This window comes from Gorilla gorilla, chromosome 7 (genome assembly GCF_029281585.2).
Source record: "Gorilla gorilla gorilla isolate KB3781 chromosome 7, NHGRI_mGorGor1-v2.1_pri, whole genome shotgun sequence".
NCBI classification, from domain to species: Eukaryota; Metazoa; Chordata; class Mammalia; order Primates; family Hominidae; genus Gorilla; species Gorilla gorilla.
The window spans coordinates 22,244,792-22,316,880 of record NC_073231.2 but is presented as its reverse complement, the minus strand read 5'-3'; the positions used below and the strand labels follow the sequence as shown (position 1 = coordinate 22,316,880).

General features: G+C 40.8%; 1 protein-coding gene and 1 pseudogene across 6 annotated transcripts; both read left to right on the top strand.

Moving 5' to 3' along the window:
• The first annotated feature begins 37,700 nt into the window (after positions 1-37,700).
• LOC101153147 (BRCA1-A complex subunit Abraxas 1-like) lies at positions 37,701-38,988 on the top strand (annotated as a pseudogene).
• A 1,551-nt stretch (positions 38,989-40,539) lies between these two features.
• Positions 40,540-70,772, top strand: ASAH1 (N-acylsphingosine amidohydrolase 1). Of its 6 annotated transcripts, none has more exons than XM_063709086.1 (16): positions 43,267-43,408; positions 45,773-45,969; positions 46,284-46,553; positions 51,748-51,794; positions 55,960-56,050; positions 57,480-57,566; positions 59,986-60,064; positions 62,729-62,803; positions 64,033-64,078; positions 64,839-64,983; positions 65,522-65,576; positions 65,770-65,851; positions 67,518-67,649; positions 67,757-67,880; positions 68,329-68,385; positions 69,603-70,772. In XM_063709086.1, exons 3-16 carry the CDS (start codon positions 46,521-46,523, stop codon positions 69,690-69,692), a joined length of 1,143 nt encoding a protein of 380 aa, XP_063565156.1. In that variant the 5' UTR covers positions 43,267-43,408; positions 45,773-45,969; positions 46,284-46,520; the 3' UTR covers positions 69,693-70,772. The 6 variants fall into 6 exon arrangements, with proteins under 6 accessions (XP_004046757.3, XP_055204864.2, XP_063565156.1 ...); XM_055348888.2 differs by lacking the exon at positions 43,267-43,408 and adding an exon at positions 43,554-44,184; XM_063709087.1 differs by lacking the exon at positions 46,284-46,553.
• The last annotated feature ends 1,317 nt before the right edge of the window (positions 70,773-72,089 follow it).

The following is a 72,089-nucleotide window of genomic DNA, read 5'->3' as shown; positions in this document are numbered from 1 at the left end:
GATTCACTAGAATTATACAGAGAGTTATCCTACAGTTACAAGGGAGATTAAAAAAAATAGCAAGTCACAGTAACAGCATAGGGTGCTGACACATGTCTAACAGAAATAACACTGTGGTTGTCCCTTGAACAATGCAGAGATTAGGGGCACCAAACCCCCAGACAGTCGAGACTCTGTATATAACTTTTGACTCCACCACAGTGTAGCTATTAAGAGCCCACTGTTAACCATAAGCCTTACCAATAACATACACAGTTGATTAACACATATTTTGTGTATGTATTGTATACTGTATTGTTACAATAAAATAAGCTAGAGAAAAGAAAATATGATTTCAAACATCACGAGGAAGAGAAAATTTACTATTTACTATTCATTAAGTGAAGTGGACCATCGTGAAGGTCTTCATCCTTGTCATCCTCATGTTGAGTAGGCTGAGGAGGAAGAGAAAGAGGAGAGACGGCTCTTGCTGTCTTGGAGGGGGGTCTTGCTGTCTAGGGGTGGCAGAGACAGAAGAAAATCCACATGTAAGTGTGCTCGTGCAGTTTAAGGCCACATTAAGTATCTTTTATACAGTTGTATTTAGAGTGTACAATAAACAATAAAGTGCTGAACAGTGTTTCATCGAAATGACACTATCCTTATTCATTCACCCAACCAGCGCTACTACAAGCATATTTACATACAATGTAGGCCATAGAAATTACACTATACTGATTTATTGAGCCACATAAGATCGTCACAAATGTCATTTATGTATTTGTATTTCCAGTGTATAACATGGCACAGAGAGAGCAGTACATATGGTTTCATGAAAATAACGTTGGTTCATTACACAATTATCTCTTAACAAAACACAATTTACATGTGTCTCTTTACAGAGATTATACAATACAGTTCAGAAAACTGCGAATCGTGTTTCATAGATATGACAGTATATTGATTCATTCACACAACCAGCACGCTTAGAAACATCTTTTACCCATAAAATGTTATGAAATGTATAACGTTCAGCAATAGTCCTGAACAATGAGGTTTACAGAAACAACGTTATGCTGGTTTATGCACACAAATAGCAGTCTTAGCAACATCTTTTACACGTGTGTCATAAAGAATGCATACTGTGCAGCGAGTGCTGAACTCAGTGCTTCATAGAAATAAAACTGATTTATCCACACAAGATGACCTGTTAGAAATTCCTTTACACATGTGTCTTTGGAGAGTGTAAAACATGCGGCACAGGGAACGGAACAAAATGCTTCGTTAAGTAACATGGGACTTATTTATTTATTCAATTGACACTCTTAGAAACACATTTACACATCTCCTTAAAAAGTGTATAATGGGGCCAGGCGTGGTGGCTGACACCTGCAATCCTAGCACTTTGGGAGGCCAAGGTGGGCGGGTCACCTGAGATCAGGAGTTCGAGACCAGCCTTGCCAACATGGTGAAACCCTGTCTCTACTAAAAATAAAAATAAAAAATTAGCCAGGCGTGGTGTGGCGGCGGGCACCTATAGTCCCAGCTACTCAGGAGACTGAGGCAGGAGAATTGCTTGAACCTGGGAGGCAGAGTTTGAAGTGAGCCAAGACGTCACCACTGCACTCCAGCCTGGGCAACAGAGACAGAATCCATCTCAAAAAAAAAAAAAAAAAGTGTGTAATGGGCAGAAGAGTGCTGAATGCATGATTCTATGAAATAAAATTCTTCTGATTCAGTCACATAACTATATTTCATATGGTTTGGATATTTGTCTCCTTCAAATCTCATGTTGAAATGGGATCCCCAATGTTGGAGGTCGGGCCTGATGGGGAGTGTCTGGGTCACGGGGGCAGATGCCTCATGAGTGGCTTGGTGCTATCCTCATGATAAATGAGTGAGTTCTTGTGTTGCGTTCACATGAGATCTGGTTGTTTAAAAGAGCTTGGCCCCTTCTCCCTCTCTCTCCTGCTCCCACCCTCACCCTGGGATGTGCTGTTCCCCCTTCACCTCTGGCCATGACGGTAAGCTTCCTGAGGCCCCTCACCAGAAACCGAATAGATGTTAGTGCCATGCTTGCACAGCCTGCAGAACCGTGAGCCTGTTAAACCTCTTTGCCTGGCCAACACGGCGAAACCCCGTCTCTACTAAAAATATAAAAACTAGCTGGGCATGGAGGCGCACGCCTGTAATCCTAACTACTTGGGAGGCTGAGGCAGAAGATTCAGTGGAACTTAGGAGGCCGAGTTTGCAGTGAGCAGAGATTGAGCCACTGAACTCCAGCCTGGGCGACAGAACAAGACTCTGTCTCAAAAAAAAAAAAAAAAAGAAAAGAAAAGAAAAAAACTCTCTTTGCTTTATAAATTACCCAGCGTCAGGTATTTCTTTATAGTAGTGCCAAAATGGCCTAGCACAGTACACTTCAAAATATTTTTTGGGGGGGGGGATCTCCGCAGTTTATCCACTAGTGTCTTTTTTTAAAATTTTATTATTATTATACTTTAAGTTTTAGGGTACATGTGCACAACGTGCAGGTTTGTTACATCTTCAAAATATTTTTACACATCTATCTGTTGTGAATGTATAGCCTGCAGCATGGAATACTAAATGCCGTGCTTCACAGTAATACCAGCATACTAATCCATTCCTACCACCAGCACTCTAAGTGTCTTTCATACATGTGCCCTTGCATATATAACATGAAGCACAGATTATCAAATACAGTATTTCAGATGTAAAATGGCCCTGATTTACTTAAAATGAGTACTTTAGAAAATACTGAACACATGGCCCTTTAAAGAATGTATAGCAGGCAGCACGGAGTGGTGAACACAGTGGTTCAAACAAATTGTAGTATCTGATTCATTCAGGTGAGTAGAAATCTTAGAAACATCTTTTAAACATGTTTGTTTAGAGAATGTATAACATGTAGCAAGGAGTCTTCCAGACACTTCACGGTACTGATTCATTCATACAACTAGCGCTCTTAGAAAGACCATCATACAGCCCGGTGCGGTGGATCACGCCTGTAATCCCAGCACTTTGAGAGGTTGAGGTGGGCGGATAACAAGGTCAAGAGATCGAGACCATCCTGGCTAACACAGTGAAACCCCATCTCTACTAAAAATAAAAATAAACAAAAAAAATTAGCTGGGCATGGTGGCGTGCACCTGTAGTCCCAGCTACTCGGGAGGCTGAGGCAGGAGAATCACTTGAAACCGGGAGGTGGAGGTTGCAGTGAGCCGAGATCGTGCCACTGTACTCCAGCCTGGCGACAGAGCAAGACTCCATCTCAAAAAAAAAAGAAAGAAAAGAAAAAGAATTACCATCATATACATGTCTTTTGTTTTTTTAAAAACAGGTCTCACTCTGTCACCAAGGCTGGAGTGCAGTGTTATGATTTTGGCTCACTATAGCCTCCACCTCCCAGGCTCAGGTGATCCTCCCACGTCAGCCTCCCGAGTCACTGGGACTATAGGCGCGCACCACCACACCTGGCTAAATTTTGTATTTTTTGTAGAGATGGGGTTTCACCACGTTGCCCAGGCTGGTCTCAAACTCCTGGACTCAGGCAGTCCACCCACCTCAGCCTCCCAAAGTGCTGGGATTACAGGTATGAACATGTGTCTTTACACACTATTCAGCCCATACTGAACAGAGTGTGTCACATCAAAACACTTGATTCATGTTTGGTCCCCACAGCAAGCATTCTCATAAACGTGATTTATGCATGTCTCTTTAGAGTACATAACGGGCACAACAGATGGAAATACAGTGTGTTATGGGCTCAATTGTGCACCCCCACAAAACTCATATGAAGTCCCAAGCCCCAGGGGATCAGGATGTAACCATATTTAGATGTAACCATACTGGTTGGGCGTGGTGGCTCATGCCTGTAATGCTGGCACTTTGGGAGGCTGATGCAGGCAGATTACCTGAGGTCAGGAATTCGAGACCAGCCTGGCCCACATGGCGAAACCCCGTCTCTACTAAAATACAAAAATTAGCTGGGCGTGGTGGTGGGCGCCTGTAATCCAAGCTACTTGAGAGGCTGAGGCAGGAGAATTGCTTGAACCTGGGAGGTGGAGGTTGCAGTGAGCAGAGATGGTGCCACTGCACTCCAGCCTGGGCTACAGAGTAAGACTCTATCTCAAAAAAAAAAAAAAAAAAATCAACAACAACAAAAAACGGTATAACCATATTTAGAAATAAGTTTGTAAAGAGATGATTAAGTTAAAACGAGGCAGCCAGGCCTGGTGGCACATGCTTATGGTCCCAGCTACTTGGGCCGTTGAGGTAGGAAGATTGCTGGAGCCCATGAGGTCGAGGCTGCTGTGAGCCATGATCTCACCACTGCACTCTATCCTGGGCGACCGAGCAGGACCCTGTCTCACACACACAAAAAAAGCAATGAGGGTAGAGCCCTAATCCAATAGGACAGGTGTCCTTATCAGAACAGAAAGAGACACCAGGAGTTAGCATGTACAGAAAAGGAGCCATGTGGGGACAGAATGATAAAGTGGCCATCTGCAAGCAAGGAAAAGAGGACTCAGGAGAAACCAAATATGTCAGCACCTTTATCTTAGACTTCCAGGCTCCAGAACTGTGAAAAATGAACTTCTGCTGTTTAAGTCTCCCAGGGTATGGTGTTTTGTTAAAGTGACCCTGGCAAACTCGTGCTGATTTTGGTACTGGGAGGCAGAGTGCGGCTGTAACAAAGTTCTAAAAATGTGGAAGTAGCTTTGAAACTGGGTAATGGGTGGGGGTTAGAAGAGTTTTGAGGTACCTGCTAGAAAGCGCAGATTACCCTGAAGAGATTGCTGGTAGAAATGTGGATGGTAAAAACCATTCTGGTGAGACCTCAAGTGGTAAAGATGAGTATCTTGCTGGAGAATAAAGGCCAACCTTGTTACATAAAGTGGTGAAGGCTTGGTTGAATTGTGCCCTAGCATTTTGTGGAAAGTAGAATTTGTGATAAACTTGGATATTTAGCTGACTTAGGAGATTTCTGAGCAAAGTATTAGAAGTCTGGCTTGATTTCTCCTTACTGCTTATAATAAAATGTGGGAGAAAATAGAGAAATTGAAGGTATTATTAAGCAAAAAGGAACTAGAACTTGAAGACTTGGAATATTATGAGACTACTCATATTTCAGAAGAAAAATAAAGTGATTTCTGAAAAGAACACCAAGAATGTTGCTGGAAAATCGCCCAGTAATGAGATTATGGGTGTGACTCATAGATCTACTTAGCCATCTCAGCAGAAGCAGGAGAGGGATGGGGCTATACCAGCAGATACATTGACAGCTTGGACCAAAGAGGACAGAGATGGTACACAATGAAAGACGAATGTCAGAGTTCTGGGATTGTACAGGAGGGAATGCTAGAGTTGTGAACATGTGTTATCCTTCAAGCAAAGAAAGGAATGACTCTGAAAGTGATTCTGAGATTGGCAGGGCTTCAACTACCATCACAAGCAAAGAGAGCACAGAACAAGGGGTTGAGGTTGTCACCTCCTTGGGTTCAGCAGTCCAGGTCACCACCATCTAGGTCCTCAGGGCAGGGCTGTCATTCAGGCTTTGGGGTTGGGGGCGTTGCCCTGGGCTCTCCTGGGAGGGTTGCCAACCAGGGTGACGGGAGCAGGGTTGCTGCCCATTGTCACAGAGGCAAAGCTTCCTCCCCACTGGGCCAGAAAGGTGGGACTGCAACCGCAGTGTGCTCAGAAGACACAGGATCAAACCAAAGATAATTATTCTTGAGTCGTAAAAGCTAACGACATTTTCTGACAGGTTTTGGAGTTGCTTGAGACTCATGGCCTCTCTCTTCCTTCCAATTTCTGTCTTTTGGAATGGGAATGTCTGTCTTATGCCTGTCCCAGCACTGTATTTTGAAAGCAGATAACTTGCCTGATTTCACAGGTTTATACCTGGAAAGGAATTTCTCCTCAGGAGACATCATCCACACTGGATTTAGATGTTCTGAGTGAGTCTCACCCATGCTAGATTTAGATATTCTGATAAGATTTTGGACATAGATTTGATGTTGAAATGGGCTGATACTTTGGGGTTTTGAAATGAGGTAAATTTATTTTGCATATGATAAGACCATATATTTGGGTGCCCAGTAGGTAGAATGTTATGGAATGAATTGTGTCTCCATACAATGTCTATGTTGAGATCCCAAACCCTAGTACCTCAGGGTGTAACTGAATTTTGAAGGTAAGGTCTTTAAAGGGGTGAATAAGTTAAAATGATGCCATAGAAGCCTAATCTATTTGGTGTCCTTTTAGAAGAAGAGATACCAAGGGTGCACCTGCACACAAGAAAGGCCACGTGAGGACACGGTGATAACACAGCCATCTGCAAGCCCGTAAGAGAAGACTCAGGAGAAATCAGACCTGCCAACACTTGAACCTCTATCCTCCTGACCTGTGAGAATATTAATTTCTCTTGTGTAAGTCTCCCAGTAAATTATATTTTGTTATGTCAGCCCTAGAAAACTAATACACGGTGTTTTGCAGAAATAATATTATCCTCATTAAGCAAATAGCATTGTTAGAAACATGCTTATATATGTGTCTTTAAAGCATGTGTGACATGTGGCAGGTGCTGAACATGGTGTTTCACATATATAACTACCTGAATTCTTTCATGCAATCAGCAGTTTTAGAAACATTTTTTTAACAAGAATGTATAAATGCAGCACAGACTAGGAAACCTAGTGTTAGGCAGACAAAACAGTATATTCTGACTCACTCAGGGAAAAAGAGCTCTTAGAATCATCATTCACACTTATGTCTGTGGAGAGAATATAATGTGCAGAACAGCGTGCTGAACAGAGTGCTTCACAGATTATCCTCATTCATTAATGCAAATAGAACACTTTGAAAAATCTTTTAAATGACTCAATAGATATTGGATAACCTATGGTATAGACTGCTGAACAAAGCATTTCACTAAAAACACGATTGTGATTCATTCACACAAGTATTCTTATATTTTGTAGGTACGTGTCTCTTTGGAGAGCATGTAACATGCTGCATAGAGTGGTGAACCCAAGGATAGACAGAAGAAACATTATCCTAATTTATTCAGGTAAGAAGAGCTTTTAAAATCATATTCACGCTGTGTATATAGAGAGTCTATAACATGTAGGGCAGAGTGGTGCACAATGTGTTCACAGAAATACCATAGTAATGCTGTCTTGATTCATTCATGCCACTAGCGCTCTTAGAAATAGCTTTTATACATGGCTTTTAGAGGGCATATAGCACAGAGTGCTTGATATGCTTTGGATCTATGTCTGTATTAGTCCATTCTCACACTGCTATAAAGATACTACCTGAGACTGAGTAATTTATAAAGAAAGGAGGTTTACACCATGGCCTGTGTATACCTTTGTAACAAACCTGCAGGTTCTGAACATGTATCCCAGAATTTAAAGTATAATAATTAAAAAAAAAAAAAAAAGCAAGAAAGGAGCAAGGAACAAAGCCCGAAGAAACAGCACTGGATTTCTGGGACTCTGAGATCTTACACTGAGAGATGGTGCCTGAAAGTGAAGGAATTAATACTGTCTATAGAGTCCATTCACAATAACACACTCATCCCTTCTTAGACTCTCAGTGAAAATTCTGCAACTGTCTGGATTTGCACATTCAGTTTCCTGTATTCAAAGAATAGATATGTGTGTAGCCTTGGAAAAAATGTATTTTTCCCCAGACTTCAACATTGTTTAAATGATACTGCTAATGGAAAGATTTTCTCAACATACTCATTTCTGGAATACCAGAAACATTCTCTCTTTTGAGAAATAATAATGAAAAAGGAGAGAATGGTCTTCCTAAGGTGTTAGTAATCTAAACTCTAGTAAAAGTGATTTCTAAGTAACTGATTAACAGTAATAAAATGGTTTCATTGGTTTAAAAAAAAGAAAAGAAAGGAGGTTTAATGGACACACAGTTCTGTATGGCTCTAGAAGTCTCAGGAAACTTACAATCATGGCAGAAGGTGAAGGTAAAGCAAGGCACGTCTTACGTGGTGGCAGGAGAGAGTGAGAAGGGAGAGGTGCCACTTATCAGCCTGATCTCGTGAGAACTCTGTCACAAGAACAGCATGGCAGAAACAAACCTCATGACTGAATCACCTCCCACCAGGATCCTCCCTTGACATATGGGGATTATAAATCGAGATGAGATTTGGGTGGGGACACAGAGCCAAACCATATCAGTGTCTCCACCAAATCTCATGTTGAATTATAATCCCCAGTGTTGGAGGCGGGGTCTGCAGCACTGATTTGTTGAACACAGTGTTTCACAGAAATAACCCTGTCCTCATTCATCCACAGAGCAAGCATTCTTATAAACATCTTTTTAGGGAAGGAATAACATGCAACTCAGGGTGCTGGACATAGCAATTCTAGGAAATGAGACTAATCTGATTCATTCAGGCCAGTAGCCTTCTTACAATCATCTTTTACATTTGAAGTACAAATCGGTGAATGTAGGGTTTCACGAAAATACCACTATCCTGATTCGTTCACATAACTAGCAATCTTAGAAACAACTTTTATATCTCTCTCTCTCTAAGCACAGAATGTTCTCAGTATTACACAGAACAGTATCCTGATTCATTAAGGAAAAAGAATTCTTAGAAACATATGTTATACATGTTTCTTTACAGAAAAACATGTATTTTTAATATGTGCATGTATAACATACATCACAGGTGGTAAACATTGTGTTTCACACAAATAACACTATCTTGATTTATCTGATTCATTTATACAAGTCACAGGAATAAAACTATCCTGATTTTAGAGTAGTGTTACTAAACGCTGTTAGAAATATATTTTAAACATGTCTGTTTACAGAACATATAACATGCACCTCAGAGTGCTAAAGAGAGTGATTCACACAAGTGACACTATCTTGACTCATTCTGGAGCAAACATTCTTATAAACATCTTTTGCTCATATCTCTTTAGGGAATGTATATCATACAGAAGAGTGGTGAACCCAGTATTATACAGAAAGAACGGTGTCTTGATTCGTTCATGTAAAAGGAAACCTTATGGCTGGGCGTGGTGGCTCACGCCTGTAATCCCAGCACTTTGGGAGGCCAAGGCAGATGGATCACCTGAGGTCAGGAGTTCAAGACAAGCCTGGCCAACATGGCGAAACCCTGTCTCCACTAAAAATACAAAAAATTAGCTCAGTGTGGTGGTGGGGATTTTGGTGGGTGCCTGTAATCCCAGCTTCTTGGGAGGCTGAGGCAGGGAGAATTGCTTGAACCCAGGAGGTGGAGGTTGCAGCGAGCCAAGATTGTGCCACTGCACTCCAGCCTGGGTGACAAAACGAGACTCCATCTCGAAAAAGAAAACCTTAGAATCATCTCTCACACATCTATGGGGAGTGTATACATGCAGTAGAGATTGGTGAGTACAAATCTTTCAGACAGAAAATAATATGCTGATTAATTAGCATATTAGACGCATCTTTATATTGGTGAATATAGGGTTTCACAAAAATAGATGTGTCTAATACGCTACACACAACTAGCATATTAGACATATCTTTAACAGATGTCTCTTTTAGAAAATACATAACATGCAGCACAGTGTGATAAACATAGTATTTCACAAAATAACGCTAACAGGCCAGGCACGGTGGCTCACGCCTGTAATCCCAGCACTTTGGGAGGCTGAGGTGGGCGGATCACTTGAGGTCACGAGTTCAAAACCAGCCTGGCCAATGTAGTGAAACCCCATTTCTACTAAAAATACAAAAAAATTAGCCAGGCATGGTGGTGCACACCTGTAATCCCAGTTACTCACGAGGCTGAGGCAGGAGAATCACTTGAACCCGGGAGGTGGAGGTGGCAGTGAGCCGAAATAGTGCCACTGTACTCCAGCTTGGGGGACAGAGTAAGACTCTATCTCAAAAACAAAACAAAACAAAACAAAACAAAACACTGTCTTCATGCAGTCACATAATTACATTTAGAAACCTCACTTAGGGCCAGGCGTGGTGGCTCACACCTGTAATCCCAGCACTTTGGGAGGCCGAGGCAGGCAGATCACGAGGTCAGGAGATCGAGACAATCCTGGCTAACACAGTGAAACCCCGTCTCTACTAAAAATACAAAAAATTACCCGGGCGTGGTGGCGGGCGCCTGTAGTTCCAGCTACTCGAGAGGCTGAGGCAGGAGAATGGCATGAACCTGGGAGGTGGAGCTTGCAGTGAGCCGAGATTGCGCCACTGCATTTCAGCCTGGGCGACAGAGCAAGACTCTGTCTCGAAAAAAAAAAAAAGAAACCTCACTTAGAGCACTCTTGGAGATGTGTTTCTACATGTCATTATGTCATTAGAGTGTCTGTAACCCGAGGCACAGTGTTTCAGAGCAGTTGCACATCCTGACTGATATTCACATCAAGAATTCGTATTCACAACTTTCACACATAGCTTATTACCATGTAGAGCACGCACCACAGAGTGCCCAATACGGTTTTCCCAGAAATAACCTGATCTTGATTCATTCTTGCAAATCACATTCTGAGACTCTTCTTTTATACATCTATATTGACAGAGCAGATACCATGAAGCACAGATCTATGAGAACAGTGTTACAAAGCAACAACTGAAACCTGATCTTTTCACACAAGCGGCACTGTTAGAAATATCCTGATACAAATATCTTTAGGGAGGGGGTGGATAGTTTGATGAGCTGGGGATCTGGAGATCTGGCTAAGCTGATGCAGCACTTTAGGCGCAGGTGCAGATGGATCTGGCAGAAGTGAGCTGCACATGCATGAGTCTCCTGAAGATTGGCAGTAATGCTCAGAAAACCTAGGGCCTAGGACCCAGGTCCATGGCCAGCACTGGTCCTGGTGATCAGTGCAGGCCTTCGAGTTGCCAGGCTCAGGTGAAGATCTACAGAGCGTGCAGAAAGCACGGTTTCACCACTTACAAAGAGGATAAACAAAAATGCAGGCTGGGCGCGGTGGCTCACGCCTGTATATCCCAGCACTTGGGGAGGCCGAGGCAGGCAGATCACATGAGGTCAGGAGTTCGAGACCAGCCTGGCCAACACGGCAAAACCCCATCTCTACTAAAAATACAAAAATTAGTTGGGTGTAGTGGCATGCGCCTGTAATCCCAGCTACTTGGGAGGCTGAGGCAGGAGAATCGCTTGAACCTGGGAGATGGAGGTTGCAGTGAGCTGAGATAGCACCACTGCACTCCAGCCTGGGCAACAGAGTGAGACTTCATCTCAAAAAAAAAAAAGAGTGCATATGCACATAACACACACATGCCAGGGGCCAATGGGTCCTCCTGATGGGCCAGCAGGGATAGTGGCAGATAATGCCTCAAGAAGTTACTTTTGCAGTTCCTAGGACCCCTGCTTCAGGTGACTGTCAAACCATGGAAGTGCCTTCTTCTCCTGCCAAACCTACCTTGACCACCCTTTGGTAGAGTAGATGTCCCATCTACCAAAGCCCCCCCCATCAGGTACTGTCTTCTTTTGTCGCTGTCAGGGGCAATGTTCTGGTTGGGATGGATGGCTTGTGGGGGGATGCAAAAATCAATGGGAAGGGCTGTATAAAATATTAATGTCTAAAAAATGTATTCCTCCAATTAGCATTCTTAGAAATATCTTTTATACATGTGTATTTCGACAGTGTGTAACAGGCAGCAGAGTCAACACAGTGTTTTATTGAAAAAACACTGTCTTGATTCATACCCACAAGTAACATGCTTAGAAACTTATTTTATACATTTGTCTTTGGAGAGTTTATAACATACAGAACAGAAAGGTGAACATAGCATTCCATTGAAATAACAAAACCATGATTACTATTTGCAATGGCCACTCTAAGAAATATCTTTTACATGTCTGTCTTTGGTGAGTGTATAATACACAGGACAGAGTTTTCAGCATGTGTTTCAATGAAACAACATGAACTAGATTCATGTGTGTTGTACAATTTGGGGGACCAAGTGTCATCTGAACCATTAGGCATCTATATTCAAGGGAAAACAAGGAAGAAAGAAAACAAAATAAACACTGTAACTTCTAATGCATCAGCTGTCAAGACACCATTTTTGGGAATTGGGGGTATAGGGGTTACCTAAGAACTTTGACATTCAATTTAGGAACTCATTCCTCCCACATTTCTCTGTTAGAGGCCAAAAAAAAAAAAGCAATTTCTAATGAAGAATATGACTGAGACCTCATGGGCGACCCAGTCCAATCTTTGGGCAACTCAATGTGCCTGTAGGGGGAATCAGCAAATAAATATTTGATCTGCTGTGAAAACAACAAAAGCCTCACAAGTTAAAGATGAAATATCCAGCCTGGGCAACATAGCAAAACCTCATCTCTACAAAAATTAGCCAGGCGTGGTGGCACACTCCTGTAGTGTCAGCCACCTGGGAGGCTGAGGTGGGAGGATTGCTTGAGCCCAGAAAGTGGAGGCTGCAGTGGGCTATAATCATGCCACACACTCCAGCCTGGGCAACAGAGCAAGACCGACCCTGTCTCAAAAAACAAAAGATGAAATTTGATTTGCATACATTTTTAAAATTCTGTTAAATAGACAAACATTGCATGTTCTTACCAATTTGTAGAACCTAAAAATCAAAATAATTTAACTTACGGAGATAGGGAATAGAAGGATGGTTACCAGAGGCTGGGAAAGGTAGCGAGGGGCAGGAGGGAGGTAGGAATGGTTACCGGGTAAACCCTAAAGACTCATCCAGAAAGCTCCTAGAAATGGTAAATGAATTCAGCGAAGTTTCAGGATACAAAATTAATGTACACAAATCAGCAGCTCTGCTATATACTAGCAGTGACCAAGCTGAGAATCAAATCGAGAACTCAGCCACTTTTACAAATAAAAAAATACTTAGGAATATACTTAATGAAGAAGGTGAAAGACCTCTACAAGGAAAACTACAAAACGCTGCTGCAGGAAATCAGATGACACAAACAAATGGAAACACATCCAATGCTCATAGATGGGTGGAATCAATATTGTGAAAATGACCATACTGCCAAAAGCAATCTACCAATTCAATGCAATTCCCACCAAAATACCACCATCATTCTTCTGCCTGACTTCAGAATAATATGCTACGAAATCACAGTAACCAAAAATCATGGTCCGGGCTTAAAAGCAGACAAATGCACCAATGCAACAGATTAGAGAGCTCAGAAATATATCCATGCATTTACAGCCAAGTGATTTTCAACAAAGGACCCAAGAAGACATAATAATATTCTATTGTATGTATATATATTTAGGGTTTTCTAGATATACAGTCATGCCATCAGCAAACAGTGATAGTTTGACTTCCTCTTTACCGATTTGGATGCCTTTTATTTCTTTCTCTCGTCTGATTGACGTATATACATACCTATGTACAAATGTAAGACTCAAAATGATAAAACTATCAGAAGAAAACACAGGAGAGATGCTTCAGGACATTGGTCTGGAAAAAAGATTTTATAAGACCTCAAAAGCACAGGCAAGCCTGGGCATGGTGGCTCATGCCTGTAATCCCAACACTTTGGGAGGCCGAGGCAGGTGGATCACCAGAGGTCGGGAGTTCAAGACCAGCCTGACCAACATGGAGAAACCCTGTCTCTACTAAAAATACAAAATTAGCCAGGCATGGTGGCGCATGCCTGTAGTCCCAGCTACTCGGGAGGTTGAGGCAGGAAAACCTGGGAGACAGAGGTTGCAGTGAGCCGAGATCGCGCCATTGCACTCCAGCCTGGGCAACAAGAGCGAAACTCCATCTTTAAAAAAAAAAAAAAAATGCACAGGCAAAAAAGCAAAAATAAACAAATGGATTATAGCAAACTAAAAAGCCTCTCTGCACAGCAAAGGAAATAGTTGACAAAATGAAAAGACAACACACAGGTTGGGAGAAAATATTTGCAAAGTGCTCATGTGACAGGAGACTAATATCCAGAATATACAAGGAACTCAAGCGTTTAAACAGCAAATAAATAATCTGGTTTAAAAATCAGCAAATGATCTAAATAGACATTTTTCAAAATAGGACCTATATATGGCCAAGAAATATATTTTTTAAATGCTCAGCAACATCACTAATCATCAGGGAAATGCAAATCAAAACCACAGTCAGATATGATCTCACCCTGGTTAGGATGGCTATTATCAAAAATACAAAAAATAAATGCTAGCAAGGGTATAGAGAAAAGTGAATTCTTATACATTGTTGGTAGGAATGTGAATTAGTACAGCCACTATGAAAAACAGTATAGAGGTTCCTTTAAAAGCTACAAATAGGGGCCAGGCACGGTGGCTCACTCCTGTAATCCCAGCACTTTGGGAGGCTGAGGCGGGTGGATCACTTGAGGTCAAGGGTTCGAGACCAGCCTGGCCAACATGGAGAAACTCCGTCTCTATTAAAAATGTAAAAAATTAGCCAGACGTGGTGGTGAGCGCCTGTAATCCCATCTACTCGGGAGGCTGAGGCAGGAGAATCACTTGAACCTGGGAGGCAGAAGTTGCAGTGAGCCGAGATCGTGCCACTGCACTCCAGCCTGGGTGACAGAGCGAGACATTGTCTCAAAAAAAAAAAAAAGAATTCCATATGATCCAGCTCTCTACTGGGCATTTATCCAAGAAGAAGGAAATCAGTACATCAAAAACATATCTGCACCCCCATGTGTTTTGCAGCAGTAAATTCACAACAAGCAAGATATGGAATCAACCTAGGTGTCCAGCAGATGAATGGATAAAGAAAATGTGTCATATATACATAATGGAATACCATTCAGCCATAAAAAAGAATAAAATTCTGACATTCATGGCAACATGGATGAAACTGGAGGATATTATGTGAAGTGGGATAAATTAGGAACAGAAAGTTAAACACCACATATTCTTACTCATATGTAGAAACTGAAAAGGAAAAAAAAAAGATGATCTCATAGAACAGAGGATACTAGAGGCAGAAAAGGTTAGAGGGAAGGGGGTGACATGGAGAGATCTATTAAAGGACACAAATTACAACTAGATAAGAGGAATAGTTATTGTGTTCTATGGCACTGTAGGGTGACTATAGTTAGTTAACAATAATATACAGTTTCAAATAGCTAGAAAGAGGATATTGAATTTCCAAACACAAAGAAGTGATAAGTATGTGAGATGATGAATATGCTAATTACCTTAATCTGATCATTATACATTACATGTATTACAACATCACTTTGTGCCCCATAATGAACAATTATTATGTGTCAGTATTTTAAAACTTTAAAAAATTTTAAATATTTTAAAAAGAAACAAAAATAGTAAGTACACAGACAAACTCAGAATACTATGACACTGTAATTGTGTTATGCAATCCACTTATAACTCTAGAATGAAGACTAAAAGACAAATCTATCAAAAATTACAATAGCTACAGCAACCTGTTAAGAGACAGGCAGTATAAACATGTAAACTGAGATGACAGAAAGTCAAAATGTTGGGGGATGGAGTTAAAGACTAGAGTTTTGAAGTTTTTTCTCTGTTTGATTGTTTTTATTCTTTTCTCTGTGATCAACAAGCAGCTGTTCAAAATAATATGTTATATCTTAAATGTTTTTGTAAGCCTCATGGTAACCACAAATCAAAAACCTTCAAGAAATACACTAAAAATTAAAAATTACAAATTAAACCATACTACCAGAGAAAATCACTTAACCACAAAGGTTAAGTGGTAAGAAAGGAAGAGAAGAGTTACAAAACAACGAGAAAAGAGGTAACAAAATGGCAGTAATAAGTTCTTACCTGTCAGTAATAACACTGAATGTAAATAGACTAAATTCTCCAATTAAAAGATAAAGAGTTACTGAATGGATACAGAGAGAAACCCAACTATATGCTGTCTTAAAAAAAAATCCTGTTCACCTATAAAGACACATAGACTGAAAGGGAGAGAATAGGAAAAGATATTCTATGTAAATCCAAACCAAGAAAGAGTAGGAGTAGCTATCCTTTCATCAGATAAGATAGACTACAAGTCGAAGACTATAAGAATAGGCAAAGAAGGGTAACTATGTAATAACAAAGGCGTTGATTCATCAAGAGGTTAGAGCAATTATAAATATGCACCCAACACAGGTGCACCCCAGTATATAAGGAAAACATTAATAGATCTAAAAGGAGAGGGAGAGTGTAAAACAATAATAATAGTAGAGAATTTCAATACCCTACTCTCAGTAATGGACAGATCTTCCAGATAGAAAATTAACAAAGAAATAATCAGCATTAAATTCCACGTGAGACCAAATAGGCCTGACATTTATAGAACATTTCAGCCAAACACTTCAGAATACACATTCTTCTCATCAGCACATGAGACATTCTCTAGAATAGACCATCGTGAGGCCACAAAACAAGTCTCAGCAAATTCAGAAGTCAAAATCATATAAATTATCTTTTCTGACCACAATGGAATAAAACTAGAGATCAATAACAGGAGGAATCTTGGAAACTACACAAGCACATAGAAATTAAATAACATGCTCCTAAATAATCAATGGGTCAATGAAGAAATTAGAAATTATTACAAATACAAAATTACTAATAATGCAAGATACAAGAATGCAAAATACCATAATCTGTGGAATACAGCAAAAATAGTGCCAAGAGGGAAGTTTATAACAATAAACACCCACATCAAAAAAGAAGAAAGGTCGAGCGTGGTGGTTCACGCCCGTAATCCCAGCACTTTGGGTGGCCAAGGTGGGTGCATCATTTGAGGTCAAGAGTTTGAGACCAGCCTGGCCAGCATGGAGAAACCCTGTCTCTACTAAAAATAAAAAAAATAACTGGACGTGGTTGCAGACGCCTGTAATCCCAGCTACTAGGGAGGCTGAGGCAGGAGAATCGCTTGAACCCTGGAGGCGGAGATTGCAGTGAGCCACCATCGTGCCACTGAACTCCAGCCTGGGTGACAGAGCAAGACTCCGTCTCAAAAAAAAAAAAAGGAAAGACTTCAATAAACAACCTAATTATGCACTTCCAGGAACTAGAAATTCAAGAACAAACCCAACCCAAATTTATCAGAAGAAAATATTTAATAAAAATTGGAGCAGAAATAAATGAAAATGAGGCTACAAAAATACCAAAGATCGATGAAACATAAAGTTGGTTTTTTGAAATGACAAACAAAATTGACAAACCTTTAGCTAGACCAACAGAGGGAAGAAAGAAAATAGACAAAGTCAGAAACAGAAAAGGAGACTTAACAACTAATACCTAGGAATACAAAGAAGCATTAGAGAATATTATCAACAACTACACACCCATAAATTGGGAAACCTAGAAAAAAATGGAAAACTTCCTGGACACATTCAACCAACATATACCAATATTGAACCATGAAGAAATAGAAAATATGAGGATTTCAATAATGAGTAACAAGATTAAAGCCATAATAGAAAATCTCTGATCCAGTGAAAGCCCAGGACCTGATGGCTACACTGCTGAATTCTACCAAACAGTTAAAGAATAACTAATACCAATGAGATTTTCTTTTCTATTGCATTGTCAGGCTGCAAATTTTCCAAACTTCTATGCTCTGTTTCCCTTTTGAAACTGAATACCTTTAACAGCACCCAAGTTACCGCTTGAATGCTTTGTTGCCTGGAAATTTCTTCTGCCAGATACCCTAAATCATCTCTCTCAAGTTTAAAGTTTCACAAGTCTCTAGGGCAGGGGCAAAATGCCTTCAGTCTCTTTGCTAAAACATAGCAAGAGTCACCTTTGCTCCAGTTCCCAACAAGTTCTTCATCTCCATCGGAGAACACCTCAGCCTGGATTTCATTGTCCATATCATTATCAGCATTTTGGTCAAAGCCATTCAACAAGTCTCTAGGGAGTTCCAAACTTTCCCACATTTTCTTGGCTTCTTCTGAGCCCTCCAAACTCTTCCAACTTCTGCCTGTTACCCAGTTCCAAAGTCACTGCCACATTTTTGGGTATCTTTTCAGCAGTGCCCCACTCTATTGGTACCAAAACAATATCACATCCCTGAAGGGATTGTGGAGATTAGTGCCACCATCAAGGATTTAAAAGATGCAGGGGTGGTGGTTCCCACCACATCTCCATTCAACTCTCCTATTTGGCCTGTGCAGAAGACAGATGGATCTTGGAAAATGGCAGTAGATTATTGTAAGCTTAATCAAGGGGTTACTCCAATTGCAGCTGCTGTACCAGATGCGGTTTCATTGCTTGAGCGAATTAACGCATATCCTTGTACCTTGTATGCAGCCATTGACTTGGCAAATGCCTTTTTCTCCATTCCTGTCCATAAGGCCCACCAGAAGCAATCTGCCTTCAGCTGGCAAGGCCAGCAATATACCTTGGCTGTCTTACCTCAGGGGTATATCAACTTTCCGGCTTTGTGTCATATCTTATTTGGAGAGACCTTGAACACGTTTTGCTTCCACAAGATATCACACTGGTCCATTACATTGATGACATTATGCTGATTGCATCCAGTGAGCAAGAAGTAGCAAACACACTGGACTTATTGGTGAGACATTTGTGTGCTAGAGGATGGGAAATAAATCCAACTAAAATTCAGGGATCTTCTACCTCAGTAAAATTTCTAGGGGTCCAGTTGTATGGGACCTGTCAAGATATTCCTTCTGAGGTGAAGGATAAGTTGCTGCATTTGGCCCTTCTTACAACCAAGAAAGAGGCACAATGCCTAGTGGGTTAGAGGCAACACTATCCTCATTTTGGTGTGTGACTCTGGCCCATTTATTGAGTGACCTAAAAGGCTGCCAGTTTTGAGTGGGGTCCAGATCAGAAGAAGGCTCTGCAACAGGTCCAGGCTATTGTGCAAGCTGCTCTGCCACTTGGGTCATATGGCCCAGCAGATCCAATGGTGCTTGAGGCGTAAGGGGCAGATAGGAATGCTGTTTGGAGCCTTTGGCAGGCCCACATAGGTTAATCACAGCAGAGGCCTCTTGGATTTTGGAGCAGGGCCCTGCCATCTTCTGCTGATAACTATCTCCTTTTGAGAGACAGCTCTTGGCCTGTTACTGGGCTTTGGTGGAAACTGAACATTTGACTATGGGTCATCAAGTCACCGTGCGACCTGAGTTGCCTATCATGAACTGGATGCTTTCTGACCCATCTAGCCATAAAGTGGGTCATGCACAGCAGCATTCCATCATCAAATGGAAGTGGTATATATGTGATCGGGTTCGAGCAGGTCCCGAAGGCACAAGTAAGTTACACGAGGAAGTGACTCCACTCCTCATCAAGTGGTGCCCATGGTGTCCACTCCTGCCACCCTGCCCCCTCTCCCCCAGCCTGCACCGATGGCCTCATGGGGAGTTCCCTGTGATCAGTTGACAGAGGAAGAGAAGACTAGGGCCTGGTTCACAGATGGTTCTGCACGATATGCAGGCACCACCCGAGAGTGGACAGTTGCAGCACTGCAGTCACTTTCTAGGATATCCCTGAAGGACAGCAGTGAAGGCACATCTTCCCAGTGGGCAGAACTTTGAGCCGTGCACCTGGTTGTGCACTTTGCATGGAAGGAGCAATGGCCAAGTGTATGATTATATACTGACTCATGGGCTGTAGCCAATGGCTTGGCTGGGTGTTCAGGGACTTGGAAGAAACATGATTGGAAAATTGGTGACAAAGAAATGTGGGGAAAAGGTATGTGGATGTACCTCTCTGAGTGGTCAAAAACTGTGAAGATATTTGCATCCCATGTGAGTGCTCACTAATGGGTGACCTCAGCAGAGGAAGATTTTAATCAAGTGGATAGGATGACCTGTTCTGTGGACACCACTCAACCTCTTTTCCCAGCCACCGCTGTCATCATCCAATGGGCCCATGAACAAAGTGGCCACAGTGGCAGGGATGGAGGTTGTGCATGGGCTCAGCAACATGGACTTCCACTCACCAAGGCTGACCTGGCTACAGCCACTGCTGAGTGCCCAGTTTGCCAGCAGCAGAGACTAACACTGAGCCCTCGATATGGCACCATTCCTCAAGGTTATCAGCCAGCTACCTGGTGGCACATTGATTATACTGAACCTCTTCCACCATGGAAAGGGCAGAGGTTTGTCCTCACTGGAATAGACGCTTACTTTGGATATGGGTTTCCTTATCCTGCACGCAGTGCTTCTGTCAAGATTGACATCTGTGGACTCATGGAATGCCTTGTCCACTGTCATGGTATTACACACAGCATTGCCTCTGACCAAGGCACTGATTTTATGGCTAAAGAAGTGCAGCAGGGGCTCATGCTCATAAAATTCACTGGTCTTACTATATTCCCCATCATCCTGAAGCAGCTGGGTTAATAGAACCGTGAAATGGCCTTTTGAAGTCACAATTACAATGCCCACTAGGTGATAATATTTTGTAGCGCTGGGGCAAAGTTCTCCAGAAGGTCATGTGAGCTCTGAATCAGCGTCCAATATATGATACTGTTTCTCCCATAGCCAGGATTCACAGGTACAGGAATCGAGGAGTGGAAATGGAAGTGGCACCACTCACCATCACCCCTGGTGATCCACTAGCAAAATTTTTGCTTCCTGCTCCCACATTAGGTTCTGCTGGCCTAGAGGTCTTAGTTCCAGAGGAAGGAATGCTGCCACCAGCAGACACAACAAAGATTCCATTAAACTGGAAGTTAAGATTGAGACCTACAAAACAATGGTAAGAAACATCCCTCAAAAGCATGTTTTAAACACTTGCTTAAAGAGTTCTCCTTTGGAGATAGTTCTATTCATTGAAAGAAAATACTACATAATGCATCTCCAAAGAAGCATTTTTAGATTTAGCTTTTAAATGTATATATGGAAACCCATCAAAATTAGGTCTTAAAAACAAAGGTAAGAAACATCCTTCGAAAGTAAGTTCCAAACACCTGATTACAGTTTTTTCTCTCTGAAAAACAATTCCATTCACTGAGAGAAAAAAAGCACATGTTCCTTTAAAGAAGCTGGGAGATCAAAATTAAAAAAGCTTCTGCACAGCAAAGGAAACAGCAAAACAAAAAGACAACGTACACAATGGGAGAACTTTTTCGCAAACCGTATCTTGGATAAAGGGTTAATGTCTAAAATATGTAAGAAACTTCTGCAACCCAATTGCAAATAATAATAATAATAATCAGATTAAAAATGGCCAAAGGTACTGACTAGACATTTAAAGAAGTCATACAAATGGCCAACAGGTGTGTGAAAAGGTGCTTAACATCACTAATCAAGAAATACAAATTAATATCACAATGAACCAGGTGCGGTGGCTCATGCCTGTAATCTTAGCATTTTGGGAGATCGAGGCAGGTGGATCACCTGGGTTCAGGAGTTGGAGACCAGCCTGGCAAAAATGGTGAAAGCCCATCTCTGATAAAAATACAAAAAAAATTAGCCAGGCGTGGTGGTGGGTGCCTGTAATCCCAGCTACTCAGGAGGCTGAGGCACAAGAATCGCTTGAACCTGAGAGGCAGAGGTTGCAGTGAGCCGAGATTGTGCCACTGCACCCCAGCCTGGGTGACACAGCAAGACTGCATCTCAAAAATAAAAATAAAAAATAATATAATAAAATAAAATCACAATGAGATATCACCTTGAACCTATTAGGATGGCTTTAATCAATAAAAAATAAAAAGATGGCTGGGTACAGTGGCTCATGCCTATAATCCCAGCACTTTGGAAAGCTGAGGCAGGTGGACCACTTAGCCCAGGAGTTTGAGACCAGCCTGGGCAACATGGCAAAACCCCAGCTCTACAAAAAAATACAAAAATCAGGTGGGTGTGTTGGCATGCACCTGTAGTCCCAGCTACTTGGGAGGCTGAGGTAGGAGGATCAATTGAGCCCAGGAAGTCGAGGCTACAGTGAGCTGTGATCACGCCACTGCACTCCAGCCTGGATGACAGAGCAAGATCCTGTCTCAAAAAATACATAAAAAAATTTTTAAAAGATAATAAGTGTTGAGGTTGTGGAGAAAAGGGAATCCTAGTACACTGTTGGTGGAAATATATTATTGATTCAGCCACTGTGAAAAATAGTGAGGAAGTTCTTTAAAAAAAACAGAAAATGGAACTACATATGATCCAGCAATCCCATTTCTGGTCATGTAACTAAAGGAATTGAAATCAAAATCTCAAAGAGATATCTTCACTCCCATGTTCATTGCAGCATTTTTCACAATAGCCAAGATATGACAATGACCTAAATGTTCAAATGAATGACAAATGAATGGATTTAACATAATAGAATATTATTCAGCCTTAAAAAATGATGAAATCCTGCATATTTTCTACACTATGGATGAACATTGAAGACATGCTAATTGAAATAAGCCAGATGCAGGGGGACAAATGCTACATAATGTCATTTGTATTAGGCTGTTTTTGCATGGCTATAAAGAAATGCCGGAGACTGGGTAATTCATAAGAAAAGAAGTTTAATTGACTCACAGTTCTATGGGCTATACAGGAAGCATGGTGTGGGCATCTGCTTGGCTTCTAGGGAGGCCTCAGGAAGCTTACAGTCATGGCAGAAGCAAAGGGAGAGCAGGCATCTCATATGGTGAAAGCAGGAGCAAAAAAGGAGAGAAAGTTGGGGGAAGTACCACACACTATTAAATGACCATATCTCACAAGAACACACTGTCATGAAGACAGCACCAAGCCATGAGGGATCCAACCTGTGATCTAAGCACCTCCCACCAGGTCCCACCTCCAGCAATGGAGATTACAATTCAACATGAGATGTGGGCAGGGCATCCAAACTATATTATTTCTTCCCTGGCCCCTCCCAAATGTCCTTCTCACATTCATTGCAAAACAGAATCATGCCATCCCAATAGTCTCCCAAAGTCTTAACTCATTTCAGCATTAACTCAAAAGTCCAAAGTCTCATCTGAGACAAAGCAAGTCCATTCTACCTATGAGACTGTAAAATCAAAGAGAAGTTATTTACTTCCAAGATACAATGGAAACATTGGCACTGGGTCAACATTTCCATTCTAAAAAGGATAAACTAGTCAAAAGAACTGCTGCAACTTCTGTACGCAGCAGGAGAGTCAATAAATCTTAAAGCTCCACAATAATCCATTTTGACTCCATATCCCACTCCATAATCCATTTTGACTCCACATCTAGGGCACACCAATGAAAGGGGTGGACTCCTAAGGCCTTGGGAAGCTCTGCCCCTGTTGTTTGTAGGGTTCAGCCTCCACAGCTGCTCTCATGGTTTGTTGAGTACCTGTGGCTTTTCCAGGTACAGGGTATAAGCTTCCAGTGGCTCTACCGCTCTGGGGTCTAGAGGACAGTAACCCCTTTCTAAGAGCTCCACTAGGTAATGCCCCACTGGACACTCTGTGGATGCTCCAGCCTCATGTTTCCCCTTGGTACTGCCCTAGTAGAAAGCTGTCTTTGAGGGCTCTGCCCCTGCAGCAGACTTCTGCCTGGGCACCCAGGCTTTTCCATACATCCTTTGAAATCTAGGCAGAGGCTGCCATATCTCTTTTATTATTGCATTCTGTGCACCTACAAGTTTAATATTATGTGGAAGCTGCCAAGGCTTAGAGCTTGCATCCCCTGGAGCTATGGCCTGAGCTATATTTGGGCTCCTTTGAACCAAGACTGGAGCCAGAACAGTGGGAATGTGGGGAACAGTGTCTTCAGACTGAGCAGGGAAGTGGGACCCTGGGCCTGGCCTATGAAACCATTCTTTGCTCCTTGGCTTCTAGGCCTGTGATGGGAGGGACTGCCATGAAAGTCTCTGAAATGCCTTCAAGGCCTTTTCTCCATTATCTTGGCTATTAGCACTTGGCTCCCTTTCTCTTGGTAAATTTCTCTAGCAAGCGGTTACTTCACAGCCTGCTTGAATTTCTTTCCTGAGAAAAAGCTTTTTCTTTCTGTGCTACATGTCCAGGCTGCAAATTTTCCAAACTTCTACACTGTCCTTCCCTTTTAAAATTTAAATTCCAACTTTAAATCATTTCTATGCTCCTGCATCTGAGCATAGGCTGTAAGAAGCAGCCAGACCACATTTTAAATACTTTGTTGCTTAGAAATTTCTTCCCCCACATTTTGAATACTTTGTTGCTTAGAAATTTCTTCCCCCACATTTTGAATACTTTGTTGCTTAGAAATTTCTTCCCCCAGATATCCTAAATCATCATCCTTTAGTTCAAACTTCCACAGATCCCTAGGGCATGAATAGAATACAGCCAAGTTCTTTGCTAAGGCACAACATGCATGACCTTTGCTCCAGTTCCCAATAAATTCCTTATTTCCATCTGAGACCTCATCAGCATGGACTTTACTGTCCTTATCACTATCCAGCATTTTGGTCACAACCATTTAACCAGTCTATAAGAAGTTCTAAACTTTCCCTCATCTTCCTGTCTTTTTCTGAACCCTCCAAACTCTTCCAACCTCTGCTTATTACCCAATTCCAAAGTTGCTTCCTTAACTTCAGGTATGGTGTCTTTATATAAGTGCCTCACTCCTTGATACCAATTTTATGTATTAGGCCATTTTTGCGTTGCTATAAGGAAATGCCTGAGACTAGGTAATTTATAAGAAAAGAGGTTTAGTTGGCTCATGGTTCTGCAGGCTGTAGAGGAAGCATAGCACCTGCAGCAGCTTCTGGGGAGGCCTTATGAGGCTTACAATAATGGCAGAAGGCAAAGGGGGAGTAGGGATCTCATATAGTGAAAGCAATAGCAAGGGGGAAGGAAAGGGGGGAGGGTGTGCAACACAGTTTTACATGACCAGATATCATGAGAACTCACTATCACAAAAAGCACCATGCCATGAGGGATCTGGCCCCATGATCTAAACACTTCCCACAGGTCCCACCTCCAGCACTGGGGATTACAATTCAACATGAGATTTGGGCAGGACATCCAAACCATATCACATTTATATGATGAATCTAAAACAATCCGATTTATAGAAGGTGAGTAGAATGGTGGTTGCCAAAGGCTGGGAGAAGGGGAAATGGAAAGGTGTTAGTCAAAGGGTACTGATACGGTTTGGCTGTGTCCGCACACAAATCTCATCTTGAATTATGGCTCCCATAATTCCCACATGTCATGGGAGGGCCCCAGTGGGAGGTAACTGAATCATAGGGACAGGTCTTTTCCATGCTATTCTCGTGAGAGTGAATAAGTCTCACGAGATCTGATGGTTTTATAAAGAGGAGTTCCCCTGCACACACTCTCTTGCTTGCCACCATGTAGGATGTGACTTGCTCCTCTTTGCCTTCTGCCATGATTGTGAGGCCTCCCCAGGCATGTGGAACTGTGAGTCAAATAAACCTCTTTCCTTTATTTGGAAATAATAAAGGTATTTCTTTATTAGCAGCATGAAAATGGACTAATACAGGTACAAAATGTTGTCCATACAAGATAAATAAGTCCTAGAGATCTACTGTACAGCATAGTGCCTATAGAAACAATACTATATTGTATGCTTAAAATTTTGCTAAAATGGTAGATCTTATATGAAGTCATCACAAAAATAATACTACTAAATAAGAGGTCAGGAGGAAACTTTTGGAGGTGACAGGCTTATGGCATAGATTATAGTGATTGTGCCATGGATATATGCTAATCTCTGAACTCACCAAGTTATATACATTAATAATGTAAAGATTTTCACATGTCCAAAATAACTTTTTAAGGATTATTTTTTAAATGACATGAGGAGGCATTGAAAATACAAGCTGCATTCTAGGAGAAGATATCGGCAATACATTTAACTAGTAAAGGGTTAGTATTTATAAGACATGAAGAGCAACTCTGCATGAGTTACAAAGAAAAAAATAGCTTAATTTAAATAAATAGGCCAATACAAACAGGTGTTTTAACAAGAGAAAACATGAAAGCCCATAAAGATATAAGTAAATATTCAGCCTTATCAACAGCTGTGGACTGGTAATATTTAACAACCAGTCCTCCAATGTGAGGAAAGCCCTGACTTGTAGTATTTGCTTATTTCTGTGTAGTAAATATCATAGACTTTTCAAGTTACTAGTGTCAAGAGCCAACTTCAATACCCAATACTTTAATAACTAGGGAACTGCAAAATAAAGCTTCAATGAGATAGCATTTGCAGTCACCAAACTGGTAAAAATTTAAAAGTCAGTTAAAATCAGAGTTGGCAAGAATAGGAAACAATGGGAACTCTCATCCATTGTTTGTGGTAGTAAGTGGGAGTCATCACTTTGGTTGATTATCTGAATATTCCATAAGTCGTAGATTCCACTTTTTTGGACTTTTGCATTTAAGTTATGGACTCAATGTTGGTATCCAAGAGTCGATTTTATCTTTCCTACATGATTCTGGTAAAAGACAGTAAAGGGATGTGGTTGGCTTAGCTGTGCTTCCTGTATCTTTACTAGAGCCAAATCAAAACTCCGGAAACTTTAGAGCCTGGAGAATAGAGAGAAAACCTAACTCAGTCACAGTCTGAGATAAAAACCTGATCCCCAAGGTATCTCACTCTTAGGTCTTTGACCTAACCCTTCTTCCAGAACCCACACTTTTTCCAATGCCCATCACATTAGAGACTTTTTAAATATAGGCCGGAGAGTGAGAGTACCATTTCTATGTATATAAAGAGAGCAAGAGAGAGAAAGAAAAAAATGAAAGAAGTGTGGTTGAGGAAAGAAAAGAAAAGAAAAGTCATGTTAGAACGTGAATGCATGTTTCCACAAAGCACTGTTATTTAGAGAGGTCAGTTTCTCAGCTCTAAAAATTGTCAGTAAATCAATCATCAACATGTTTATTATGCACCTAAGCTATGTCAGGCATTGTGCTAGATATTGCGAATGTGGTGATAAATGACATAGACACGATCTCTGTCTTGATAGAGTTTACAGATTATTAAGGAAGTCAGATATTAAACAATTCATAAATGATCAATCAAATAATTATAAGTGTGCAAAGTACTGAAAAGAAAATTACAGGATATTTGAGAATTGATTAATAGGGTGAACAAACTTGGTTTGAAGAGACATAGGCCAGGGAAGGCTTCCCTAAGGAGGACAGGAGTTAAGCTCAACTCTGAGGGTTGAGTAGGAGTTATAAGTGTGAAGACTCACATAGGAGAAAATATTCCATGCACTGGAATCCTGTGAGCAGGAACATTGAGATAGGAGACAGCAGGGTGTCTTGGAGGAACTGCTTTTTGGCTGGAAGGGAATGAATGATGAAGAGTGATTAAAAAAACAAAAGCCAGAGAGGAAGTCAGACCCAATGTGGCTTCTGAGCAGAGCCTTTGGAGCCAGGTTGAGAAGCCCATCAGAGTAAGGGGATATCATTAAAAGGCATTAAGCAGGGAAGTGATATTATCAGATTTGCACTTCTAGAAGATCATTCTGGTTGCAGTTTAGAGGACGTTTTGAACAGTGAGAGAGTCCACGTAGGAATTTACTGCAGTGGTAGAGGAAAGAAATGATGGTAGGCTAGACTAGGGTGCCGGCAGGGAGGGTGGAAAGAAGATGACAGATTTGAGAGTTGTTTAAAACAATTAACTGTCTTAATGATTAGAATTAAATGTAGGTGATAAAGGAAAGAAGGAAGTCAAGGCAACTTCTAAATTTCAGGCTTGAGCATGAAAGTAGATGGTAATGCTATCTACTGAGATGGAGGATGAGCAGATTTGAAACGAGGGAAAACTGATGAACTCAGTTTCTGACTTGTCTCAAGTCACCTATCAAATGCCACATAAATCAGACACAGAATCTGGACACAGAAGCCTTGGGAGGGAATGAAATCACCCTGGGAGACAATGTGGACTAATACAAGTTAGATAGGACAGAGACCAAGGATTTCCAACACTAGTGTGATGTAGTAGAGGAGGAGGTGGTGAAAGACTGTGGAAATGAAGTCAAGGAAGGGTGCAGAAAACCAGTAGCTGGAGCATAATGGAAGCTATAAAAGGGAGCCTTTTTAAGGAAGAGGAAGTTGTCAGTTTTATCCAATGTACTGAAGGATCTAATAAAATGAAAATTATCTTTTGCCTTACAGAGCTCACTGGGTACCTCGGCAAGAGCATTTTTGGCAGAGGTTGTTGGTGCAATATCCAGATGGAGGAGTATTGGTGGGTGAGTTAGAGGTGAGGAAATAAATATAATAAAGTCAATTCAACACTTTTAAACTTAAAGCAACAGTAATAAATGCAAAATATTTTTGTATTATATAGACAGGGTAAGTTTTTATTTTGCCAAGCAGAATTTTTTTAATTCTACCTACTAGTGCCATTATTTTATTAAAAAGCGTTCAATTTCAGAAAGATAGGAAGGATATAAAAGAATAATGAACACTCTTCGGGAGAAAACAGTAACCTTAATCTGGCTCATATCTGTAACTTGCTATATGAGTAAACATGGACTACATTAGCTTATTTGTTTCTTATTTTGCCACGGACACCTAAAAATATCTCCCAATGGTCTTATAGTCCATGGATCAGTATTTGGGAATTTCCAGTGTAGTTTTCTTTTGAGAACTTTGGCAATGAATGAGGGAGAGTGAGGTTAGTAACAGGATCCAAGGAAGACTTTTTCTTAACATAGGAGAGACTTGAGTATATGTAAATGTTAATATCAAGAAGCCAATAGAAAAGAAGAGGCTGAAGATGCAAGAGAGAGAATAATTTATGGCATGGTATTCCATAAAAGGAAGAAGAGATTGGGCTAAAACAGAAGGAGCAACCTCTCCATTGTAGCAGAAGAGAAGTAGAAAAGTATAGAGATAGATGTAGACCATATGCAGACTTGATGGCAGAAAATTGAGGCAATTCCCTTCTGAAATTAACATTTTCTCCATGAAGAAGAAGACATGGTAATCTAAGAGCAACAGAAGAAATAATAGACAAAGTTTCGAGAAGATTTCAAAGAGTTAAGAGAGATAACATGCCTGAGAATCACAGATTTGCTGCATAGTATTGAGGGCCCAGTAGATTGTCTGCCATAAATTTATAATGACACCAAGTCTGCTGAGTAGAAGTCAATAGTCCAGGTGTATGTATATACAGGATATAGATAGTTGTATTCATCCAGGGTTGGGGTTTTACAGAATGGGCAATGAAAGAACAAAAAGGGAGAAAGTTTAATATATTGGCAAGTAAGTGGTTAAAATGGTGGCCCATGGAACCTAAGCTGCAGAGGAGAGGAGAGGAAGAAAGCAGATAGGTTGATGAAAACAGAAAAACCTACTGGAGGAGAATATTTCCCTGACCCTTTTGCAGGACTCATGACAGGGGTGCCTCATTTACTCTGCCTGCGATTCTCAACTCCTCATGGGAGGCAGCACACCAGCAAACAAGGCAGGAACTGGAGTGCACAAGCACTGGAACCAGCCAGCTACTTTGGCACCAGCGGGATCAAACTCCACTCACTTGGACCCACTGTGTTCCACCCCACAGGAGGGAACACAGGTGAGTAGGTACAGGAGCTAGAGCAAGCACTTTTGGGCACCAGCAGGAGCAAACTCCATACAGACCCCACAGCAACATCCCTGCAGGGTGCCTGCAACTCCTGAAGTCCCAGAGGGTGTGTTACAGTGCTCTTTCAGCTCTGCCACCCGTGGACAGCTTGAGTGTTAAAAGCTCAGTGGGCCCTCTCCTCTTTTGCATGAGGTGGCTGCCCTCCTCCGGTGAGGGCAAAGGGCCAGTGTGACAGCCTTTTGTATCGCACTGATGGTTCCTGAGCTCTTGACCGGCGTCCAGGAGAAATAAGGTCATACAAACAAATCGAAGGATAGCAAATGCAGTGAATTTTATTGCCGATGAAAGTGCCTTTCAGCGGAAGGGGAGCTGAAAAGAGGATGGGGCAGCAGGTAATCTTTCCCTAGAGTCCACCCATCTCTGGCTGCATTCTTCTCCAAAGTTATGTCATTAAGCTGTCCCTCTGAAGTCCAGCTGCTTCTCTCTGATGTCCAGCTGTTTCTCCCCTCTGCTGGCTGAGTCTGGGGTCTTTATAGGCACAGGATAGGGTGGGGCAGGCTATGGGTAGTTTAGTAAAGGACAACATTCAAACAGGAAAACGGGAATATAAGTTCTCACTTTAGGCAGTGGTTTCAAGCTTTTCAGCTTTAGGGTGGTGCTTCGCCAGAGATCTTCCCATCTGCCTAGAATTTCTCTGCCTCCTGCCTCTATCACTGTATCACTATCAAAGAACAGATATAACTGGGTGAAACATCTAGAAAGCTAAGAAGCCTATACTCTAGATACAGCTGTTTGTGTGTAAGATAGGTATCTTCCATTCTGGTCCTTCCTTTTTTTAGACTACTTTATATCTGAATTTTATGGCTTACGTAAGGTTTTATGATCTGACCTGGAAATTTAGTATAAGTGGTGAGGTACTTGCCTCAGAATCAGAAAACGGGCATAGTTGCATAAGCTAAATATCAGATGTCTTATCCATAAGATGGGGATAATAACAGCACTTACTTTATATTTGTAGGAAAAATGCATATTGACTTTCCAACACCCAACTTAAAGACAGCTGGAAAATAATTCACTTGCATTCTGGTAATTCATTACATTATTTCAGACACTACTTGGGTTATGATATCAATGCAGTTATTTTTTAGGTAGCTCATTTATTCAATTAATATTCATTGAGTGCTACTACATGCCAGACATTGCTCTAGCTGCTGACAATATGGCGGTAAACAAAACAAAAATCTCTGTCCTCATGGAGCTTGCATTCTAGTTAGAGGGAGACAGATGCTAAACAAATAAAAAATAAAATATGTACTACGTCAGGTGGTGACAGTGTTTGGAGTCAGGTGAAGTAGAGTAAGGAGGATAGGGAGTATGTTCTGAGTCCTACCTTATATCCATCTTATATATAATGCTATAGGAAGGCCTCACTAATAAGGGGCCACTCAAGCATTTGGGTGTGCCACATGGGTATCTGGGAAAGAACATTCCAAACAAAGGTAGCAGTAAGTGCTGTGTCCCTCAAGGAGAGTATATTTGGCACGTTCGAAGTCCAGAAAGAAGGCCAGTGTGATTGGAGCACTGTGAGAAAACAGGAAAGTGGTAGTATATAAGATGGGCTGGTTGGATCATAGTAGTCTTGTGGTCTGTGGTGAGATCATTGACTTTAGGCTGGGCATGGTGGCTCATGCCTGTAATCCCAGTACTTTGCGAGGCCAAGGTGGGTGGATCACCTGAGGTCAGGAGTTCGAGACCAGCTTGGCCAACATGGTGAAACCCCAACTCTACTAACAATATAAAAATTAGCCAGGCATTGTGCGCACCTGTAATCCCAGCTACTCAGGAGGCTAAGGCAGGAGAATCGCTTGAATCTGGGAGGCGGAGGTTGCAGTGAGCTGAGATCACACTACTTACTGCACTCCAGCCTGGGCGACAGCGCAAGAATCCATCTCAAAAAAAAAAAAAAAAAAAAAAAAAGATCATTGACTTTAATTCTGAGTGGGGTGGGGAGGGCAGAGTCATTGGGGGGATTTGGGGGCCGGGAGTGACATGCTCTGATTTTTTGGAGATTAGATGGGGGTTAGAAGAAAGCAGAGATACCAGTGACAAGGTGACTACAATAATCCAGATGAGAGTAACCTGGAAGAAAGCAGAAGTGGAAAGTGTGAGAAGTGGTCAGATTCGGGGTATCGTATATTTTGAAGGTAAAGCTAATAGGATTTGTTGGTGCATTGAGTATGTGGTCAGAAAGAGAAAAATCAAATTGACTGTAAGATTCTTTGGCCTAAGCAAACTAGAAAGATGGGATTGCCATTTACTGAGATGGGGAAGATTTGGGAAAGGGACAGTGTATATTGGGACGGAGAGAACATAAGTTCCTTTTTAGACATGACATATTAAGATGCCTATTAGGTATCCAAAGTAGATGAGGCTGAGAAGCAACTACATGTAAGAATCTAAATTCAGGGGACAGGTCTGAGCTAGTGACATAAATTTGGGAATCACTGTCTTAGTCCATTTGTGCTGCTATAACAGTACCTGAGATTGGGTAATTTATAAAGAACAGACATTTATTTTCTCAGTTTTGGAGGTTAAGTCCAAGATCAAGACCACAGCCTCTGGTGCAGCCTTCTTACTGTGTTCTCATCTGGTAGAAGGAAGAAGAGCAAAAGATGCCAACTGTTTGGTGAAGACTTTTTATGTTTTATTTTTATTTTTAGAGGTGAAAAACAATTTTATTTGTTAATTAGCCATTTATGTTTTCTCTTTTTTTAATTTTACTTTAAGTTCCAGGATACACGTGCAGAATGAGGTTACATAGGTAAACATGTGCCATAGTGGTTTGCGGCACCTATCAACCCATCACCTAGGTATTAAGCCTCACATGCATTACCTATTCATCCTAATGCTCTCCCTCCCCTCACCCTACCCTGACAGGCCCCAGTGTGTGTTGTTCCCCTCCCTGTGTCCATGTGTTCTCATTGTTCAGCTCCCACTTATGAGTGAGAACATACAGTGTTTGGTTTTTCTCTTCCTGTGTTAGTTTGCTGAGAATGATGGCTGCGAAGCTTTGTTCTTTTTTTTTTTTTTTTTTTTTGAGATGGAATCTTGCTCTGTTAGCAGGCTGGAGTGCAGTGGCATGATCTTGGCTCACTACAACCCCCGCCTCCCAGGTTCAAGCGATTCTCTGGCCCCAGCCTCCTGAGTAGCTGGGACTACAGGTGTGTGCCACCACGCCCAGCTAATTTTTGTATTTTTAGTAGAGACAGGGTTTCACCATATTGGCCAGGCTGGTCTCCAACTCCTGACCTTGTGATCTGCCTGCCAAAATGCTGGGATTACAGGCATGAGCCACCATGCCTGGCCACGAGGCCTTTTTAATAAAGGCCTTAATTCCATTCACTAGGGAGGAACCCTCATGACTTAATCACCTCTTAAAGAAGGCACCTCTTACTACCAGCACACTGACAACACCTGAATTTTGGAGGGGACACATTTAAACCGTAGCTGTCATCGATATTCAGATGGAACTAAAGTCATGAGAGTGAATGAGGTCACATTAAGTGGTAAACATAGATAAATAAGAAACAATGTCTGATGACCAGGCCCTAGGGTACTCCTACATATAGAGATCAGTGGATGAGGAGAAACCAACAGATGCTATTCAAAATGTGGCCAGTGAGTAATGGAAGAATCAAGAGAATGGTACCCCAGAAGCAAAATGATGTAAATATTCCAGTGTCTAAGATATGACCATGGAACTGGGTATTTGAGGTAAAATGGCATCCAAGAACATTTTCAGAAGTCAGGAAACCAGAATATTGTTAAGATTGTCTTTGTGGATGTTGAAATCACCAAGAATGTTGCCAAGAGTCACGTTTAAAAGAGTGACAGTGAGTCAGGTGTCAAAACCTTCAAAGAGTGAGGAGAAGCAGGGGACCCCAGAGATCTACAGATAACTACAGTGTGATGGCAAGTCAAGTAACTGTGAATGTTCTGGAATGTTGAAATTTCTAAGTCAAGTAATTGTGAATGCTCTGGAATGTTAAGTTTCCAAGCCAAGTAATTCTGAATGTTCTGGAATGTTGGAGTTTCCAAGTCAAGTAATTGTGAATGTTCTGGAATTTGAAGTTTCCAAGTTAAGTAATTGTGAATGTTCTAGAATGTTGAAGTTTCCAAGTCAAGTAATTGTGAATGTTTCGGGTGTTGGTAACAGTTAGGTTGGCTATATGAAAGTGTTAATATTCAAATACATTTTATCTACAAAAATGGTAATTTCATATCTTCAACCAAATAGAACATGTGTAAAATATGCTTAAGTTAAAGCTGCCTTTATAAGTCTATATATATAAGGGGACTTCAAAAAGTCCATGGAAAATGCATGCTATAAAATAACTATGTATGATTTCAAACTTTGTTTGCACCAAAATAAACTCATACTATCTTACTGTAATATGTCTCAAAGGATCTAGCTGGAGGTAATAGGAAGGATAAATCATCAGTCAGAAAAAAGTCCCTATCTGAGCAACACAAATTCTGTAAAATTGAAGCAAGAATATCAAGTTTATGGTAAAGCTTGGGTAGAAGAACAGTGAAATCACTAATGCTTTACAAAAAGTTTATGGGGACAATGCCCCAAAGAAATCAGCAGTTTACAAACAAACAACTCAATTTAAAAAGGATGAGACAACGTTGAAGATGAAACCCACAGTACCAGATCATTACATCAAGTTGTGAGAAAAAAATTCATCATCTTCATACGCTAATTGAAGAGGACTAACAACAGCACAAATAACAGCCAACAGCATAGACATCTCAACTTGTTCAGCTTACACAATTACAAGTGAAAAATTATAGTTGAGCAAACCTTCCCCTCAATGCATGCCAAAACCGTTACATCCAGATCAGCTGCAGTCAAGAGTAGACCTTTTAAATGAACATTTTAAACAAGTGAGATCAGGATGCTGAAGCATTTATTTGAAGAACTGTAACAGGATGGCTTTACCAGTAGGATCCTGAATACAAGGCATGATTAAAGCAATGGCTTCCAAGAATTGCAAATGGTCCAGTCAAAGCAAAAGCAGACCAGGCCAGGTGCGGCGGCTTACACCTGTAATCCCAGCACTTTGGGAGGCCAAGGCAGGTGGATCACTTCAGGCCAGGAGTTTGAGACCAGTCTGGCCAACATGGTGAAGCCTCATCTCTACTAAAAATACAAAAATAAAGCCAGGCGCAGTGGCTCATACCTGTAATCTCAGCACTTTGGGAGGCTGAGGCAGGTGGATCGTTTGAGGTCAGGAGTTTGAGACCCTCCTGGTCAACACGGTGAGAGCCTGTCCGGCTAAAATACAAAAATTAGCCGGGCGTGGCGGCATGCACCTGTAATCCCAGCTGCTCCGGAGGCTGAGGCATGAGAATCACTTGAGCCTGGGAGGCAGAGGTTGCAGTGAGCCGAGATGGCACCACTGCACTCCAACCTGGGTGACAGAGCGAGACTCTGTCTCCAAAAAATAACAATAAAATAAAAATATAAATATAAAAATACAAAATTAGTCAGGAGTGGTGGTGCATGTCTGTAATCCCAGCTACTCGGGAGGTTGAGGCAGGAGAATTGTTTGAACCTGGGAGATGGAGGGTGCAGGTGCAGTGAGCCGAGATTGCACCACTGCGCTCCAGTCTGGGTGACAGAACAAGACTCTGTCTCCAAAAACAAACAAACAAAGCAGTCAAGAGCAAAGATCATGGCAACATTTCTTTTTGATGCTCAAGGCATTTCGCTTGTTGATTTTCTGGAGGGCCAAAAAATGACAACATCTCCTTATTATTAGAGTATTTTGAGAAAGCCAAAGCCTTAGCAGAAAAATGCCGAGGAGATTCACCAGAGAGTCCTTCTTCACCATGACAATGCTCCTGCCCATTCCTCTCATCAAACAAGGGCAATTTTGCAAGAGCTTCCACTGGAAATCTTTCTGACTTCTTTTTGTTCCCTAATCTTAAAAAATCTGTAAAGGGCACCCATTTTTCTTCAGTTAATAAAGACTACATTGACATGGTTAAATTCCCAGGACCCTCTTTTTTTAAGGATGGACTAAATGGCTGGTATCATCCCTGACAAAAGTGTCTTGACCTTGATGGTGCTTATGACGGGAGGCTGAGGCAGGAGAATGGCGTGAACCTGGGAGGGGGAGCTTGCAGTGAGCCGAGATTGCACCACTGCACTCCAGCCTGGGCGACAGAGGGAGACTCCATCTCACAAAAAAAAATAAATAAATAAATAAAGTTTATACTTTTTATCCTTTAACTCCATCTTCCATGAACGTTTTGAAGTCCCCTTGTATATATATTAGTGTTATATTCTTTTTCGGTTGCAAACTCCCTGAGATCTGGAATTTGTATTTCACTGCATGTGTATCTTCCATAGCACCTAGTAATCTGCTCTTCATTTAATGGTCATTTAGTACTTTCTATACACACATTATTACTATAATTGTTATTGTTGGCTTCTGTTGTCATTTCAGGGTGACTGTCATACTCCTCACCTTTCTGAGCTGGGAAACAGTTGAGAAATATACACAGGCGTTAGAAATATACACAGATTAGATTCTGCTTTCTTGCTCATTAAGCTGAAATAGAGAAAACAATTTTGACCTGAGGCCAAAATGGAATTTCAACACCTTCTACTTTGGAATGAGCTTGTGTACTCAGTCTTTAGGCAAATGCAAATGACTTTTCAGGGGCACAGCCAATTTCTAACAGGAGGGGAGTGAGCTGAGGGCAGGGTGAGGATGGAGGCGCAGGGACCGGATGTGCACCCTGGTGGCAGGAGGTGCTTATAGGCACCATTCCTTGACTACCTTCTCTCTACATCTCTCAGAGCTCTCATTTTAGAGTGCTTTCTTCCAAATCTTCACAGCCATTACGTTATAACGTCATGATTTTAAAGTCTGTTGGTGACGTGCCACTTTGGGAAGATGTGGTCAAAGGCAGCAACTACTTTCACGTCCACTGTTGTCATCCAAGGCTTGCTGCAGTAGGATTACCAGTGTGGGCAGGCATATCTACTACTGTGGGGAGGCAGATCTGAATGAAAGCGCCAGAAGAGAGGCCAGGCCACGCACGTTCTGTGACCTTTTCAATTATTTACCGATTAGATACATCATACATCTCTCCTTCCCTAGGGAGACATGAATGGAGGAGACTGCAGAGAAAGGTGGACATTTTCTTCCAAAAACATCTGATGCTAGATCCAGGTTTTGTGACACCTGAATCTTATGCAGTTTAAGTGGTCCTCCTTAAGGAAAAGAATACAAATTTACAAGCATAAAATTTAGTAAAAGGCTGGAAAGGGGCATGAGCAAGTGAAGGTACTAAAACTTAAACTTCATAGATTTGTTGTACATCCTCCTCAACAAAGAAGAAATGTCTATTTTCATGTGTGTATCAGTTAGGATGCTCTCAGATACAATACTTTAACTTGTAAGCAAACCAACTTGTCCAAGATTCAATAACAGAGTAGTGGTTGATGTAAATGAAGAGTCCAGTTGTTGGACAGGATCTGTGGTTGGTTGATCTAGCATCTTGACAATGTCACCAATGACCCAGTTTCTTTCCATCTTTCTACTGTGTAGTCCACAGTATCAATTTCATCTTAGGTGGCTCCCTTCAGGTTTATAGCATGCTTGCCAGCAGCAATGGGGATTCCTAGCTTCCTCTTTCATATTAGAAGGGAGAAGACAAGGCCAAGCATGGTGGCTCACGCCTGTAACCCCAGCACTTTGGGAGGCTGAGGCGGGTGGATCACCTGAGGTCAGGAGTTCGAGACCAGCCTGGCTGACATGGTGAAACCTCGTCTCTACTAAAAATACAAAAAATTAGCTGGGCATGGTGGTGGGCGCCTGTAATCCCAACTACTTGGGAGGCTGAGGCAGGAGAATTGCTTGAATCCGGGAGGCAGAGGTTGCAGTGAGCCAAGATCGGGCCACCTCACTCCAACCTGGGCGACAGAGCTAGACTCCATCACAAAAAAAAAAAAAAAAAAAAAAAAAAAAAAGAATAGCATTACTGATTCCCAAATAGATGATGTTGAAGTTGTTTATACAATTGACATTCAGAAATATATTCCATGCTATCAGTTTTTTAGTTTTTATAATTCTTCAGGTGAAGTAAATGAGCAAGCACTGAGGAAAATATTATCAAATTCACAAAGAATGTGGTAGGTTGGTACAAATTCCATCGCCATTCAGATCAGATCATGACATTTAGAGAGAGGCTGCTTCACAAAAACTTGCAGGAGCATTTTTCAAACCAAGACCTTGTTTTTCTGCTATGAACACCAAGTATAATAACAGAAAGCCGCTCTACTCATCGACTGGAACATGCCTTATATAAACCTCGAAAAGGACTTTTTCACAGGGTACCTTTAGTGGTTGCCAATCTGGGCATGTCTGAACAACTAGGTTATAAAACTGTATCAGGTTCCTGTATGTCCACTGGTTTTAGCCGAGCAGTACAAACACACAGCTGTAAACTTTTTGAAGAAGATGGATCCTTAAAGGAGGTACATAAGATAAATGAAATGTATGCTTCATTGTAAGAGGAATTAAAGAGTATATGCAAAAAAGTGGAAGACAGTGAACAAGCAGTAGATAAACTAGTAAAGGATGTAAACAGATTAAAACGAGAAATTGAAAAAAGGAGATGAGCCCAGATTCCGGCAGCACGAGAGAAGAGCATCCAAAAAAGACCCTCAGGAGAACATTTTTCTTTGTCAATCATTATGGACCTTTTTTCCAGATTCTGAATTTCTTCATGCATGTGTTATGTCTTTAAAAAAATAGACATGTTTCTAAAGGTAGCTCTAACAACCACCACCATCTCGATGTAGTAGACAATCTGACCTTAATGGTAGAAAACACTGACATTCCTGAAGCTAGTCCAGCTAGTACACCACAAATGGTTAAGCATAAAACCTTAGACTTAGCTGACAGATGGCAATTCAAGAGATGACGGCGGGCGGATCACGAGGTCAGGAGATCGAGACCATCCTGGCTAACACAGTGAAACCCCATCTCTAATACAAAACAATTGGCTGGGCGCGGTGGCTCACGACTATAATCCCAGCACTTTGGGAGGCCAAGGTGGGCGGATCAGGAGGTCAGGAGATAGAGACCATCCTGGCTAACATGGTGAAACCCTGTCTCTATTAAAATACAAAAAATTAGCCGGGCGTGGTGGCAGGTGCCTGTAGTCCCAGCTGCTTGGGAGGCTGAGGCAGGAGAATGGTGTGAACCCAGAAGGCGGAGCTTGCAGTGAGCTGAGATCCTGCCACTGCACTACAGCCTGGGCTACAGAGGAATACTTCAACTCAGAAAAAAAAAAAAGAGTGTTCACGGCTGTTAGACACACAAGACAAACCATCTAAAACGGATACTGATAGTAGTAACCGATAAAAAAGCATCCAAGATGAGCAGTCCAGAAACAGATGAAGAGATTGAAAAGATGAAGGTTTTGGTGAATATTCATGGTCACCTACATTTTGATCCTTTTAACCTTAAAAGGAGATTTTTTTAATTTGGCTGATGGGTAAAGCCAAACATTTCCATTGTTTTTACTAGGTTGAGCTACTTGCAGTAATACAGGTAAGTTCATTTGTTTTTACTATATTCACCTGTTTGCAGTAATCCACAGATAAGTCTTAGCGCATTTATTTCACAAAGTACTTTTTCAAACATCAGATGCTTTTATTTCCAAACCTTTTTTCGCCTTTCAATAAGTTGTTGAGGGAAAGGCTTACACACATTCTTTAGAATTGGAAAAGGGAGGTCAGGCACAGTGGCTCACAGCTGTAATCCCAGCACTTAGGGAAGACAAGGCAGGATTGATTGAGGCCAGGAGTTAGAGACCAGCCTGGGCAACACAGTGAGACCCATCTCTATTAAAAAAGAAAAGTATTAGAAAAGCTAGAATAGCCTTATTTTCACAATGTGGAAAGAAATTTATATGAAACTTATCTGAGTCATTAAAATTATCCTTAAGTGATAATTTTTTAGAAATATATTACGGCTAGAGTTGCCAGATAAAATGCTGGATCTCACGCAGTACCTTTGCAAAACATGATCTAAAATGTAAATTTGTCCTACATTTGTACTTGCTAAATCTGGAAGCCTTAATTATTACACAACTATAACGCAACACAAACAATAATCTCTCCCCTAGTTTAGAGTCCTTTGCACGAAATTTAGCAAATCCTTAATTTTGACTACAGTACAAGCCTGGTAATCCAGTGTGTTTGGGATAGGCTGGTGGAACTCAGAACTGATACATATATACATACATGTCTATCACATTCAATGTCTATTAGGTGTAAATCATCTTTTTATGTAAAAGACACTACTGGTTTGAGGATAGAGTTGTCTAGGAATGTTTTGTCCTGCTGTGACAGCATCACTATGCATCCCAGTGTAACATTCCTACAAAGGGAAGATCTCTTAACCAGGCATACTTACATTTGCTAGTTAGAAAACCATTCTGAGCAGTTTTAACTCCATTCAACTGAATGGTGTACTACATTGTATGAGCTATCTGTGGACCAGATATAAATGACAATCACCCAGAACCACTTTTATTCAACGTATGTAAAATGTGATGAGTGTTAACATTTTAAATAAGCGATCTGCTTAATGAACAGTGATTGGTATGAAGGGGAAGTGTCATTCTTTACCTCACTCCTGAAACAGTTTTCTATCCAAAGGTTGGTTTGAGTCAGTATTGGCATCATACAACCACTTACTATAAAATAAGTTTACTGGTGGTAATGTGATAGAATTTATTCCCGATATCTGATGTTATAAACTTTAGGGTCCCTGAAATATGCAGGATCCTTGTATGTAACTGGCATAAACCCTGTAAAGAGATAATTAAAGTTCTTGACAAAGCATAATGAGCAAAATTTCAGCTAGCTCAATTCAGTTGTTGAGGTGCTCTTTCTTACCCATTGTTTGAGCTCTCTTAATTGCTTTTGTGATTTGTTTCTTCTCACAAAGACCTGTAAAATATAAAGCTTCCTTATTCATAAAAAAGTCAATATTTAAAGTTAAAAAAATGTTTATTTCTCAAACTGAAACATTATTTCTCTATCTCTTGACCTTTTAGTACACATTTTTGTATATTCGGTTTTACTAAATCAAGTCAAACCTGTTCCAGGTAATGTGATGTTATACATGATAGGTTTCATTTAGGGTGGGGTGGCTAAGTTGCAACGCTTTTAAATCAAGGCTCCACCTCAGGAACCTAGGAATGTTAGGTAGGAGATGAGGAAGTCCACAGCTTGCCAAGAACTTCAGCTATTCCATAAACAATCTGATTACGTATCCCGACTCTTGCACACGAAACAGGTTATCCAAGTCTTAAACTTGATGCTTTTGTGCAGTATGAACCACCCTTTCCGTGGACATAATCATGCATTTGCACATTTAAATACCATTTTCTATGAACAGATCAGTATGCCAAAAACCACTGCAAAGTCTACACACACCTTGCCTTGACTTTCTGTACATTTCTAGTATTAAAAGAATGGTGTAGGCAAAATAAAAAAAGATATATGTGTAAGAAAAAAAAGACATGCATGAAATGGTTTAATTTTAGGGAACTAGATTTACATTTCATCTGAAAAGAGTATCAATAATATATAATAGACCTTTGAAAGTTAGATGCATAGTTCTGCGAAAGTGGTGCCTAAGAACAGTATGTCAACTGACGAATTTTTTCCATAAAGAATCTGATTTTGCTAGACTACCTAATCACCAATTAACATCCTCTAGTAGGGAAAAAAATATGCTTGGTGACATGTTTAAATCGCTGTCAAGAATACTGAAGATGAATGATCTTCCAATCAAGTAGCTATTTGATTTAGTAATAACAACTAAAAGATGGGAATCCTCTTCTTCACACACTTATTTTAAGCTCCAAAGTAATTCCATAGATTCAACATTTAACACGTATATTCAATATTACACTTTTTTTTCCGGAGTGAAATGGCTCTGAATGCCTTACAGAATTTGCCCTGCTCTCCTTAACTAAATACTTTGTCTATTAATACTTCTTTCTTCTTTTCCCCTTGTTCTTTCTGTGCCAGACCCACACACGTCTGCTGTAATTGAACATGCCAGGCACATTCTCCATTTAAAGCCTTTTAACAGCTGCTGTCTCTGCCTAGAATACTCTTACTTGGGCACACACAAAACTAGCTTCCTGGCCTCCCTCAACTGTCTGCTCAAACTTCACCTCCTTAATCATGTCTATCTGTCCCTCTTATTTAAAATTGTGACTCTACCACTTCTGATCTCCATACTTGATGCCCCTGGCCTCCCTTTTTCTCCACAGCATTTATCACTAACATCCCATGTAATTTTCTTAGGTATTATGTTTATTGCCCATTTCTCACCTAGAACATACGCCTCAGGGTGGAAGAAGTTTGTCTTTTTGTTGCTGTTCACTGCTTATCCCCAGTGTCAGGAGACATGCTTGGCACATTGTAGGTCCGCAGTAAATATTTTTTGAATTAATAAAGAATATTTCTACCATCTGCTAGCTTACTGTTCATGCAGGAGCTCAAATGTGCTTTAAGCATGTGGTATGTTTCAAAAGTCAAACTTCCTCCTTAGGGAGAACACTGTCATCTTCTCCTTTAAAAAGAAAAATAGGAAAAAAAGCAAAACAAAACATCACCTTCTCATTTCCCCACCTCCAACAAACAGTGTTGAGTTTTCTAAAGAAATAATACAAATGGATAAAACTGCAATTTGTTGTCCTTTCTCTCACATGCAAAAAAAAAAGAAAAGAAAAGAAAAGAAAAAAAAAACTGCCGAGATTTCGGCAGCGTGCTGAGCTTCATCAAAGCATTAAGACAATGCTGCTTGAGACGTCAGAGGCTCATCCAGGAAGTGCAACCCAGAGGGCAGGATTTCCTGCTGGACTTTGAAATCCAATCCGGTCACCTACCCGCGCGACTGTGTTCACGGATGGCACGAAAGCCAAGCGAGTCCCCCTGCCGAGCTACTCGCGTCCGCCTCCTCCCAAGCTGAGCTCTGCTCCGCCCACCTGAGTCCTTCGCCAGTTAGGAGGAAACACAGCCGCTTAATGAACGGCTGCATCGGGCTGGGAGAGAAAGCTCGCGGGTCCCACCGGGCCTCCTACCCAAGTCTCAGCGCGCTTTTCACCGAGGCCTCAATTCTGGGATTTGGCAGCTTTGCTGTGAAAGCCCAAGTGGATAACCAACAGCTTGGAGGACCCGAGTGGATTCGATTCTCTCTCACTCCTCGGCCACTCAACTGCTCCTTGTCCCTGACCCCGCGGTGGGGATGAATAACTCAACTCATTTCGGGCCGCTTTTCTCAGAGGCAAAGATGGGTCAGGGTGGGATGTTACATTGGTGTTGAGACTCTTTGGATCCGTTTCGTGGGTACCGAGGACGCCTGGGTACGCGGGACAGTCTGCACCCGCCTGCCAGAGGCGCCCCATCGAGGCGGCGCGGGTGAAGCTCCCGGCCCCACCTACGGGGCGGGGCTCCGGCTCGGTCCGACTATTGCCCGCGGTGGGGGAGGGGGATGGATCACGCCACGCGCCAAAGGCGATCGCGACTCTCCTTCTGCAGGTAGCCTGGAAGGCTCTCTCTCTCTTTCTCTACGCTACCCTTTTCATGACACTGAAAAGCCCCGTCCTCTCCTCCCAGTCCCGCCTCCTCCGAGCGCTCCCCCCACTGCCTGGAATGGTGCGGTCCCAGGTCGCGGGTCACGCGGCAGAGGGGGCGTGGCCTGCCCCCGGCCCTGCCGGCTCTTCTTTGCCTCTGCTGGAGTCCGGGGAGTGGCGTTGGCTGCTAGAGCGATGCCGGGCCGGAGTCGCGTCGCCTTAGTCCTCCTGGCTGCCGCCGTCAGCTGTGCCGTCGCGCAGCACGCGCCGCCGGTGAGTGAGCTTGAGCCGAGGCGCAGAGAGGGGCGTGCAGGTGCGGGTGCGGATGGAGGCGCAGGTGTGGCGGCGCGAGCGGGTACGAGGAACACCTCGCGCTGGGCAGCTTCTTTACGGGGGTCTGCGGTTTCGTGCACAGGGGTGTGGGTGCAGAGCGGGCTGGCGAACCCCGTCCTCGGTAGATTCGGTGCTACCTGCAACTAGAACACCTTTAAAGGAAATCCTAGTCTCTGCAGGATACCTGGGTGTGATTCGCACATTCTTAAATTTGAGTGAGTGTACTTGAATAACCAGTTCCAGGCTCCTGCATTTTGAAGTGTTTAAATAAAATGTTCCGGTGGACCTGTGTGCATTATTCAATCAAGGACAGACTTCCCGAAGAAGTTCAGGAGTTCAGCCCAGGATACTGCAGGGCCGTGGGAAACGCTGAGTGGTCCCAAGCCTGGGCGGTGCGAGCAGCCCAGAGCAGGCCCCAAAGGGCCCCCTGTGGCCTTTTGCACCCGAGTCATGGGATCGCTTGTCCCGTGGCTCTTTCCCACGAGCAAGTCACAGGGCTACGGACTTCCTAACTGCAAGAGACAGTGAGGGACGAGCGTGACTCTTTCATTTTACAGAAGAGGAAGTAGGGCTAGAGTGAGAAAATATTTAGCCAGAGGTTACACTATTGTTTACTGAACATGCGTAACGTCCGAGCCTCTTGACGCCCAGTACTCTTTCATAATTCATTTCTTTATAAAGCAATCAGACTGCGTTTGTCTTTGCCAACAGATCGGGTAAGTAGGAACCTGGCGCATCTGGCCTGAGGCTAGATGGTGATGGTCTTGAATAGTTTAGGTAGGTTATTGAAAGTGGAAGCAAGATGTGCATTGTCTTCTGTTATACCTGTAAGGAGAAATTCTTTAAAATCATGGTGGGATATGATTTAGCCATTAAAATTGATATAATGTTGAGCAGATAAAAGTAGAATCCAGAATAGTATATACAGTTTTTCCTGTAATAGGAAAATACACAGAACATGTATGTGGACACGATTAAAGGCCTTAAAATAAAATTGCTCTATTGTGGGTAGGGAATTAGTTTGCTTGACGGTAGTTGGTATTATGGGAATTCGGAAAGACTGATACTTTGACACTGTCAGGGCCCTTCATTCAGATACCACCAGGAACACACCATAAGTTGAACAAATTGGGTTTAGTGTTCTTTGAGGCAAAGGAGACCACACACCATGAGCGACGGTAGGTTATAGAAAAAAACCCATTACAGAATTTGAACTTTGGTTGCATGATTTGGGGTAAGACTGAGGAACCGGGCTTTGCTGTAGATAGAATGCTGTTAGAAGGTGGGGCAATTCTGACTGAGTAAAGAAGGAACAGCCATTCTGTTTAGCACGAGAAGGGGATGTTTGGTGTTTTGTGCGTTGCAGGTGCCCTTGTTTTTGTCTGTTCTTAGACAAAATCTTCAAGTGGCATTGCTTTGTCTTAGTGTGTCATGTCTCAGAATAATCTTATCCGAGGTAGGTATCTGTGAGATTGTTTATGTCCAGGAGGAAAACAGAGCTTACCTGGCTGTAAGTGTCAGCTCGGCTTGTAATAATATTGAGGGATAGCTGTGGGACTCAGAGCAGTTTCAGGTGTTGGAGGCTGTTTTTTCTTCTTTCTCAATAGCTTTATTTATTCTAGCAAAAGTATTTCGATAGCTATTTTCAGAAGAAGAATCAACAACCTCTCAATGGATATAATAGTTCTTATCTAGAACAGCGGTTATCAAAGTCTAGTCTGGCCACTGGTGTCAGTTTGGGAAGCTGTTTTCACAGGTTTTCGATGAAACGGGAAAAATAAGAATGCAAAACTAAAATTATTAATTTAGAATGTTAATCTTTACTCTGATTGTATGGACTTCAAGTTTTCATTGTTGCTAACTTGTTCTTAAAAATAACGGCAGAGGTAGATGTTATGTGCATGGAATTTGTTTTGTTTTAACATCTCCATTTGGCAGAATAAAAATTTGGACCCTCCTGTGCCAAGGCCTCATTAATTTTTTTTCCTGGCCTGGAAAATCCTGGGATCCATGGACTGAAGGACCTTTAGAACCTTACAGAAGTTTAGTGACTTCATTCTCTGAGAAGAATAAGCAGTTTTTCAATTGGAGTCATTATATAATAAACTATAGCCTCATGGTAACAAAAGATATTTCAAAAGTACTTTCAATAAATATGAATAATGAGAAGCAGCTTTAAATTGGAAACAAGTCATTTGATGTAGAACATCTGTAAGGATTTTTTGTGTGTTTGTTTTTGAGGCTTTTCACAATATTCGTATGTGAAGGTCCTCCTGAGTTATTCTTCATTATTGAATTTTTTAGGAGTCTTTTAAGAGATGATGGTGAAGACAGTGGCACAAGAAATGTCTGGAGAGATAGCGCCAGATGACATCATCCAGGGTTCTGTAGACTCTTATTAAGGATTCAGAAATTTATCCTAAAAAATGGGAGGATCTGGAACCAGCCAATGGGAGGCCATTAGATGGTTTTAGACAAGATAACATTTTCACTTTAAAAAGGTGAGTCTGGATTGGAGGGCAGCAAGGGTAGATATGAGGAGCCTAGTCCAGAAAAGAAAACAGCGTGCGTTGAAGGATGGTGGCACCAGGGGTGAGGGAGAGAAGTAGATGTTCTAGAAAAAAATCAGGAGGGCGAGTGAGCTGAAGGAATCATTGGGTGAGGATGAGGGAGTGAGGTGTCAGTGTGACCTGCACATTGCTGAAGTGCTTCGCTGGGCGAATGGTGGCATCAGTTCCAGGGAATGTGGGGAGGGGAAAGCTTGGGGGCTAAAGAATGAGGATCGTTTTCATTTGGGGTGTATGTTACATTTCAGGTGGCAGAGAGACATCCAGCAGGCCACTCGGACTGGCACTCGGAAGAGAGACACTGACAGTCACTGGCATAATGATATTATATTTGAAGCCCTTGGAGCAGATGAACTCACCTAGAAATAGGATAGAGAAAGAGAAGAAAAGAGAACTAGGCAAAGGCTAAGTAACTTGCACGTATATGTGTCAAGAAGAGGAGAAATTGCCAAAGTTAAAACAGGACAGGCCGGGCGCGGTGGCTCATGCCTGTAATCCCAGCACTTTGGGAGGCCAAGGTGGGCAGATCATGTGAGGTCAGGAGTTTGAGACTAGCCTGGCCAACATGGAGAAACCCTGTCTCTACTAAAAATACAAAAATTAGCTGGGTATAGTGGCTCACGCCTGTAGTCCCAGCTACTCAGGAGGCTGAGGTGGGAGAATTGCTTGAACCTGGGAGGAAGAGGTTGCAGTGAGCCAAGATCCTGCCATTGCACTCCAGCCTGGACAATGAGCAAAACTTCGTCACAGAAAACAAAAACAAAAAAACAGGAGAGTAAGTGGAACAGGAAGCTCAGGGAAGAGACTGGGACAGGTTAACTATGTTGAATATTATTGAGATGTCAGTAGTATTATGATGTTGGGCAACTGGAGGTCATTGGTCACCTCGACTAGAGCAGTCTTGGGGGCAGAAAATAGCTTGCAGTAGGCTAAGGGTGATTGGCAGGAAAGGAACTAGAGGGGAGAGATGGCTGCTCTGCGTAATAAATCTGACCCACTTCATAAGATGTGCGAAGGTGAAACGTAATGGCTTAGTAATTAATTGCCAAAGTAAACTTGTAAACTCATTTTTATGCATCAGCTTCTCATTCAAGTTAACAGCATATGTCAACATTGTTGACATTAGCTATTGAATCAGCTTTAGCAATGATTTTCACGCAGTTGCCAGAAATCTCATAGACCCTATCTGGCCTAGGAATTTATTGCACTTCATCTGCTTTTCCCTACTTCTCCCAAAGAAGGAACACACAGGTGTAATCCATTCACTTATTCAACAAATACTGCTTGCCTACTATGTGCCAGACTCCTAAATGCTGGGAATGTGTCAGCCAGTGAGATAGATGAGATCCTTCCTCTCATGGAGGGTTTATTCACATTCCTTTGACCTAAATATCAGTAGCGTAATAGGATGCCACCCCATCAAAGCCCAGAAGACAAGTGAAAACATTTTCAAGCTCATGTGAATTCTTATACACGTAAGAAACATGCCTCTTTGTATTCAGTGTTTCTGCTGAGTTGTACATAAGAGGACATTATAGGAAAAACTTGTCTGCAAAATAGTTGTTGATGAATTCAAGAATTGAATGAATGAAAAATTGTCTTGCTAGAGTTGTTTGGCTTCTGATGGGTATGAAAACTGACATGAGGTATGTAATTTTAGATTATCTTTCATTGTCTCTTTCTGAGTATTTCAATAAGACAAGCACAAAAGGGCTTTCTGGACTTTTAAAATTCATTATTAGAAGCATACATTATTTCATTGAGGGTCTCCTAATTCTTTCGGGCTCAAATATTTTAAGGAGCTGTACAAGTTATGCCATTTTTTAAGAGTATGGAGCTTTCATTGAGACCTTAATAATGTTCTCTTTATATTTTTGGGGTTTTTTTAGAATGTTACGTTCAGTAGCTCTGTAATTAATTTCTCTTAGTGAATGGGGAGGACATTCAAAGAGGCTTAAGTTTCTATCAAATAACCAGAAAAATTAGAGAATTTGCTGACCCAAGCAGTCTTTTAAAAGCACTTTCCAGAGAGTTTCTTTTTTGTTGTTGGTTTTTTGTTTTTTTTTTTTTTTTTTTTTTGAGCTGGAGTCTTGCTCTGTCTCCCAGGCTGGAGTGCAGTGGCACTATCTCGTCTCACTGCAACTTCCACCTCCCGGCTTCAGGCAATTCTCCTACCTCAGCCTTCCGAGTACCTAGGATTACAGGCACATGCCGCCCAGCTAATTTTTGCATTGTTAGTAGTAACGGGGGTTTCGCCATGTTGGCCAGGCTGGTCTTGAACTCCTGACCTCAGGTGATCCACCCACCTCAGCCTCCCAAGGTGCTGGAATTACAGGCATGAGCCACCATGCCTGGCCCAGAGAGTTTCAAATGCATTGAAATATCAGATTTTTATCACTTATCTTCACTCTTAGGAGACCACTGAGGGGCAGGGAGAAAGGTGGGGAAGGGCAGGGAGAGAGAGAGAAAGAGAGGTACGGTGGGGAGAGGGTTAGAGAGAATTGATTCTAAGTTGGATTTGGTTCCTGTGATAGGGTGTGCATGGTATACCATCCAGACCACATAATCTCTCTTCTTACCATCTGTTTCTAATCTTTACCTATCATCTATTTAAGTTTTTACCTGCCTTAATAGAGTTGTCTGTTATTAAACTGTTTATAAACTTGGGGATAGTAAGAAACTTTAAATAACATTAAGTAAGTTCATTATAATTCTGTTTTAGGGCTAGTCGTGGGTTTTGAAGCTGTGTCTCCCTGTAGAATTCTTATTTGAGGGGGAGGAAGTAGCTCTTTTTTCCACCCTACCCCTAAAACTAACCTTTTTGCATAAATGACTTAGGCGTTCATGCCGTGTGAGCCCCTGAAATACTGTAGTCTCATAGCTGCCAACTTTCTTATTTTCTGTCACATTTATCCTATTTCCTTGCAGCCAGGTTCTATGCCAGTTTCACGTTTGTTTATTGCTACCAAGAGTCGTTATCAACCTCAGACTCACTCCACATGTATTGTTGCTAGCTTGCTCTTTAGTTCTTACCTCTGGGGCAGGTCACATTCTCTCCTAATACTAGACAGAGCATTTTCAACTTTGCTCACACTTGTCTAGTAAGAAATGTGCCTGTAATTTGATGTTTATTTTGGCTTTGGAACCCAGGGCGTGCAAATGTCATTATTAGGAAGGGATAGGAGTCATTACATTTCACTTAATTTGCCGAGTTGATTCTAGTGATCATCAGAAGCCCTGAACTACGCGCAGATTATTCTGTTAGGAATTAAATTGAGGCATTGGTTTTATTATCTCTGTGGGAAGCTGTTTGTTAGAACAGGGAAAGCCATTGACTCTGATTCTGTCACCAGCTGTGTAACTTTCTGCAAGTCACTAATGGAGCAGGGTCTTAAGTCCACAACATGATCATAAAATTAAGCACTTGGGTTAAGTACCCATCACAGTATTCCCAACTCATAGGAAAACAATGGTCAGATAAACAAGAAAATATAAAGCAGAGTATCTCCTCACAGCAGAACTTATTTACAAATTTTACAAAGTAAAATTAAGTTGCAACCCAAATAAGTCTCTAAGTAGCTCATTTATTAGCAAAATAAGGAAGGGCATTTACCAATGGTGGATTAACTAAATTGTATTCGATTGTAGCAGCAGAAGTATTGTGTCCAGGGAAAATGAAATTATTTTACATGTCATTAAGTGAGAACCCTTGTCCTGGACTTTGGGAAGAACATCAATATCAATTAAAGAACAAAGCATGTGATTTTTGAGTGATTTTTCTTGACTCTCAACATACCGATAACTGATCAGTTCTTGATATTTATTAGATGATCAATGCCAAGTTTGAAGTGACTGAAGAGTTAGCCTCTGAATCATCTGTATAAAACAACTACAGGCGAGGATGTTTTCGAAGAAGTTGAGATAATAATGATTGAATATAACCTGGAATGGAATCTGCTAAGATATATAAAAATTGACAGTGGTAAAAATATTTGTGAGTAGAAAAAGGCTGAGTTGAGCAAATTCACAAAACTTGTAAACATGCAAGGTGTTTAAAGCTCATAGTTATTTATTATAGTATTCCTTTTCAGATATTTTGTGGAAAATATTGGAATCTCACATGTGTTATTGAACCAGCAGTATAAACCATGAGCTTCATTTGCTCTTGTGGATATAACCATCATCATTTTTGTGAATTTTTATCAGAAATAGAGGCCGGATATCCTGATGTCTCTTGTGACAGAGCCATTAGATAGCTTGCTAGCTTTAAAGTTTTGCAGTCTTTGAGTTCACAGTTGAGACTGAAGTTTTTCTAAACAAGAGCTGCCCCCAGCCACTATTACTGAACACGAATGGCTTTGGAAATCAGCTTTTGCTACAGACTTGATATTGTTTCTTAATGAATTCAACCCAAAGTTACCAGACAAAGCCACACATATGTGAGAAACTTACAGTGTGGTAAGGCAAATTTGACAGCTAATGTTTGAATCACAGGTAATGTCAACCTACTTTATATATTCCCCATGTTATCGAAAGTTAAAACAAGATGCTAGACCTCCATTCTTACACAGCTTTGCAACAGATACATTTTCTGAGCTCAAGCTACAGTTCCAAGAGTTTTCTGAGCTCAAGCTACAGTTCCAAGAGTTTTCTTACCTACTCTACTTTATTTTGTTTTGGATTTGTACTTTTTTAAAACAATTATTTTACTTTCACAGAACTGGTTCTCCAGAGGAAAGGAGATAAAGACACTTGATATGTTGAATGAGTAACAAAAGAATCATAAACCTGTGTGCACTTTTTTTGATAAGTTTAGGAGAAGATTCCATTTTGCCACTAAGCTTGGACAACTCCCCCTAAAAGAGTCTGTTCATTCCTTGTCTCAGGCAGTGATGTCAGGGTTGGGGGCTGTCCTCACCTAAGGAGCACAGAGTCTGGTGTTGACAAGGAACACAAACAGATGATTATAAAGCAGTGTCATAAACATGTTGATGAGAATGTGCACAAATGCTGTGGGAGGAAAGGAGGGTATGACTATTTTCATATGGAAGATAGATGAAGACTTCACAAGAAAGAAAATGCTTGAACTGAATCTTGGAAGTTAGAACCAGCAGTTCACCAGGTAGGGAAAAGGCATTCTAGCAAGAGGGAGTAGCAGAGGCACAGGCATGGAAGGGTGAGAGATGATAGGAAGTGCCTGCATATGGCTGTAAATACTAAGGGGAGTGTCAGGAGATGAGGCTGGAATGGTAAGTTACGGAAAGATGATGAAGGGCCCTGTGCTGTGTGCCCTGAAAATCTGGTTTGGGAGGCAAATCCCAGGACAGGTTGCAATACACATGGCTGATAAGTGCAGATAATACATTCTATCAGGTCATTTACTTTTAGTGCTAAGTCAGCCTCTCTAACATAAACATTTTCCATCTACTTTGTTACATTTGTTCGTTACTCAATATATTTGAAATGTTAGAGCCAAATTATAACACCTAGCACTTTTACAAATTGAATTGAAACTGAAAATCCACTTAATGGTTTGGGATTTTAGAAGTTTTCTTGGAAGGAAAAGACTTATTTTAAGAGGCATTGACATGTATAAAAGAGCAAAATCAGACTTGATGTTGTCTTCACAGATTGTTAACTACTTTTGAAATTGCTTATTCCATTGGCAAGCATTTGTTTATTTTCTGAAACTTAATTTTCTTTGCTTTTTAGTGGACAGAGGACTGCAGAAAATCAACCTATCCTCCTTCAGGACCAACGTGAGTAAACATCAGATGATCAAAACTCCCTTTGACCTTTGTGAAGTTTTTTCTGTATGTAATAATTGCTCATAAACTAATGATAGTGAATAAAATCTTAAGTCATGTTTCCCATTCCGAGACAGAGGTTTGTTTCTCAGATTGATTTATTATACATTTGGCTGAGATCTTGGACAAATATGAAAATATCTTCCGATTCAAATGCCCGTCGCTAGACTATCAAAATCATCGGAAAGAAAAGGATTTTAAGCCAGACGCGGTGGCTCACACCTGTAATCCCAGCACTTTGGGAGGCCGAGGCGGGTGAATCACGAGGTCAGGAGATAGAGACCATCCTGGCTAACAGTGAAACCCCGTCTCTACTAAAAATACAAAAAATTAGCCAGGCGTGGTGGCGGGTGCCTGTAGTCCCAGCTACTCGGGAGGCTGAGGCAGGAGAATGGCGTGAACCTGGGAGGCGGAGCTTGCAGTGAGCCGAGATCGCACCACTGCATTCCAGCCTGGGCGACAGAGCGAGACTCCGTCTCAAAAAAAAAAAAAAGAAAAAAAAGAAAAGGATTTTCATTCTCCACTAAATTCTCCTGTCTCCCATGAAGTGTTTTTCTCATCCTTGACAAATGTAAGGGCTGTATTTGAAATGACCTGTGATTCTCTTTGGTGCCTGGATATAAACCATCAAATTATATTGTAACAAAAAAGCATAGGCCCTCATATGTGAAACGTTCTCAAAATAAACCTTGGCACGACAAAGCTGTTGAGGACAAGACAGGATTGGAACACCTAAGAGGAGGACCAATGTCATGATTCAGTGTGTTTAACATTAATATTTTTAGTCTAGATTATGGTCTTTCCAAATCCTCAGTGTTTAAATGGGCCTGTGAGAAAGCCATAATAACAGCTCACAGACCCCTCAGAGGGTACAGAACAGAGAAAAGAAGGAACAGGTATAGGGGGTGGTGATCTTTTTCTCCTACACTGCCCTTTCACTGAAAGTAGCCTGCTGTTTGTAGGGGGAAACAGTACAACTCTATCTAGTGATATCAAGATGACATTTTCAGTTTGTGCAACATTCCAAATTACTTATGTTGTACTGTTGTTGTCTAAACGATGTATTTTAAATAGCCTCTGTCCCAGATAGCGTGAAACTGTAATAAACTAAATTCTTTTGACTTACTCGCCTTTATGTAGAAAGAGGCCAATATTTGGCAGGAAGCAATTTAGAGGTAACCAGTTTGGATGTTGTTTGGGGCCAGTGTTCATTCCAGCTCTTTCTTCAATGGCCTGCTGTCTGAAAGTCTTCCTTTCTGTCATCACTGGCATCATTCTGGCCTTCAGTGACATGTCTGCCTTACTGATTGATTATGTCTCTCTGCTGGTCTCACTGCCCCGATTCATTGAACATTTAATAAGGTGCCTTCCATGTTTGAGGCCGTTTGTACTCCCTTTTAGGTGCACTTTACATGTGTCTATAAATTGAATGCCCTGCAAACCATAAACCTTTCCTGATTAGGCATTTTACTGACTCCTTATTGCCATGTGCATGTGAGTGTGTGTCTACATATGTGCATACATACCTACATGTATACATACATATATACTCCTAAACACATACACATGTATACATGGACATAACTTGTATATTTCTTTCCTTGCCTTCATTTTTTTGCTAGGTTTCTTTTTACCTCACTAGCCTGCTTTCCTACACAAAAAGCCTCAGCTTTGCTCTTATCCTTCTCTTCTCTCAACTCTATCAATGGATCTTGAGATTTAGGAGATAACTGTGGTATTTATGTACCTTTGAATGACAGACAGACGTTCTGTTCCTTTGAGATCATCCTTTTCAATTAAGTGCGTAGATTTGGGCAGCATCCATGGGCAAATATGAGGAAAGAAAAAGATAACCTGTTTGGCCAGCATGACTAGTCAAATCAATGCTAGAGATAAAGGAACTGATAGCCAGATCACCCTTGAATCCATCTGAGTCCCATTCAGCATTTCTTTCCCACTGCTCACGGGGTGCCTAGCACTTGCTCTCTTATTTGTATATGTGTGTGTTGTGTCACTTGGACTAGTTTCCATGCCACCTAGGTAGCCATGTGGGTTCAGGTGATGTTGCTGATATTATGAATGGCATGGACATTGCAAACACTAAGTCTCAAAAATGATGAAATGATATTTCTTGTTTGCAGTGAAGTAGGAAAATAAACTGTGATAACTACCGTTGATTGAATACCAATGCTGCTAAGTGTTTTTTTTATTTTTGCATTTTTCATATAGTGTCTTCCCTGCTATTATAAGGTGGATACTCTTTTATTCTTATGGGGAAATTGAGGCGCACAAGTTAAATACTGAAATGTTTTAGAAAACTGTTTAACGAGAGGTAAAATGTGCAATTATGGCTAAGCTTTAGTCATTAAAATAATTGGGTTTATTAGATTAACCAGTTCTCTCAAATTCTAATTAGTGCAGGTTTGATGGTAGAGAGGTTGTGGGGTCTCATCATCCCCACTTCATTGTAATCCCTTCATTGTCCGTTGTGTTGTGTTCATCCCCTGTCATCGCGTCTCTGAGATCCATGAACCTACCCAGGACTCGAGGCTGAAAAAGAATCAGGAATTTATGGCGGATATAGAGGCATGATTTGGGATTGGTTGGATGTTATGAGGTGAGGAGCAGCTGATTGGAGTTCATAGGGATGACACGCATAGCTCCAACAGGCCACTGAGTTATCTTTGCTACTAGACATAGAAATCTAAATGCACACTTGAAGGGAGAGGGGAGACTAGTAATACCTGCCCATAATATGGGGAACAATAATTACTTACTGAATTGTGGGACAAATTTTTATATGTGAAATTATGGTCTGTCAGAAATGGAATTAATTTGTTGTGATGAAAAGTTTTTTTCTAGAATATAAGTATTGTAGTATTTCATGTAGATATCAGCTCCTAAGAAAATGGGGAACTTGAAAATGCTTTGAGAAGAACAAAATTCGTTCACTATGATTTTGTTTAAATGTACATTTCCAAAATTGAATATGCTTTTCTTTGCTGTCTAAATCACAACCTGAATGTCTGCTAGTTAACAGTTTCATAAAACCTCATACATATACCAGGGCCGCAAGTTACACAGCATTATTTAGAGAACCAAGTAATTATTTATGACAGTGGAAATATAAATAGAACCACAGTTCATGACTTAGGTAATAACCCATCCCCAGCTATGGACATAAGTCTAGATAACATTTCTATTTAGGAGACTGGTATCATTGTGGCACATACCAGAGTCACCCTGCCAGTCTCAGGAGCAGATCAGTGGAACAGATGATGATTATTTTTAGGCATAGGTTTATACTGATAAACCACTAAATGGCACACCCTTAAAAGCTATTTCAGTTTAGTAACCAGGGCCAGAAAATAATGTTCCTATAGCAACAAAAATAGTTGTAGAATTCATCCACCAGAAATATGGCCCAGCTTCACTGATAAGTGACTGGATGTTGCTATATCCTCAGAAATTGCTGCACGTAAGTTAAAGAGTAGGAAGTTGGAGGATATGACAGAATACAGCTTGGGCTTGGACTTTGTACAGAAAAATGAGAAGAGAAGAGGTATATAGTAGGGAAGATTAGGATGGCTGACAGAATCATGAAGGTTCTTGAAGCTGATTGTGGGAAGATAATACATGTTGCCATCTGGTGCTTAAAAGGTGATCTTCCTGAAGGCAACACTGGAGACATTGGTTTGGCAATAGTGTTACACTCTCTGAGAGAGAATTCTGAAACTGGAAACCAATTGGAGAATTGTCTAGAGCCCAGACTAAATCTTTGCAGATATTTAGGAGAAAAAAAATGGCAGGTATTTCCCGTCAGTGATAATCAGGTTAGAGCTCTTAAGCCATAGTTGATTTTTTCATAGAAAACCAATTCACATGAACCTTCCCTACTAGATCATTCTATTCCAGGATTTCTGTGACCGCTTATGATTGTGTTCTCAACCTAGAAGCACTAGGTAGAGAATGAACTTTCTTTCCAAATTTTGGTTTGGGTAACCAAATTCTACACCGTTGTTAAGACTATACCTCTCATATATCCTTATAGATGTATCTAACTGACCCTCACAAAAAACCCTTTCATCATTTCAAGATGTTACACCTCTCATTACAGGTACAGAGGTCCAGTTCCATGGTACACCATAAATCTTGACTTACCACCCTACAAAAGATGGCATGAATTGATGCTTGACAAGGCACCAATGGTATGCTATGATGCTTAAATGTTTTATTTCTTTATTTTTATTTTTTATTTTATTTTATTTCTTTATTTTTATTGATTGATTGATTTTTTTTGTTTGTTTTGAGACAGAGTCTCACTCTGTCACCCAGGCTGGAATGCAGTGGCACGATCTAAGCTCGCCGCAACCTCCGCCTCCTGGGTTCAAGCAATTCCCCTGCTCAGCTTCCCGAGTAGCTGGAATTACAGGCACCTGCCACCATGCCGGCTAATTTTTGTATTTTTAATAGAGACAAGATTTTGCCATGTTGTCCAAGCTGATCTCAAACTGCTGACCTCGAGTGATCCTCCCACCTCAGCCTCCCAAAGTGCTGGGATTATAGGAATGAGCCACCATGCCCGGCCATATTTTTTATTTTATTTATTTATTTTCCCCCCAAGGACCGTGAAGATTCTATATTAAATTTTTTATTTCTAACTTTATTAAATATTATTGTATTTTTAAAAGAACACTTCATGAAATTACCCACAGAATAGTTTAAAATTATGCTTTTGATACCTTTCTGCCGTATACGTTAAGTGACAGCAGAGGAAAAGAGGTCATTCCTCTGTAGCCTTTCTTCTTTTTTGTAAACTTTACCTTTGTTTCTTTCCCTTTATGTCATCTCCCTTCATGTAAATAATTAAGAATCAAATTCACTTTAAAGATAAAATTAGACTTACTGTATTAATATATTAATCGAGGCCAGGCACGGTGGCTCATGCCTGTAATCAATCCCAGTACTTTGGGAGACTGAGGCAGGCGGATCACCTGAGGTCAGAAGTTCAAGACCAGCCTGGCCAACATGGTGAAACCCCATCTCTATTAAAAATACAAAAATTAGGCCAGGCGCGGTGGCTCATGCCTGTAATCCCAGCACTTTGGGAGGCCGAGGCGGGTGGATCACGAGGTCAGGAGTTCGAGACCAGCCTGGCCAAGATGGTGAAACCCTGTCTCTACTAAAAATACAAAAATTAGCCAGGCATAGTGGTGCATGCCTGTAGTCCCAGCTACTTGGGAGGCTGAGGCAAGAGAATCGCTTGAACTCGGGAGGCAGAGGTTGCGGTGAGCGGAGATCGTGCCATTGCACTCCAGCCTGGGCGACAAGAGCAAAACTCCGTCTTAAAAAAAAAAAAATACAAAAATTAGCTGGGAATGGTGATGCATGCTTGTAATCTCAGCTACTTGGGAGGCTGAGGCAGGAGAATCGCTTGAACCTGGGAGGCAGAGATTGCAGTGAGCCGAGATGGTGCTACTGCACTCCAGCCTGGGTGACAGAGCGAGACGCTGTTTTAAAAAATATATATATAAATTGTCAAATAGCACTCTCTTTTAGCTACATATGGGTAAGCCAAAAGGTAATCTTGACAGCACTTCATTATGTCTTTTAGTAAGCATTTTATTTATTTTTCAGCTAAAGGTCATAGTGAATTCTCTGAAGAATATGATAAATACATTCGTGCCAAGTGGAAAAATTATGCAGGTGGTGGATGAAAAATTGGTAAGAAATATTATTTCTCACAATAAATGTTAAGCACATAGAAAATGCGCTGGTATTTATTTAAAGGCATAATTCAGCAACCTCTTCGCAGGGACTTGGGCAAATCTGCATGAATCTAGCTCACTGTCAGAACTTCAGAGGGACTTAAATTTGGGGAATTGGTAATATTAGGGTTACAGCATAGCAAATTATGGTTTCGTAAAAGGGGATGGGACTACATTATGACATTGGGCAAATAAACATATTTCATCTGGGAGTGTGGTATTTCCTTCCCTTTATGTAGTGAGTTCACTATTGAAGACTTGGTTTTTTTTCTTAAGTGTCTCAGGGACATCCAGAGATTTTTTTTTTTGTAGATATGAGCAAATGACATACTCAGCCTGGCCCCATATTCTGTAGAGTTCCTCAGTAGCTCTGACCCTGAAACTCTTTTGGGCTGAGTGTTTCTGTGCAATCACCAAACCATTTCATTTTCATCCTCATCATGCAGGAAGACTCCATTTCTCAGCCCCGTTTTTGTTGACGCAGAACCAATGAAACACCTAGGGCCTGGCCCGTAGAACTGTTAAAGGGATCCTCATTGCTCTTGATGGCAGATTTTGGGCATTAATGACGTTTGGGGTTGGGCAGCTTTTTTTTTTTTTTTTTGAGACCTCATCTCACTCTGTAGCCCAGACTGGAGTGCAGTGGCATGATCATAGCTCACAGCTGCCTTGATCTCCCAGGCTCAAGGGATCCTTCTGCCTCAGCCTCCTGAGTAGCTGGGACTACAGTCACGTGCCGCCACACTCAGCTAATTTTCTGAATTTTTAGTAGAGACGGAGGCTTGCTGTGTGACCCAGGCTGGTCTCCCAACTCCTGGGCTCAAGCAATCTTCCCGCCTCAACCTCCCAAAGTGTTCTCCCAAAGTGTTGGGATCATAGGTGTGAACTGCCATGCCCGGCCTGGGTTGGATATTTCTTTGTCGTGGGCTTGTCTACATTTCAGGATGCCCAGCCTGGGGTGGGTGTCTCTTTTTTGTGGGGCTGTCGTGTGCACTGCAGGATGTTTAGCAGCATCCCTGGCCCTTACCCACTGGATGCTGGTAACACCCCCTCAGTTGTGACAACCAAAAATGTCCTTAGATGTTACCGAATCTCCCGTGGTCGAGAATCATTGCCCTAGCGGCTGAGTGCTGTGGCCACATCCTCCCTATGACACTTGTACCTGCCAAGCACCAAACCCATTATCCCTCACGTTCATGCTCTCGGAGCTTTTGTTTCAGGCTATCCTTTATGTTCATACTTACCGGACTTCCTCAAAACAAAAAATGCTGGCAGGAGCAAAAGAGGATTAGGTCCCCACGTTCCCTGTATGCCTTAATCTCCCCTCTACTCTGAATGTTATCAGGGAGGGCAACATTGCAGAGTGTTTTTGTGCCACGCCTTGGAATCGGACAATACTGGGTTTTAAGGCTGGATCAGTCACATACTAGCCTTGTGTCCTAGGGAAAGTTTCTTAACCTATGAAACCTCAGTTTTCTCATCAGGGAGAATAATAATTACTAATATATATTTCATATGGTGGTTGTAAGGGTTAAATGACATACTGTGTATAAAGCATAGTGCTTGGATGTAATAAGTGTTTAATAAATACCCATTTCGTCACATTTGTTTGTTAAATGGCTGGAACATTCCACTTGGGGAATGCTTTGAGTTTCTAGGGAAAAAAAAAATATGTTTAGGTGACATTACATGTAATTACCAAGTTGGTTAAAAAAATGAGATTCGTGAATTTTAAGCAGATTATCTCAGCAAAAGGCCGTGAACTTAAGTTGTGATCTAGATGTTAGTAGTTGCCATTGAGAATAAATAGATGATGTCCACCACTGAATTTGCTCAATGTCTATGGTTTGCTAAAAGAATGCAGTTACTTCATCTTAGCTGAAGATCAGCCATTAACCATAACACAGGGCTATCGATAGAATAGTTCAGGTTTATCTCTGTGAGTGTGGGAAGGAAATGGTAAGAAGGGTATATGCCAGTGGGTAGAGGGTGAATTCGTGCAGAGAGATAAGGAGTGCTTGTTATGATGTTTTTGTGGTGTGGGTCAGGTTAGGTCATCCAAGTGGAATTACTCTCGTTCCTGCCTTCTCTGGAGAATGATGGAAAAATAAGGCAGGAAAGACAATCTGAGAATCTGGTCTCTGTATAGGGGCCCAATATTCAGTATTACATAGAATCTTTTTATAACTACATGATGTAAAAATGCTTTAAAAAATAATTCCTATCACTTATTGTGATAGCAGTATCTAGAACAAATTATATGTCAAAGAACTAGATTTCAAAGCAAGCTTTTATTATTATATTTGTTTATATTATATTGTATATATTTTATTATTATTATATTAAATGCTTTTATTAATATATTTGTTTTCCAGCCTGGCCTACTTGGCAACTTTCCTGGCCCTTTTGAAGAGGAAATGAAGGGTATTGCCGCTGCTACTGATATACCTTTAGGTAAAGTTCACTTAGAAGCTTTAAAAAAAAAAAAGTAATTAAATTCTTTTACAAGTTTCCATTGAGGTGTGATATACATACAGCAAAGTGCACAGGTCTTAGATATACAGCTCAGTGAAGCTTCAGAAATGCATGCATGCATGTAGCCATGACTCAGATCAAGATACAGAAGAGCCCAGCACTCCACGATGCTCCATCATGCCCCTTTGCAGAAGATACTGCCTCCTCCAGTAAACACTATTCTGATGTCACTATAGATTAGTTTTGCCTCTTCGTGAACTTTGTATAAATAGAACTGAACAATATGAACTGTCCTGTGTGATTTCTTGTATTTCATTATGGGTGGTGTGCTATTGTATCAACAGGGTATTTGGGTGGTTTTCAGATTTGTGATATTAACAATAAAGGAATTATAAATATTGTAGTACATTTTGGGGGGTCTAGGTACTCATTTTCTGGATATATACCTAGGAAGTGAACTGTTGTGTTATAGAGTAATTGTGTGTTTAGCCTTATAGATTCTGCCAAACAGTTTTCCAAAGTGATTCCAGCAGTTGACAATCAGCAGATATGAGAGTTTCAGTTTTCTCCACTTGATAATTCTCCTCTCGATAGTGTCAGTCTTTTTTTTTTCCTTTTTTATTTTTTTGTTAGTGTCAATCTTTATTTGAGCCTTTTTGTTGAGTGTCACAATATCGCATTTTAGTTTCAATTTGCATTTCCTTGATGACTAATGAGATTGAACAGTTTATTGACTTTTTTTTTTTTTGGTTTTCTTTGTTTCTTTTGGAGAAGGGCTTGTGAAGGTCTTTTGCCCTTTTAAAAATTAGATTGAAGGAATTTTTTACATACTTTGAATATAAGCCTTTTGTCAGATATACGAATTCTGAATATCTGCTCCCAGTCTATGACTTTCATTTTTATTCTCTTACTTTTGTCTTTTGATGAACAGAAATTTTTAATTTTAGTGAAGTCTAATATCTCAGTCTTCTCTTTTATGAGTAGTGCCTTTTGTATCCATTTAAGGAATCTTGGCCTACCCCAAAGTCATATATATATGCTTATATATTTTCTTCTAGATGTTTAATGTTTACTTTTTACATTTAGGCCTATCATCTATTTTGAATTATTTTTGTATATGCTATGACTTATGGGTCAAGCTTCAGGTTCTTCTCATATGGTATATCCAGTTAGTTAAACACCGTCAATTCAAAAGGCTATCCTTTCCTCAGCAAATTGCAGTGGTGTCTTTGATATAAATATACAATACATATATATACACACACACACACACACACACACACACAATGTGTATCTGTATATACAATCAGGTGATTGTATATATGTTGTTTTGTTTGGGGAATTACTATTAAGTTTCATTTACGTATTTGTCTTTTTGTCTTCCCTTATATCAATACTATTTCACCTCAGTTACTAAAGCTTTATAGGAAGTCTTCAAATTAGGTGGTATAATTCTTCCAACTTTGTTTTTCTCAATATTTATTTAAGTTACTGATTTCTCTGAGCAGTATCTTTTATTTTCAGGGAGAAGACCTTGCATGTCGTTCGTTAAAATTATTCTTAGATATTGATGGTTTGGGAAGCTATTTTTAAAATTTCAATTTAAGCTTTATGGCGTGTAACGAAAAAGATTTTCCCCACGACCCCAAAAGTTTTATCTTTAAGCTAGCAAAGCAGTAGTGTCATTATTTTAAATAGCCAACAGTACCTTCATTTTATAAGAGAGGTGATTGAGAATTTGTGAAAATCAGTAGTATTTATCAACAAAAGTGGCTAGTTTTGTGTGCTGCTTCTTTAAAAAAATCATTTAAAAGATAGCATACTGGAAATACGTACTTGCTGCCTTTATGAAAAGCAAGTCTAATTCCTTTATTATGTAAAGAACTCTAGCAACTCAATACCAAATAGAAATACCTTATGGATTAAGAAGAATAACATGATGTATAAGTGGTGTAAATTTATATAATTATTATAAATTATTATGTGTATAATAAAATAACCAGAATTTCACCAAATTAGAAATTTAATGGAAATAAACATTGGATTTGGGTGAAAAAAACATGTTGAGCTTAACATGTTAATGTTAAATGGGACAGAAATACAATGTGCTGCCTACTTTTGAATTACATGCTAAATAGCAGTATTATACATTTTGGGAAAATATTCAAAAAATAAAATACCCTAGAATGGAGTTTCTTGGCAGCTCTGTACTAATAATTTTAATAGTTCTTGAATCTCCTTTTTCACCTTAGAAATTTTAGTCACACTTTAAAAATCTGGGCAAAATATATGTCCAGCAAACAGCCAAGAGCCAGATGTATTAAATGATCATATTTACGCTCCCAAAAGAAAATTCAAAATGAAGCATGTTGATAAACATTTTGGACATGATGTTGGAGAACAATTGCAACCTGCCCAGATGTTCAGCTCGCCCGAAGGCTGCCTCTTTGGTGACCTGTTTCATCTTGAGTCTAGAGAGTCCAGGCTGGGGAAGGAAACCACCTCCAGCTGGCCGTTCCAGCACAGCCCCACTGGCCAAAGCACACACTCACACAATGAAAACACTGAAACTTTTTCTTAAAACAAATTTTTCTCCCATTGTCATGGTTCTGTATATTAACACAAAATTTTCTTTTCTCATAGGAGAGATTATTTCATTCAATATTTTTTATGAATTATTTACCATTTGTACTTCAATAGTAGCAGAAGACAAAAAAGGTAATTGTGCGCTGAGGGAGGGTGGGCAGCATGAAGCACTACATAAAGAAAAACCTTCTAAATGAAATCAGAACTTCTAAAATTTGGGTTTGCTATGTAAATTCTGTGTATGTTGCATACAGCTTTTTATTTCTTGGTAAATTTTTGTGATTGTACTGAAAATTTTCCTTATTTTCAGACTACTGTACTGCCTATTAAAGTTGATTTCAGACATGCAAAAAACCTGGAAGAAATGTTTCAGGGCTAGAAACATTCTTCTCTTCCTCATAGTTTACTTCTACCCATCTACATGATTTGATAGAAGTGCTCGCAGGAGGTGCTTCCTTATCTTCGTGGATGTCATGACATCTGTCCTTTTCTAGAGGCCCAGAATACACATTCTCCCATCCTTTCCCAGCCAGGCAACCCAATGGATACCAGCCTCTCTTTCCCGTATTTTTACTGACTGGTTCCCAGAGTACAAAGCACAGGACAACTTCGCTAACTCACCCTGATCTTCGACCTATACTCTGGATATAAATCTGCCTGTACCTTACCCTTGAGATGTCCTGCTCTAGGGGATGATGCCTGAAGGGAAACATTTGATGAATCACAGTAATTGAGGCTCAGATTTCTGTGTCCTGGTAGAACCGTGTGATAGTGAACCAAAACATGACCATTGATTCCTTTTCCCATATTCTGATCTTTCCTGGAAACCCGTGCTCTCAGATTTTGTGGGGTTATCTGGCAGATTGACGGTGACAACAGTCCCATCTGGTGAAGGCTTAGGATATTAGGATGTTTCTTACTTCTTATTGTTTGAAGAAACAGTTGTGAATAAAAATTAATCAAAATTAGAGGCTAGGCACAGTGGCTTACACCTGTAATGCCAGCACTTTGGGAGGCCGAGGCGGGCGAATCATCTGAGGTTGGGAGTTTGACACCAGACTGGCCAACATGGTAAAACCCCGTCTCTACTAAAAGAAAAATACAAAAAAAAAAAAAAAAGGGTAGCCAGGTGCGGTCGCACATGTCTGTAATCCCAACTACGTGGAAGGCTGAGGCACAAGAATTGCTTGGACCTGAGAGGCAAAGGTTGCAGTGAGCTGAGATCACACCACTGCACTCCAGTCTGGCCAACAGAACAAGACTCTGTCTCAAAAATAAATTAATTAATCAAAATTAATTGTCCAGCTTTGATTTAGAATCTTAACTGCTATTACACGTCTCTTCTGTCTACCTTCAAATAGGTCATCTAATACATGGGAGAAACATGGATTTTGGAGTATTTCTTGGGTAAGTAAAGAACACAGGGTCAGGCATGGTGGTTCACGCCTGTAATCCCAGCTTTTTGGGAGGCTGACACGGGTGGATCACGAGGTCAGGAGTTCAAGACCAGCCTGGCCAAGATGGTGAAACCCCGTCTCTACTAAAAACATAAAAATTAGCGAGGCATGGTGGTGGGCATCTGTAATCCCGGCTACTTGGGATCCTGAGGCAGAGAATTTTTTGAACCTGCGAGGCGGAGGTTGCAGTGAGCCGAGATCGCGCCACTGCGCTCCAGCTTGGGATACAGAGCCAGACTCCATCTCAAAAAAAAAAAAAAAAAAAGAACACAGAACTGTTTCGTTCTGTAGGAAGAGTAGGTTGTTTTATATTGATGATAAGTAAGTCCCAAGTCACACCCAAAATGTGATCATAAGTGAAGATAAATAGATTACTTGAGTGTTGAGACAAGAGGGACATGCTCTTCTATTGTATGTGTCCATCTTGACCTTTCTGAAAAAATAAGAATATTGTAATTAGCATTCTATGTTTGAATCTGAGGCTCACTATTTATAAGCTGTGTGATATTGGGAGAGTTACCTGACTTCTCTGAACCTCAATTTTATCATTTGGAAAACAGAATAAATATACCATATTGTAAAGGTCTTGTTAGGATTGATCGTGGTGACTCGGTAAATAAAGCTCCTAGTGTAATGCCTGGCCCTCATCATCATGTTGATCATTACTATCACTGTGTTTCTGAAATGTCACTGAAACATGTCTTTTATAGGTGGAACATAAATAATGATACCTGGGTCATAACTGAGCAACTAAAACCTTTAACAGTGAATTTGGACTTCCAAAGAAACAACAAAACTGTCTTCAAGGCTTCAAGCTTTGCTGGCTATGTGGGCATGTTAACAGGATTCAAACCAGTAAGGAGTCTGTTGTTACGTAATTATACAGGTAGCCATTTGTCCTATTACTGTTATGTAAAAGTTGAAATCTAAGAATATGAGGACCTAAAGGGAATATGAAGCCCCATTTCACCCCCTTGTACTTCTTGTCACTTCATAGGTATGAGATCTCGTGGTAGAGAAGAGTAGAAAGGAAACGGAGGTTTCTGAGCCTGTTCTGGGATAAAGAGCATGTGGCCGGGTGTCAAGGGCTGGGAGTCACAATCTGACTTCTAGTCCTGGGTCTTCCGCTCACTTAGGCAAGTCAGGCGTTCATTCTCTGCCCTTCAGTTTCCTGTCCAAAAAGCGTTGCCAGTGATACCCCACCTACTTATCTCACATACTAGAATCAAAAATGCTTTGAACTTTTTAAAAAGCCTTTTATGGTTTTGATTTATTTTTGCCTTCCCCATTACCCAAGCTAGGCCTTTATATCCCACTCTGAAGTACAGTGAGCGACAGGGCCTTAAAGCGCATGGTTGATGTTTCTGACTTCGTTGCTTTGTCTTTTTCTCAGGGACTGTTCAGTCTTACACTGAATGAACGTTTCAGTATAAATGGTGGTTATCTGGGTAAGTAGAGCATTCTCAAGTGAAATGGGAATCTCAGAGCTTTTTTATGAGGAAGGCTGGACTGTGCCTTCTGGTTACAAAGTCCAACCTCTTCCGGTTCCCGACTGGTTACAAAGTCTAACCTCTTCTGGTTCCTGACTGGTTATATAGTGTAACCTCTTCCGGTTCCTGACATTGTGTTCATCTCTTCCAGGTATTCTAGAATGGATTTTGGGAAAGAAAGATGCCATGTGGATAGGGTTCCTCACTAGAACAGTTCTGGAAAATAGCACAAGGTAAAGTGTTTCGTTGCTTTATATTAAATATTTATTTTAAATTACTCATATTAAAAAATAAAAATATTTGTCAAGCTCCAGCTTAACAATCCTTTGAGGAACTATTGCAGAATTTCTTAGGTGAACCTCTGACACTCATGTGGAATTACTCATGTTTTCTTTGTGCAGATTGTGTGTTTTATAGCAAATAAATGAATTACTTAAAAAGCACTAGGGATACTGACATTATGAAAGGCACCTATGAATATTTTTGGTGTACAGGAAAAAAATGACCCACACACAAAAGAACAATCGTACAGTAAAATCTTCATTTAAATGGTAGTACAGACCAGGCACAGTGGCTTATGCCTGTAATCCTAACACTTTGGGTGGCTGAGATAGACAGATGACTCGCACCCAGGGGTTTGAGACCAGTCTGAGCAACATGGCGAAACCCCATCTCTATAAAAAATACAAAAATTAGCCAGGCATGGTGACACATGCCTGTAGTCCCAGCTACTCAGGAGGCTGAGGTGGGAGGATCACCTGAGCCCAATGAGGTCGAGACTGCAGTGAGCTGGGATCAGTCCACTGCACTTCACCCTGGGTGACAGAGTGAGACTTAAAAAAACAAAATAAATAAATACAAAATGTACTACATATTAACCTGTAAGTTATATCTTGCCTTGGTATAGAAATCTTACAATAGCAAAACTGCCTTTCCTTCATTCAGCCAGCACTGCATCCAAATAAATGGGCATCAGTCCTATTTTTAATACTTCCCAGGGAATAAGATTTAATGTTAGTAGTGTTCTTTGATAACCCACTTCAATTTTTAATAGTCCTAATTTTCAAGAAGGTTTACTTTCTGTTCTCTTAAGTCCTACATACTGTAATATTATTTCCCTTTGTTCTGTTGTTGAGTGAAAGGCATGGACAGTAAGGGTGGAAGATGATCTCTTGAGGCCACTTTGTTTCTCCTTCAGATTAGAGGGGCTTCCTAAGATTCCCACTTCCCATCTCAGTGTTCACCATACAGGGTCAGGGATTGCTTTTCCCAGAGGCACTGCTCACCATCCTTTTTTAGAAAACACATTGTGGCTGGCCATGGTGGCTCATGCCTGTAATCCCAGTACTTTGGGAGGCGAAGGCAAGAGTATCGCTTGTGCCAAGGAGTTCGAGACCAGCCTGGGCAACAGAGTGAGATCCCATCTCTAAAAATAGAAATAAATAAATAACACATTCCTTAGATACTTGTTTTTCTTTAGTTTCTACAGAGCTAAACATTTCCGTTCTAAGTCATCTAAAAATGTTTCCCACCATCATCCTCAGCAAACTAACACAGGAACAGAAAACCAAACACTGCATGTTCTCACTCATAAGTGAGAGCTGAACAAAGAGAACACATGAACACAGGGAGGGGAACATCACGCACCAGGGCCTGTCAGGGGGTGGGGTGAAAGGGGAGGGAGAGCATTAGCACAAATACCTAATGCATGTAGGGCTTGAAACTTAGATGATGGGTTGATGGGTGCAGCAAACCACCATGGCACATGTGTACCTATGTAACAAACCTGCACGTTCAGCACCTGTGTCCCAGAACTTAAAGTAAAATTTAAAAATAAATGAAGTTATTTACTAAAATTAAAAAAAAGTTTCATTTTTCTTTTTAAATGTTTCTATATAGTTATGAAGAAGCCAAGAATTTATTGACCAAGACCAAGATATTGGCCCCAGCCTACTTTATCCTGGGAGGCAACCAGTCTGGGGAAGGTTGTGTGATTACACGAGACAGAAAGGAATCATTGGATGTATATGAGTAAGTAGGTTTGCTAAAGCAAAAGAAGTAGAAACAAAAGCATACACTGATATACTGTGAGTTTTAAGGCATGTAGCCTAAGAGGGAATCTCTCCTTTTGTATCTAGACTCGATGCTAAGCAGGGTAGATGGTATGTGGTACAAACAAATTATGACCGTTGGAAACATCCCTTCTTCCTTGATGATCGCAGAACGCCTGCAAAGATGTGTCTGAACCGCACCACCCAAGAGGTACCTTTGCAGGGTCATCTTTAGAAAGAAACTGTTGCCATGAAAGATTCTCTTGGTTCTGGCATTTTTCTTTGGCCTTCAAGTAATTTATAAACGTCCTATTTTTCCTAGTATCTCTAGCCACTCTCCACTGATTTTTTTGTTTCGTTTTCTTAACTTAAAGAGCAAAATTGTGCTGTACTTTCCTTTTCTGGTTCTAATGCTGGATACCACTCTGAAGTTGAATAACAAACAGGCAAGAATTTAAAAAGGGGAAGGAGAGAGAGGAAAGTAATCCATTGAAACTGTTACCTGTGTTTCTAACAGTGACTCCCACAGAAACTCTACTGCGGGGATGGAGGGGAGGTTGATTAAAGAATGTCTTGGTTTCTAGTGGCCCATGTGTGTAGATAAGGCTGTTGGCTTCTGTATTTAACTTACTGAACAAAACTATTTTCTTTTGTTTTAGAATATCTCATTTGAAACCATGTATGATGTCCTGTCAACAAAACCTGTCCTCAACAAGGTATTTTAAATGTTATATGTATATTTGCCTTTTGGGGAAAGAATTTGGCCCTATGTTTTATCTTTCTCTGTTATCTTTGATCAGTTTGAGCACAAAAGTTATGTCCAGCTTAGGACTGATTTTTTATTAAAAAATGTTTTTGTGTGGCTAAAACTGTATTTTGGAATACAAGAAAGAAATTGATCACTGAGGCTTGATAGGTCAGAATATTGTTTATAGCTTTATTTACATAGCATTTGAATTAAGTCTAGCATTTTACTCTTATTGGTATCTATTAAAAATCTCACACTATATAACTAACACCTAAATGTCAACAAAACAAAGTCTGAAGTCCATGTTCAGACAGAGCTCTGTGTCTTGGTGGGTTAGGGTTTCCCTTAAACTTTACTACCTCTGTTTATCTTTTCCCTACACTATATATAGTTTTAAAAAAATGCAAAAAGTTTCCTATCATCCTACCACTCGCTAACAATCATTCCCTGAACGTTCTGAATATGCCCCCCTAATTATCCCATTTGTTCCTTCTTTTCTTGGTCCTTCTCCACAGCTCTCCCTAAAGTAAACATGCTGCCTTTACCCTGCCAGGACAAATCCCTCCGGCCTTTAGCATCCAGGTCACCCTGGCTCTCACAGGAAGCCTGCCTTCAGTTCATGGGCCCTGCCATGCTTGCGTTTTGCCTATACCATCTTTGAGCAAGTCACAATCTTGTGACTTGTGTTTGGGTGTGTGCCTTGTGATCTGGGTGCCTGCAGTTTCCCCCGCTGTATTGGAAATGCTTTAAGGATAGGGATAGCCAAAGCTCCACGGTTTTTACTCCATAGGACACCGGCAGGTCTCCCAGGACTGCCAGCTGTGCGTCAAGGAGGGTTAAGGCAGTCTTAAAGCATTGGGGGTGGAGCAATTTGCTGTCAGGAATAAGCTCCTATAAGGAGCTGGAGATTCTTTCCTGAGCCTGTTTATATTCATTACCTGAAACAGTGATCCTGTTGAAGTTGTTTGCTTTAGTTATTTGGTGAGACTTTAGCTAATTTTATATGATTATACTATATTAATATAAATATATACATTATATAACATGCTTTGCATATATTAACAGTTATATTATTTAATATTAAATAACTTCTAAAGCAAATTCTACAAGTATAGAAATGCTAATATATATCAGAACATCTCTGAATTGAAAACGTCCTTAAAGTAAAAATAACTTTTCTTTCAGCTGACCGTATACACAACCTTGATAGATGTTACCAAAGGTCAATTCGAAACTTACCTGCGGGACTGCCCTGACCCTTGTATAGGTTGGTGAGCACACGTCTGGCTTACAGAATGCGGCCTCTGAGACATGAAGACACCATCTCCATGTGACCGAACACTGCAGCTGTCTGACCTTCCAGAGACTAAGACTCGCGGCAGGTTCTCTTTGAGTCAAAAGCTTGTCTTCCTCCATCTGTTGACAAATGACAGACTTTTTTTTTCCCCCTATCAGTTGATTTTTCTTATTTACAGATAACTTGTTTAGGGGAAGTAAAACAATCATCTAGAATTCATTGAGTTTTGTTTCACTTTGACATTTGGGGATCTGGTGGGCAGTCGAACCATGGTGAACTCCACCTCCGTGGAATAAATGGAGATTCAGCGTGGGTGTTGAATCCAGCACGTCTGTGTGAGTAACGGGACAGTAAACACTCCACATTCTTCAGTTTTTCACTTTTACCTACATATTTGTATGTTTTTCTGTATAACAGCCTTTTCCTTCTGGTTCTAACTACTGTTAAAATTAATATATCATTATCTTTGCTGTTATTGACAGCGATATAATTTTATTACATATGATTAGAGGGATGAGACAGACATTCACCTGTATATTTCTTTTAATGGGCACAAAATGGGCCCTTGCCTCTAAATAGCACTTTTTGGGGTTCAAGAAGTAATCAGTATGCAAGGCAATCTTTTATACAATAATTGAAGTGTTCCCTTTTTCATAATTACTCTACTTCCCAGTAACCCTAAGGAAGCTGCTAACTTAAAAAACCGCATCCCAGGTTCTGTTAATTTAGTAAATAAACAAGTCAAAGACTTGTGGAAAATAGGAAGTGAACCCATATTTTAAATTCTCATAAGTAGCATTCATGTAATAAACAGGTTTTTAGTTTGTTCTTCAGATTGATAGGTAGTTTTAAAGAAATTTTAGTAGTTACTAAAATTATGTTACTTTATTTTTCAGAAATCAAACTGCTTATGAAAAGTACTAATAGAACTTGTTAACCTTTCTAACCTTCACGATTAACTGTGAAATGTATGTCATTTGTGCAAGACCGTTTGTCCACTTCATTTTGTATAATCACAGTTGTGTTCCTGACACTCAATAAACAGTCATTGGAAAGAGTGCCAGTCAGCAGTTATGCACGCTGATTGGGTGTGTACATCTGTGTTGGTTTGGAGGAGGGGGGTTATTATCAAGAAATACAAGCTGAACATCATATCTGAATTAAATAACAAGGGTTATGTAAGTGGGTTATTAAATATGACTAAACGGTCACAATCTTACTCTTACATGACTGATACCACCTCTTAACCAGATACTATCAACCCAATTTGCAGGTGTTTAAAGGCAGTTTTTCCCCCAGATAGGTGGTGCTTCCACAAAACTTTAGTGATTCCAAGATTACTTTAGTGAAACGAGGAATTATAAGAGGATTTACATTAAAATAGGATTTAATTAATGAAAAAAAACTTTACTCAGATTTTCTACCTCTTATAAAAATGAAGTCAGGTCAACTTGATGTATTTTTTTGTTAATGTAATAACCTTTGATATGCCTGATAATAAAGAGGTGAGATGCTAATTGTTTCAGACCGATTTCTCAGGAGTAAATCAAAGTTTACAAGAAATAACAGGTATTAAGATTTTAGGAAGTGATTGTTTAGTGGTAAAGCAGTTTTAAAATAGGATATACAGGATGAGCCTATTTATATAACACTTTATATATGTACTTATGCATAACTAGATACACATCTAGAATATCAAAAGATGACTGGGAGGATATTAACCAAAATGCTGACTGTAGTTCCTACTGGATAATGGCAAGTGCTATTTTAATTTTGAGAGGACAAAACTTAGTAGCCATTGGACATTAATGAGACTCTGTTTTGAGAAATACTATAAAAAAATAAAGTCCAGGTTGGATCCAAACCATGGGCTATATCTAATTTCCCTGCCAAGTTTTCGGGAGGTTGATTGTGAATGGAAGGCTGAATCCTACGTGTATTCCTTCACACATCGAGCTCCTCAGTCACTCATCTTAATTAGAGCTCCTGCTTATCCATTTATGTACCAGGCCTTGTGATTGATAACGTGCTTGACCTAGATTACCTCCTCAGCAAACCCCGGTATCACTTGTAATCACACTTGCCAGCCATGGAAGTAACTTGCTGAAAGTTGCATTAACAGAAGGGCTTAGAGCCAGGGTTTCAGCCAGGTCTGTCCAACTCCTGTGCTCTTATGACACCCGAATTCTTAACTTTACAAGTAGGATTGAGAAACAGCTCTGTCCTATGAGACCCACACTTCTGCTGCCATGGACCAGGCCACCGTGCTGAGCCTGGACACTACTGTGTCACTGGCTTCTACTTGTTCTGTGTCAATTATTAATGTTCCCATAGGGATCAGAAACCCTTTGGTGTTAGGAGCTGACAGGTCACCT

Bases quoted from the DNA above. Each gene is read 5' to 3' on its own strand.
- ASAH1 (XM_004046709.5), top strand. From the start codon at position 43,331: ATGCCGGGCCGGAGTCGCGTCGCCTTAGTCCTCCTGGCTGCCGCCGTC. The intron at 56,051-57,479 runs GTATGCTATGAT...TTTATTTTTCAG, and splicing joins TGCTTGACAAGGCACCAATG to CTAAAGGTCATAGTGAATTC. The intron at 60,065-62,728 runs GTAAAGTTCACT...CTTTTCTCATAG, and splicing joins TGCTACTGATATACCTTTAG to GAGAGATTATTTCATTCAAT.